Source organism: Calypte anna, chromosome 3, assembly GCF_003957555.1.
Source record: "Calypte anna isolate BGI_N300 chromosome 3, bCalAnn1_v1.p, whole genome shotgun sequence".
Classification (NCBI taxonomy): domain Eukaryota; kingdom Metazoa; phylum Chordata; class Aves; order Apodiformes; family Trochilidae; genus Calypte; species Calypte anna.
The window spans coordinates 91,770,608-91,831,555 of NC_044246.1; the positions used below are offsets into that span (position 1 = coordinate 91,770,608).

The 60,948-nt window shown below is 38.3% G+C and overlaps 1 protein-coding gene across 1 annotated transcript; it reads right to left on the minus strand.

Moving 5' to 3' along the window:
• Positions 1-20,321: 20,321 nt before the first annotated feature.
• TINAG (tubulointerstitial nephritis antigen) lies at positions 20,322-60,531 on the minus strand. Its single transcript, XM_008495639.2, has 11 exons — positions 60,063-60,531; positions 55,826-55,889; positions 54,724-54,813; positions 53,069-53,183; positions 45,096-45,219; positions 43,103-43,253; positions 38,487-38,667; positions 38,027-38,072; positions 31,827-31,932; positions 22,077-22,122; positions 20,322-20,996 (listed from the first exon to the last, which is right to left on the minus strand). The coding sequence occupies exons 1-11, from the start codon at positions 60,430-60,432 to the stop codon at positions 20,886-20,888; spliced, it is 1,404 nt and encodes a 467-aa protein (XP_008493861.2). The 5' UTR covers positions 60,433-60,531; the 3' UTR covers positions 20,322-20,885.
• Between the last annotated feature and the right edge of the window lie 417 nt (positions 60,532-60,948).

Consider the following 60,948-nt stretch of genomic DNA (forward strand, 5'->3'; position numbering starts at 1 on the left):
TGCAATTTCCCTTTTCAGTTTTTAAGCCTGTCAAGGAAAACACTGAGCCTGAAAACCAGTGCTCTAGTACTGAGCCGAGGCATAAATGTTGCATATGATAGTAGTAAAATTGTGTCAAAACTGAGTCTTGGAATGAATCAAGAATTTTATTTTTTTTTCAATATTTCTTCCCTCAGTATCCCAAGCACAATCTGGAGAGCTACATCTTGGCTGAAAAAGTGATCAGCAGCATTCAGAATGAAGTAAGCAAGCTGTCAGTCTCTCTGTAGGCTTAGCAGGTTGACTTGTATCCTCCCCATCTATTTTGTTAAGTTACATTTTTCTGTGGCTCTGTCAGTCATCCATGCTCTCACCCCACTCTATTCCATTCCATTCCATTCCATTCCATTCCATTCCATTCCATTCCATTCACACTACTTTTGACAGTCATAGTCTCTTGAACCACAGGCATATGTATATGAACACCTGACCAGCTTTATTAAACTTAGCTGCATACTATGCCTCTAAAATACTGAGGTGTTTCCTATAGTATAGAAAGTAACGTAAGTTCACAGATATCAATCAGATTTTGCTATAATCCCTTGAGAGCCACACTAGTCACAGAATCACAGAAATGTCAAGACTTCTGAGACACTCTGTCCAACCATCACCCACCAAAACTCACCAGCACAGCCTCCCCACCCCCCAAAAAGCCCCCCCCAACCCACACAATCCCCCCAGAAACATAGAATACCCAACAAAACCAAACCAACAAGCAAAAAAACAAAACCAAACCAATGACCATGCCCACTAGAGCTTGTCCTGAAGTGCTTCACAAAGCACCTGCTCATTGTGCCTTGCAGAACCCAGAAAACCCTGAAGAGAAAACCAGCTTGCTCCTCCTCTCTCAGACCTGGTTCTAGCAAAGGTTCAGCAGAACCCTTTGCTCTGCTTTCAATAGGAGACAACATGGAAAGAGAGACTCTTGAAAATCTCTGTCCTCCTCTGTCCAAAAAGAAAAAAGCCTCAGTCCTGTTGCCAAAAGCAGTGCCACAAATGACCTCAGAGTCACAGAATCACAGAATGTTAGGGGTTGGAAAGGACCACTCCACTAGAGATCATTGAGTCCAACCTCCCTTCCAGAGCAGGATCACCCAGCAGTGTAAGTCACATAGGAATGTGTCCAGGTGGGTTTTGAACATCTCCAGAGGACACTTCACAACCTCACTGGGCAGCCTGTTGCAGTGCTCTGTCACTCTCACCATGAAAAAGCTTTTTCTTATGTTTACGTGGAACCTCATATGGTGCAGCTTGCACATGTTACCCTATCATTGTCCTATCATTGATCATCACTGAGAAGAGCCTGGCTCTATCCTCCTAACACTGCCCCGTTACGTCTTTATAAACACTGATGAGGTCTTCTCCAAGCTAAAGGTGCCCAGCTCCCTCAGCTCTGCACTGGAGTCTTTCAAGCAGTTCCCTGTCCTCGAACTGAAGGACTCAGAACTAGAATAATATTCCAGATTTGGCCTCACTTGACCTACTAACCTCACCCCTTCTTACTCACCCCAGGATGCCATTGGCCTTCTTGGCATATTGCTGGTTCATGGCCTTCCTGTCCACTAGGATCCCCACGTCCCTCTCCTCTACACTGCTTGCTAATAGGTCAATCCCCAACCTATACTGGTGCATTCTGGTGGTTGGTTAAAGAGTTCAGCAGTTTGGTTTTACCATTGAAGTCAAAGTGTCTGTCTTATGCAGGTACCTTCAGTGTCCAGTAGCAACTGAAAAAAGACATTTTCAGGATCAGATTTGGAGCCTAGCTCTAAATCCAACTGAAATCTCATATTGTTCTTGGTCCCTTGTGGATGTTACTGCCTATCTCCTTTATCCCTCTCTCTGGTATCTGGGAAAAGTCCTGTCTGTGCCTCTACATTTTGGGGATGTACAAAGTATTTGTCATGACTTTTAACCATTATAAGGGCTTGCATCAAATCTCTACAGTTAGTTAGAGGTCTTTGAGTGATTTCAGCAAACCAAATTAAGTGATTCTTAATAACAATTCGGCCCTTTCCTGACTAAAATTACTTATAAAACTGAGATGTTACCTTTTCAACTACCTGCAGTGCCTGGACAGCTGATACTGTTGCATTTCCATCCCGATTAAACCTAGGATTGATGCACAAACACTTTGCAGAACCTAATTGCTAGCTACCTGTCCCTCCTGGAGTAGAAGCATTTAGGCTTTTTATAGGAAGGAGATGTGCATATTTCATCCCTCTTGTTGGGGTCCTTGGATGAAGAGGGGTGAGAGCATTCAGTAGCCTCAAGAAGTTACTGCAGTCAGACATCTCTGCTCCCACCTGCAGATCCTGTCCTGGAGATCTCAAAGATACCAGGGAGAGTCTCAGAGAGGGAAGAAGGAAAGACTGATCCTCTCCTTGGGATTCATTTCACATTAGCAGTGAATGTGAAACAAGAAATAGTATCTGTGGGAGCCTGACCTCTGTACAAGACTCAGCCTTATCATCTAAGATCTCTAACCACTAATTCACTGATTCATATTCCTTGCTTGTTTTCCCTCTAAGTCCTAAGTACACTTTTGTGTCTGGCTCTTAGACATCTGAGACATACTTTGTAGCATAACAGCTATTTGAGGAGCTCAAAATGATAATTGTTTTGACCTGTATCCCAGTGATGTTAGTAGGTATTCAGAAACCACCACAATAAAGTGACTGCAGTAATTTGTACTTTTGATATATACCTGCTGAGCATTGGCCTTGTCTTTGACCCTGGCATCAGTGTAAGCATGAAAAATCCCAGAGCTTTTCATGCATGTGTTAGCTTGTTTGAAATTATGACTGCAGTGACCTCCATTTCCAAGAATCAAACATATTTTCTGCATGCTATAATAGCAGTGAATTTTTTACATTGTATTCTTCATCAGTTACAATGAGATCTTATTGATTCTTCGATATATTTCCTTTGTCTATATTCTGTGGTAAATCAGTTACTACACAAAAGATCACAACTAGACTTGCTGTGTATGTTATGCTCTTATTTTACAATGAGAAGTTGAATATTCCTAGACTACAGCTTCTATTACATTTTTTTTTCATTATTTTGTTCTCAGAATCAAAATTTACTTCATTTACTTTAATTCAGTAATCTGTAGTCTTGTAATAATCATTTATCAGGCCTCTGATATAATATTGTATTTTTTTTATTATTTACAATATGGAAAAGTCCTAAAGGTATTTCTCAAAAGTTTGGAGACTAAAAAACTTAAGAAAAGAAATTAAACTAAATTATATTTGTTTGTAGGTATTCCTTTGTGAATGTTTTACAACAAATAATCTCAGTAAGATTTTTACAGTCTGAAAAATAAAACAGAGTAATGATATTCTCTGTAAAGAAGTATTCTCTTTTATGCCATGAAGTTATGAGTGATTTCTAGCTGATAGTCAATCATGGCTTATGGTTTATCTCTTGAAGTTAATAGACATTTGTTGATTATGATTATCATTAATATTACATATTTCCAGAAACTAGTTCTAATGCTTTGGGATTTGAACAGTTTTCTAGATCAGTGTTTCCCACACTATAAAAAAATAATTTAACCACATCAATAGATCTGGACTAATTTCCTCAGGAAAAAAAAACAAAAAACAGATGCTCACACCCAGACCGTGACACATTACATTATGGCTCATTATGTGAGACATTTCCATCTTAATGCTAATCTAGGCTGTCCCTATTTAATTTACTGTAGTTGAGAGAAATTAAAATTCTTCCATGTACTGATTTCATAAAAATAACATTTGAATCAAACATTCAACTTCACAGATGCCAGGAGGAAGAAACAAACTGACTACATTGTCAAAACACCTCCTGTCTGACAAAGCAAAAATCCTCAGCCTGCATTCTATTCCAGATTTCCACACAATGTGTCTTCCACTTTCCTGCCAAGAAAAAATGTTAAGGAGACCACCTGGCATGAGAGGTATCTCCTGTCAGCCCAATCAAGAGGGATGACTAAATTAGGGTAATGAGTTTCAAGCAAGCCCAGGGGTTTAACAATATAATGCACACATCTATCTCTAGTGAAGAGGGAACTGGTCAGGTAGGAAAAGATGCAGGAAGTATCAGGAAGTATCAGGACAGAAGTATCAGGAAAATGAACCTGCTATTCAACAGGTTGCTTGTTTCCCATCCAGCATCCATACCAAGGAAGATTACTTACAGTGACAGACAATAAGAAAAAGTCATTTTCCCCTGAAGAGATTTATGACTACTGTGCAAAGTAGAAATAAAACAATGGTAATGATTGGCCAGACTCCCTCTAAAAGATGGATTCATCAAAGTGTTCTCTGCCAGGAGCTCATACCTGTGACAGTATGAAGAATTACCAGGGCTCAGAAAGCATCATTCTGACTGCCACGTTGTGGCATGAATGAAACCTGTGCAGATGTGACAAGAGCCTCTGAGCCCAAAGGGAAGAGAGTCAAGGATATGGGTGTGACACTTGTGCTGGTCCCTGTTAGACCAGCACTGTAGCCAGAAAGGGACAGAGACATAAAAAAAGAGCTGCAGAGGTGTTGGCTGCTTAAGAAGGTTTCTTTTCATCATATGCAAGTGTCCCAAGGAGGAAACTGCTCAGTAGGAATTAAGTCTTTCTCACACAAAAGGGAGAAGAAAAGGTCTCAGGCCTGAGTTTTCTCATCAGATGAGGAGAGATGGAATGAGGACTGATGGCAGCTCATGTCAAATTTGGAGACAGGTAACGTAGATAAAACCCCAAAACACTGATGAAATACTGTAGGGAGAGCAAACAGGTCAATTAATCTACAGAACATTTTAGATGCACCTACACTGAAAAAAAGGACTGTAACGAACAAGAAGAAACAAAAATATGAATATATAATCAACATTATTTCCACACCAATACTATCACTCTGTTGATTATTTCTCTAGCATGAATTCTGATGAAGAATAACAACACCTTTTAATGAACAGAAAGAAGAGAGAGAATTCTGAGCACTGAGGATATGCACTTTCAATGAGTCCAAACTATAATGATCTTTACACAATGGAATAAGTGAAAATACCTGATAATATTGGTCTCTAAGTTGCCAGATCAAGTGGAAGAAGCCTTTAGAAAAGAACAAAAAGAACAAAAAGATGTAGCAGAATCATCTGACAGATAGCCTTCTATATTAATGGCAGGTTTCTAACTCCTGATACACTGAAGAAAGAAAAAGACTGCACAACAGGCAGGTGGAAATGGATAAACATCTTTAGATCAAGGAAATTCAGTGAGCACCAGAAGAATAGCAGCTTCCTCAGTGCTGCTGAAAAACTTCTGAAAGTTGTATGGGAGACAGTTATTAACATCATGCAGTGTTTCATTCCTAGAGAAAAAAAGAGACCTAACTATAAGATATGCCTGGAAACTACTAAAATGAATGCAACTTCAATTCTCAAAGAAACATTAGAGTAAAAAAGACTACTTATCTAGAAGATATAAAAATGATAAGCAGGAATCAGTATGGACCTGTGAAAAATCATAGAAGCATGGAATCATCGTTTGGGTTGGAAGGGACCTTAAAGATCATCTAGTTCCCACAGCATTGCATGCCCAGGGACACCTCCCACTAGACCAGGTTGCTCAAAGCCCCATCCAACCTGGCCTTGAACACTTCTACAGCGGGGGCAGCCACAGCTTCTTTGGGCAACCTGTGCCAGTGTCTCACCACCCTCACAGGAAAGAATTTTTTCCTAATACTTCTAAATCTCCTCTCTTCAATTTTGAATCCATTTCCTCTTGTTCTCTCACTACACACTCGTGTTAAAAGCTTTCTTGTAGGCTCCCCTTCAGGTATTGGAAGTTCTCTGGGCTGAACAGCTCCAGTTTCTATGACATTACAACAAACCTGGTAGTTATGTCAAAAGAGATATTTTTAATAGAACAGGACTTTTGACTCTGTCCATCAAGGTAGTTACTTGACTTCCTCCAAAAGTACACTCATGATTAGCTTACCACAAAAGGGACTGGCAGCTAAAAAAAAAAAAAAAACTTTTCAAGAGGTCAAAAGTAAAAGGATGAATTAAGTACTGTAGGAGGACTTTTTGAGTTCCATAGCCTTAAGTATTTTCATTAGGGACCTGAACAAAAACACTAGGCATTAGATTTGCAAGAATGAGTGATGGATTTGCAGCCTGTGAAAGATCACAGAGGGGTAGATGTGAATCTGCCCAGCAAGAAGGGAGGTGTAGGGGGAAGATATTTGAAGATCTGGTTATGTTGTATCTTTCTGCTGTTCTGCTATATGAAATTATTTTTTTTCTCCCAAGTCAAGTCTGTTTGTTTTTTTCCCATGCCATAACTGGGGAGTGAAAACTCCCTGTCCTTTTCTCAACTAAGGAACCTCTGGGTGGATTTTCTCCTCCCTATCCCACAGTGGAGGAGGCTGGGGTGTGAGTGAGCAGAAGCCTGGTTGTTACCAGTGGGGCCTAAACCAGGACAGCTTGCTCATTCCCATCTCAATCAGATGAGTATGAAACATCTTGACAAATGGAAGATACTAAGGAAAAAAAAAAAATAAAAGAATCCTATACAGGAAATACGTGACAAAAATCAGTTATACATAGCAATCAGCAGCACGAAGTATCAGTGCAACTATGAATTTGGGTAATGATAGTTTAAAAACCAACCATAAATAAATAGTTAATGAAATACTGAGACATTAAAAACTGAGTTGGACAAAGTAAATCACAGAGCATTCTGCTCTATGCAGCACCGCTGTGGCCTCCCCAGGACATCAAGAAGATGAGCCCATAGGTATAATAAGAGATACAGTTAATGTGAAAACATGAAAATGTGATTTGGTTTGCCAAGACAATACTGTGAGAAAACATGACAGCAAGTTTAAAAAGCTACAGGGAAAAGAAAGAAAAACCCAAAAAGAAAAAAGGAAAAAAAAAAAAGTGGGGGGAGAGAATAAGCTTCAAGCTTTTTTCATGCCTACTGTGAATGTGACAAATGGCATGGAACAGAAGTGCAGCAATGGAGGTGTACTTCAGGCAGGTGGAAAAGTCTCTAATGGGGAAGACAGGTAAGTACTGGTTGGTTGCTTGGGGATAATGTGCAGCATCATCCTCTGCAGGTTTTAAGAACAGACCAGGGATCTGCCAGAAATAGTTTAGATGCAGCCGCTCTTCCCTCAAATAGGGGAGGAAAAATGAGATGGAATTTCTGATTCCCAGCTTATTTTCTATGATTTTGAGTAAAAGTCTATTTAAAAAAAAAGCACTCAGGTTAAAACCAGAAGGCTACATTGTATAACTACTGTCATTACAGGAAATACTCATTTCTTGCATTGCTTTTCCACTAAGGCTTGTGCACTTTACAGATATTTTATGGATAGTTTCAAATTCAGCATTTATTTCTGGATTTCCAACACATATTCCCAGGTGCTTGGTTCTGTCTTGTTAGTTCAGACCAGTTTGGGGTTCTGAAAGCTTGATAATATTTCTTGTGTAATACAGTGCAGTGTTTTTACAGTGTAACCAAGTAATCGTTCTGCCCTTACAAATGTTCTCAAGAAAGACTTTTACTTGAATTAAACATCCTTGAGTTCTAAAGCAATATCCTCCATCACTGTCAGTCCCCTTTGAGTCTCTGACTCCTCAGATTTGACATCACATTTTGGGTTTTTATTGGAATTACATGCAGACTGGAATGAGCTCTAAGTTCTGCTTGCCTAATGGATCAGAAGGAATTATGATCACTCAGCTGGAAACATATTGTTTCTTTATTTTAATAGCATGTAGGCAGCTACTCTTTTTTGTTTGTTTTTTAATACCAATCCTGTTTCTGTACCTCTAATATGTTTGTCCTGATGGCAATTTCATTACAGAAACAAAGAGCTTCATGCATTTTTAAGAATAATGTTCCACATTTTTTCAAAACTCCTAGACTGTTATTCACTGACATAATTTGACTTGTGTTTCATTCTGCAGAAAATGGCATAATCCAATCCAATGAAGTTTTCCCAATCATGTTTTATTCAAAAGAATAATGCAGCTGTAATAGGTATAAAAAGGAAATAGTGCTTAGGGTGAATGCATATGTTTCTCTTATCCACAGGAAACACATAATGGAAGATCACTTAACTATCCCTATGCTGCTTTTTTAATGGTCTTAATGGACCCAGCAAATTGCCTAGTGCAGCATCTTGTGTCTGGCAGGAATTAGTACAGGTGCATTAGGAAGAAGCATAAGAAAAAGAGTATAGACAAAACTATCCCTCCTTAGGATACTATCTTATTAATTTTGTCAGTGATAAATTATATTTAAAAATATATATTTTTAAAATTGGTTGTCAAATATATAATTTCTAGGGAAATTATGTAAGTTTTACCATATAGAAAGGGGAGGGTGAAGATATTCCCATGAAAACATTTATCCTTTGTATTGCTCATTACTGGAAAGTGGACCATCAAAGCCATATTCCCCACTGTAAGAACAGAGAGAGTTGAAGCGGGAGGAGCCCTTCTTGCTCCTAGGGCTGATCCTGAGGCCTCGGGGCTTAGCCCATTCCTGGACGACGTCCTAGGGCTGTTCCTGGGGCTCCGGGATCTACCCCTTCTTGCCTGCTCCTGGGGCTCCTTGAGCTGTGGGCTTCTCCATGCTCACTGAAGAGTGAGAGCTCTCTCCGTGGGTGTCAGCTGCTCTCTTATTGGCCCCCTGCTCCTGCACATGCTCAGGAGGGAGGCCAGACACAGGTGAACCCACACCCACTCATCAATAACTCAGGGCACCTGGTCCTGTCTCACTACAGAGAGTAAAAGTTTATTTTTGTTCTGCTCGATTCAAATCATTATGAGGAGAAAATTTAATAATGTTGCTAGATGGCTGGGCACCTTTCAGAGGACATTCCTCTGCTCTTTCTGGTGGTGGGCAGCACAGGTCATGCCTTCAGAGCATGCAGCAACCCTCTCCCTGCCCCAGGAACTGGAGCTGAGCAGAGGAAAGAAGTGCTGACATCTCTCACGTATTCGTGGCAGCTGCTTGTATTGAATTTTTGCAACTTTATACTTGCCATGAACTGGCTTGGGGCATCCTGATTATGAAATAACCAGAAGGGAAAAGTTCTCACATCACCCAATAGTACTCTTCAGGGCAGCCAAAATGTGCAGGATATCCAGGTTGTGTTAGGAGCTCCTTGCAATAGGGTGCTGTGTACAAAAAGAGTCTTCTGCTCTCTCATGAGCCCAAAGGGTTCCTTGGAACACATCAAGAGAGGAATGGACTCTTGAACATTTGCAGCAATTTGCAGCAGATCCGCAAGTCAGACTTCATTGAAGAAGAAAAGAAGGAAATGCAGTGAATAGAAATGTCAGCTGGTCATGTCTCTGAGAAAAGCCAAACACTTCTGAAACACCCTCAAAGCATCTTTCAGATATAGACTGGAAAAGAGATGCCTTCTCTTTCACACTCATGTGGTATAGCTCTAACTACTGTTCAAACCCCAGAAAATCTACAAAAAAAAAATGCAGTAACTTTCACAGATGTGAAGCAACTACTTAGAGAGAAAAAGCAACACTGTTGATGCACACTAGCAAGTGACCCTATAGAGTGACACATCTGCCTTGCACACTTTGGAAACCTCATACCTGAGCAGTCTTCCTCTAAGAAGAAAGGTGAGTAAATATCTCACATCATGAGCAACACACAATTTTACTCTTCTAAAAACTGCCTCACTGGGTTAATAATTGCAACACGGGAATACATCCTAATAAATGCTATTTCTCACGGTGCAATCAGCAAGAATAATTATATGGAAATGGATTAACAGAGCTTTCAGAAGGGACACTGTGACTGAAGCTGTGCATGATTTGAAAAAGCAAATGACATTTGAGAGAAATCTGCTTTGCTCAGGTTACTATAATGGCTTTGGGATTTTTCTGCAAATGCCCAACTGGTAGGATGAGACGTGATTGAAACAGTATAATGAGGGAGCTGATATGGCTTAACCAGCAACAGGCTTTTGTCCACAAAATTTGTAACCTTTGATTTATTGTTTAAATACAAATTCTAGCATGCCAGGTAGCACCTCAGTGAGCAGTATCTGTGCTCTTTCTACAGAAACTCCCCAAAATATCATACAATGTTTGAACAATAGAATTAAGAACATTTAATTTCTTTGTGGTTTGTTTTTCTTTATTGGCATAAATTCCTTATTCCTAAAGTATGTGTGAAGTCCAGCAAATGCTCAGTGAAAGATCTGGAGGAGTTTTCTACTGTTTTCCCCAAGCATGGCTTATCCATTGTGCAATAAGAGTTTTTTCAAACATAGCAGGGAGGCAAATAAGGTCTTACTGCACCTGTAGCTTTGGATTAAGTTTCTATGTTGCTCCTAAAAATACCTGTGAATCTTCTAGCAGCTGGCAGTAAGTTATTAAGAAAAGAGACAGAATCACTCCTCAGGCAACCAGGGTAAAAATCACCACTGGAAGAACAGGGTTTTACTGAAGAACAACTTAAGAAAACACAACAGTAACAGTAGTGAAGGCCAAAGATCCATGGTAGGGTCTGACCATTTTTCTTCTAATTGCCAAAGCAGTCCCAGGGGTGTTCAACTGAAAGTGTAGTTTCCTGTATCCTGAAGCATTTATTTGCTACCAAACTTGTGCATGGGAGGAAATGAGTTACTTTTTTTCACTTTCCTCCCAATTTTAAAATAACATTCATGTTTCTGTACGTTCTGAAGGTACAGAATCAATACAAGTATCAATACAAGTGTCTTCAAGGTATTCTGAAACATATAACTGGCAGTTGGTAATTTGGTACATCTAATTAGTCATAATAAAAAAAATCCACTTGGGATTATTGAATAATTGGATAGCCCACTCTACATGCAAAAATATCAGTCAATAAATTCTCAAAAGTATGTATAGATAAAAAGTATATATCTCTATACATTCCTCTCAGGCACATAATACATTCTCAGAGGCAAAACCCATCTGAGCACTACTGCTGCTCTCATAAAACATGTTTTCCTATTTCAGAACTTCCACTTTATGTTCCTAAGAACTTGATATAAGATAAAAATCAAGTTTCATATGTTTAATACTAAAATATATAGTAAACAAGAATCACTTCTCTTCACTAAATGTCAGTGCTGTTGGATTTATACAAGTTAAAACATTTTTGCTACTTTGTCCACAGTTAAAATAGTTAGAAAAATTATGTTTGAGGGAACGGTAACACAATCATTCAGACCTGTTATTACTGCTATCATATAAACCAGGACTGTTTATGAGCAAAAATTAAAAACTGGGATGTATTTGTGCACTGTGAGGTAGAAGAGTAACACTTCCTTTCTATATATAAGAAACGAAAGTAGAGAAAACTGCAGAAATTTACCCAGGGTACAACAAACAGGACTGACAGAGATGAACTCCAAGATTTCAGGTTAATAACTCCATGTATTTCTGGTTTCTAAGCTGAAATGTAGCTCAGCTTGCCATTTAAAGCCAGGTGTCACAGAATAATTTTATTTTAATGATATGGGAATGAAACTCCCAACTCTAAGTGATCATTATATTTTTACAGGGAAGTGTGAACCAGATATAATCACCGTGATTAAAAAAAGACCTTTTCTATTCCAGTAATAAGTCTTCCACTAAGTAAAAGCATATAAGAACTCCTAAGAGTGGTGTGTTACCTTTAATAAGTCTTGGAGAAAGGGTGATGTGACACCACTCAAAATAGGGAAGCACATAAAACTTAATTCCTGTTTATTTAATCCTTTAGTACCATAGCAAGTGGAAATTTCAATAAGTATTGATAGAAGTCAACTTAAAATTGCCATGCCACGCTACAATATTTCCTAACAAACACATTAAATTCACATGCATTCAGAATATTGTTTTTACTGAATTGAAGGAATAAATATGCCTATTACAAATGCACACATAATTATGGGATGCGGATTGATTTACTTTTTAAAATTTAAAAAATTGGATCCTCAAGACTTACCAAGCATTTTCATGTTCCTGATGTCAAGTGAACATGGGAGATTTTCAGATTTATTTTACCATTTGTAAAAGGATTGCAAAATTCACGTAATGACAGACAAAGAGTTTGAAGCATGTGGTTTGTATATAAACCAGAAGTATTGAAACTGACAAAAAAACCCCCCACCTTATAATTAATTTATTATTTGCTTCAATTTCATGATTCTTTTATGCCTGACTTACAATTATTTAACTGTAGGATTTAGCAAGACACTTTTCCTAAAGAATCAACTGGGTGAATGCTGTTCTCACTTTAAACCTGATGTGGATTATTGTCTCTTCAACAGTGCAAGCTACAGTTGAGCTAAATAAAGCCCAGCAAATCAGTGCCTTTTTAAACAATGACAAATCTAAAGAAACTAATGAATGAGGTGACTTCATTCTTTCCATTCCACTCAGCTCAGACAGAATTACAGGAAGCCTGGAGAAACTGCTAATGAAACTTACTGTCTTTCTAAAAATAGAAGTCCCACCTTGAAATCTGATGCTTTTGACTCTGTGGAGTGTAAAGAGAATGGAAATGTATCTATAGGTAATTTTTGGACAGGCATCACAGCTTTACAATGTTTAACATAGGAAACTGCAAAGAGAATAAACTGCTCCACTGGGCTCAGAAAGCATCAGGGGTTTTTTTGTTTGTTTGGTTGGTTGTTTTTTTTTTTAACTTAGTCCATACAATTCATTTTGTGTGAAGTTTCATTTCACCTGGAAAAGGAAATCCTGCATGAAACGATTCTTTTCTGAATGGTTATAATCTTAAGCAATTTACTTTTCCTTCAGGGTCATATAACGAAAGATTCCAACCTCCTAGATCTCAATCAGGACCTTATGAATTGCTACTGTTTCTTCATACATGTTCATCTTCTCTCCCAGCCTCATACAGCTTAGGTGAGCATACAGTGTGTTGAAATCAATCTGAGTCTTTCTTAGCACAAGAATTTGTAAAAGCAGGCATGATAATGGTTTTAGGCAATATGTCAGGCAAGTAGACAGCACCAGTAAAGAGGCAGAGAAATCTAAGACATATTGGTTATCTATGCCTTGAAAAGTCAAAGTCAATAAACAGAAAGCGTGTGCTCTGCATGCAGCTGGTAAGGAGGCAGAAAGCATAAAGCCCAAAAGGTTGTATAAATGCCTCTAGTTATTTCAGTCACATTTCCTTTACTATCCTTCATTTTAACCAGTCCTACATACACCTTCACCTGTGAACACACAACATCTGCAGCAGAAGTCCCTTGTTCTAGTTGCTCACAAGAGATCTGAGACACGAACTCAACCAACTGACCTTGAAGCAGCCCTGTGTAATTTACCACTATTATTTGTACACAAGATTGCATGCCTCTAAATTTAGATCAGGGTCTTAATTATGAACAGGAAATCATGTACCAATTTGTTCATCTCAGAAGAAAGCACAGTGGAAACTGCAAAGTGAAAAAAAGAGTAGTAGCATATGTTACTCTTAGTGGATGAAGTGCATGACCTTTTCAAGAAGAATCTCTTTGCTGTTCTAGGCACTCTTTTTCTCTGCCTTTTAGAAAGCAAAGGCTCTCTTTAAGAGAAATGAAATATTCATTTTAGACTCTAGCTAGACACATTGTTTCTTTAGAGTGGAGTTTTATGAACATAAATCAGATTTCTAATACCCATAAGTGGGCTTTTCATACACATCCAGAAATAATCCACCCACAGCAGAACTTCACTTGCAGCTTTCTTAAGCACTTTGAAAAAACCTTACCTGCATGCCTGGTATTGAATGTGTCAATAAAGAATAAATTTTAGTACAGACTTTGTTTCTGAACATTTGTTTCTGAATTCAGGAGCAAAAGCAATAGTACTGTGGGAAAAAAAATGATTCTACAAGTCCCTTCCAACGTGAGATGTTTTATCATTCCATGAGAACTGAAAGATTAGGCAGACACTAAGGGACATTTCTTCAGTGAAGAGTCAGGAGCAATTTTATTTTTCAGAGATTACAATTTGACCTTACTTGTGCTGTACTGTTACAGTGCTACTGTGTTTTCTTAGGAGTTGTATCATAACTGAAAAATACTACATACATATGGAAATTAATGATATTCTACTCTATTGGAAATAAAATATGAAGGCAAATAAATTATATTAAATTAATTAAAATTTCATAAACCTCTTTAATATTAACCTCCTTGATCTTCTAAACAAATAAGGTCATTTGTTTCAATTAAGAGCATTGCCCTGGAGACAGCTCTCACAGGTGTAGATGTACACAGGCCTACAGAAACTGTTTACAGCTGGTTTTGATAGATTTTGAGGCTTTTGAATAAAAACAAGTATTATTGTCCAGACTGTGACACTGCTCTAAGGTCATATTTTGTCAGCATCCAGAATGCTTCCCCTGACAATACAGCTGAATCCCTTCAGAAGTGTATGAGTACTGAGCAGTACTGTGCAAATGCATGTCAAGGATTTCAAGAAAGAGGGAGATTTTCAAAATAAATAAAATGAAAAAGCAATTTTTTTCTCATTAGAGCCTGGTTGGAGATTAATCTTTATTCCAACACTGCTCCTCTGGGATTCTGCACCCATTTGCAGAGGGAGATATAACCTGGTGAATAAAATAAAGAAGTGCAAATCTCTCTCATTGTGACACCACAAGGTTTCAGATCTTTGTATTCAAGAAAACACATAAACAAAGACTATAATCATGATTTCTTTCCCTTTTCCTTTCTATTCTCCTTCTGTATGAAACAGCATCATTGTTGACACAGAAGGGTGTGATACTTTTGCAGAGCTGCCCCTGTAGTAAGAAAAGGTAAAGTTCTTGGCCTCTCACTACAGATTAATTAATGTATAATGGGTCTCTAAAAAAAAAAACAAGCAAAAAAACCAAAAAAAACCCAACAAAAAACCAACCAACCACAACCAACCAACAAAAAAATACAGGAAAAAGTTATTAGGAGTGATTCTACAGCCACTATCAGTGTTCTCAGCAAAGCAAATTCACTAGATCTCTACCTTTGTGGTCTTTAGACTAACTGAGCAACTTGTCTTCATAAAGAAATTTTTATTCTTTTCCCTGAGATTTAGCTAGTTCTGAACACCATGACAACCTGAATTATCTGTCATTGGGCTCTCCTTCAGAACAGTTCTGGACTTTTTAAAAACCGGCTGTGTAAAGTAAAAAAGAAGACATACGCAGGTTCTAAAAGCTTGATCATCCATTTTCCCTGCTTACAAGTTTCTTGATGAGCAGAAGTATTGTTGACTAATTGATACCACCTCAGTGAGAAGAGTGTTGTCATTGAATAATTATTGCCTATGAATTTGGACCATCTGATGAGTCCACACTATGAGAGTACAGCTCACTAGGGCTAAATATTTGTCTTTTATACATAAGTTTTTTAGATTTTTTTCTTTGATAAAACATTGTTTTGTGTTATGATTTGGTAGATACAATGCACTTAATCAGTATTTACATGCTGGTTTTCCTGTAGAGAAAAGGAAAATAAAATAGTCTTCAGAATTTTGTAATGAAAATGGGGTTATGCTTAGATTAAGGCAGTAGTTTAAATGCATGAGTTCCTGCCTATGTGTTTATGTGGTTATCACATGCTGGCAGAGCTGAGCGAAACCTCCAGATAACCCTATATTTTGTCAGACACAGCTTGAGGCAACCCATGGCTTGAAGTGTCCCCAGAGCTTAAAACCACTGAGGATTTCAATGGCAAGCAAAGTCTGACCACCTGCCTCAGACTTCTCCTTCAGCTGCCTTCTCTGGGAACAGCTTCAAGTGGTGTTGCTCCATGATCAGGATTTTCAGTCATAGTGATAAAGTGTTACAGATGAAGATGAAGTAATAACCCTCACTCATGTAAGTAATACAGCATGCATATTTGACAGCTACACTGTAATAAAAAGAAAACTGATTCTTTTCATTGCATTCATTCTGCCTTTTATATGCCCTAACACCAAATTCCTGCTATACAAATAAGATGTTCCCTCTATACAACCCTCACTTGCTAACTTCTGCCAACCTCCTTTGCTTTCAGTGACTGCTGAACAGCACATGGGACCAGGAGTTAAAGATAAAGAAAATTTCAGCAGCTGAGTCCCCACATTGAATCTGTTTGGAAATAAACATGATAAGGGATATGGGTATACCTTGGCTGAAGGGGTATTCGCAATTTTCTGTTAACTTAGGCAAAGTTAACAGTCTCCATTCTGATAAAAGCTCAGCCCTTGCAGTGAGGAATAGGTGCAAAGATGTAAGCCAGTAGTTCAGGTAGGAAACAGTTACCAAATCGTAGATTCAATGACATTAAGTGCCCAGGTGCAATCTCCTGTTCCATCTCACCTTAAGCTGAAAGTATTTACAAGCAAATCTCTCTCATCTGTGGTTCCTAGAACCATAGCTCCTTTTCTTAAGGCTTGCTCTCAGTCTAGAAACCGCCCTTGATTCCTGGAACTACAGGACAAATAATTGCCTTGCATTTCTTCTTGGGCCTTCTTGGTCCCTGCTCCAGACTCAAGTTCCTTGGGTTTACCTTTCTGCTTACTTTAGGCTGCATTTCCCCAAAGCACCTAATTTGTGGTGCTAAGCTACAGATAAAGCTGTGCAGCTCAGAATCCCAGTGCTGGCTGCCAGTTTGAAGCTCAGAAACCTCCCCAAGCTCAGCATGCCCTCAAGAAGCTCTCCTAGAAGCACCTCTGGACATCTGGGATGAAGCAGACACCCTAAAATGAACGTTTGTGGGTTTTTTTGCCTAACCACAGCCTCCTTTGGGAAAGGTACAGCAGTATGAACAGCAAACAGAGAAAATCCAAGACACACATTACATCCATCACCTAAAGTCAGGGTATCAATAACACAGTACTGGTGCAGGGACTTCTTGGTTCTCTGAAGATGGTATTTGGGAGGATGTCCACATTCTCTACTTCTGTAATTTGAAGTGTTTGACTACCACACTGGCAAAACTTTTCCCTGTGCTCCAAACTCAGTCTGCAGCCTGGTTGCCTTGATTTTTTTTTTTTTTTTGTTCTCAAACTATTGGGCTCATTATTAAAGATACTCAAATACTCTCCCAATTTATTTTAGCAGAAGTATGCACACACTGTGCTTCAATATTATTTTATGGCTGTGTAAAAGCATTTTATTCTGAAATAATAACATGAAATGAAAATCCCTGTTGTGGCAAGTATCATCAGTTTCTCAGACTTCCTAATGATGATGGGCAAACTCCAGAACTGGGAAAACCTGGTCTTCCCTAGTTGTGTGCTATGTTTCCTATTGAGATAGGAAAGGAACTTGTTGTGCCTCTCAGCCCCACCAAAATCCCTGTCTGAAGCCAGACCCAAGGCAGCTCCCTGTGACTCAGATGTTTGTGCATGACTCAGACCCCTCAGCAGAGCAATTGCCTTGAAAAATTCAATGCCTGCTGGGTATCCCTATGCAAACAAAAGTATCCACTGAAAGAATATTACCAGCCTTGACAGTGTTTTCCAGAGCACAGGAAGCCAATCTTCAGGGTGTAATTTCCCATCCTGTAGCAGATGGGCTATGTTTCAGTACAATAGAATAGATAAAAGGTAAAAACAGTGTGAAAATAACTGTGTTCCTTTGTTGGCTTGATAGCCATTTTAATTTTAAAATTAATTCCCCCTTTAAGCCATCTCAAAGGGCATAATCAGTGTTCATTTATTAAATACTGTCAGTAACATTTAGGATCTGATTGTGGGAAAACCCTGAAGGATGATCAATGTAAATTGCAAAAGGAGCCTGTTCTGCTCAGTTAATACTGAGAAGTTTCTATCTCTCCCAAAGTTCATAGGTATTTATGTTGAGAGTGTTATCTGAAACTGCAATTAAATGTGTAAGAATTTAAACAGGGAGTTTTCCATTATTTATGAACACTGTCACATACAAAGCCCTAAGACACATATTCTTCTAAACATAGTTTTGAACTTCCAGCATTAGACTGACAACTAATCAAAACTTCATACAGCATGTTGCTAACAAGAAATGTTTTAATGTGTAATGTAAGTAGGGATTTATTTTTTTTGGTTGCCATAAAAATGTTACCTTCCTACCTTTATGGAAAAGGATTTTTCCACCATGTCACATACACAAAGGCTATTGTTGCATTGCCTTCCCTTCCTGGTACCACACCTTCTGCAGTTCCAACAGACCATGAGTAATGACAGTGATGTGAAGCTGATGAGCTCTCTATTGAATTAGCCTGAGCTACATACTGTTCCTTTCTATTCATACAGGATAAAGCTCAAGGCTAGATGACACTTTTAGTTCAAGCCCAGCATTCATGGCTGAGCATTAGTGATGGAGAGACCAAAAGGAAAAAAAAAAAAAAAAGAAAGGGAAAAAAAAAAAAGACAAGTGAGAGAAGTGGCTTCTTAATGAAGAGCAAGATTCTTCATACTCTCACCAAATAGTGGACTAGAAGATCTCAAAGCCCTTCTGAAATTCACAATCTGCCTGCAGATATTCTGTGTGAGGTAGGTTTACTCTTGGCTCCCAGGCCCCACTATCTCTTGACCACTGCAAGTGAGAAGCCTGCAATGACAGGAGCCCCTTTAAGTGTGCTCTGAGTAGCAGCAGATTTGCTGCCTCGGCATCAACATTGTTTTCAAAGAGCAAATTGTCTTCCAGGTGCAGATACATTTGCCTGTCTGTTAAATTCCAGTTACTGTGGCATTTCCACAGACAGAAGCTTTATGATACTGAGGGAGTATGGACAGGGCGCTGAGCCCATACATCACTCAGAGCACCAAAGGTTAACCCCAGAAGGTGGGTAGAGCAGTAACACTTTGTAAACCATTAAATTGCTTTGACATGGTTGGATTAGTTTCTCTTGCATATGGTGCTTCATCCAAGGAAAAATGACCATTTGATCAGGTAAAGGTTTAGAAGAATAGTATTGAAGTTTCTCATCACTGAAGAAACTTAACATGACAGCCCAGGTCCTAGAAATGTCTCACAAGCAATCAGGAGTAGCAACAACTGCTGAAAAAAATAAGAGCTACAGAAGTGCAAACCAACTTGAATCAAACAAAAAAAAGCCAATGTTGACAGGATGCATTCTTACAGTATCTTTCACTTCAGACCTGAAGTCTACTCTTTTGAAGTCTCAACACTAATGGAATGAATACATACCAAGAAGTTGGGAAGGAGTTATGTAGATGGCTCAGTATGCTTTACTCTCAAGTACTGAATTAGCTCACTACACCTCGAAAAGTTACTTCCCCTCTCAGAAAACTGAATTCTTCTAAAATTGCTTGTGTTACAATTTGCTATAGGGTTTTGTGTCTAAATTCAGTTTATTGGATGACACTAGAGGCCACAGGACAGTCTTGTGCAACACTGTGATATTGGCATTTTAATAATAGCTCTTTCAGTAGTGGTGCAACATAAATTATGACCCAAGTTTAGTTCAAGAGACATTATTTCAGTGGCAAGGACATGTTTTGTATACAGCTCCCATGCAATAATCTTGAAAGAAAAACTATTATTCTGTTGTTGATGAGATTAGAAGTCAAGTTCTTAATTTTCTAGAAAGAGTGAAGCATAGTCTATTTAAGATACTGAAAGTGTCACTGGAAAATTTTCATGGCAGCTTTTTCCCCTCATCTATTTAACACACCTGGGCTGTTGCCTTCATGCATAATTTTATGATGTATGATTCCCATTAGCATCTGGCCTTTGGATTAACTGGAACTAAGAGGAGTAGAAGGTAGTTAATTTCTTTTTATATCACTATTTGCAATATCTATATTTTAATTAACCAAGCAAAACTGTCCTCAAGCCTGTGAAGATTTGTAACAATGCTGATAGGAGAGAATGCATGTCCTTAGACCATTTTCTTCACACAGAAGCAGCTGCAAGAGCCTTAGGAGTGAAAGGGGCTCTGGATGCCTTCTCTGCAGTAATGATCCTGCAGGTCAGCACCAGGATCTCTGCCTGGACTAGAGATATGCCAGTGATGACAAACAACAGCATGTCTTCCCTCTTTATCCCTCGGAAACCTGCTTTTGGGAATGGTGGCACATCCCTGTTCCCAGGTTAAACAGTGAGTGGAAGGCAAACACTTCAGGAATTAGTCATATCTAGACTTAATAGAAGAAAAATTGCATTTTCTTCTCAATTTTCCCTTAACCAAATAAATTATTGAAATTGCACATTTTAAAATTGTGGCAGTGAAAACAGCAATATGCTTTTTTTCAGTATATTTTTTTTTAACTCTAAATGCATGGACTTTTTGGGATCTACTAGTAAAAAATTAATTTCCTGGAAGATATAGTGATACATAGATAAAACTTATCCAAGCTAAGGCAGAAAATCATTAGAACTCTGCTTACATTTCTTTGGAATTTTTAATCCAGTATGACCATGAACTGTCTGACCCAATTCTGTGTGGATGAGCACAGAACATTTCTAAAATGATTTGTGGCCAGAGTATGTATTGTAAATAGATGAATACTAGCAATGTAACTCTCTTTAGTTCAGGCACTGTTGAATCAGCCATTAGTAATATTAAAAAATAGTGGTGAGATGTGAATGACAGAGGATGGAATGCCCTGTTCTGTGAGATCCCAAGGTTTTCAGCAGCCCTGGATACAACCAACCATTAGTACAAAGAACTGTGTGTACCAGGTGATGTCTGAGAGTGTTGTGATGGCTGTGGGGTACTTGAGTCAGAAAGCCCTAATGAGGCATAAGGAAAAATAACCTATAGGGAAGACATTTTTATTTATCTGGAAAGACACAGTATGCAACAATGGAAAGAATAGATACACAAAGCAGGGCAAGATACAATTAGAGCAGAAGAGTGTGGCTATCCCAAAGTAGCTAAAATCAGCTTCTCAATATCACACTCGTTTTGTCCACGTAGAATCTTAAAATAACCATTTTCTCCCCAAGATTTTCCCCAGGAATTTGCAGCAATTAAAGAAAAAAAAAAAAAGAAGGAAAAAAAAAAAAAAAAAAAAAAAAGAAAAACCAAATGAATTTTAATTTTAAAGTAATATTTTTAAGAGCAAGATAAGATATGAATCATAAAGTTAATATATTGTGTTAGTTTCTTCTTTAAGAAACAGACTTTCTGAAATTTGGCGCACTGAGAAATGGAATGCATCTTTTTCTAATTTCTAATATTTTGTTCCTTTTTTTTTTTTTATCAAAATTTCAATTTTAGAACCAGGGTTAATATAAATGTAATACTATTTCTACAGTTGCAATAAAATTAAGCAGAAATTGTTAGACAATTCAACTATTGGCTGGAGAGACTGGTCATGAAACAGCCATTGTCAAAATTGCAATTATTCCAGTCTGCTAAAGACAGTTCCAAGATATTAAAAAGCTGACTTTTAATAAATTAGATTTTGTTCAGGCAGCTATTGACATATTGAATGATTTAGTTTCTAATGGAGTCAGTAAAGTTTTGCCATAGATGTAAATGAACCTACCACAAGCCCTGTAAACTCTATGTTCCATTTGCTGAACGCATGAACGATGATATGAGATGAGATGTTAATCACAACAGAGGTGACACAATCTGACTTAACTCTAAATGAAAGCCTTGTTAATGTTTTATTTTTGTATTTTTTTTCCAATGTTGCTTAAATGGATAGACTGTATTTTCCAAATGTTTTAACAAATAATATTATTTGGTTTTATTGAGTCTCGCATGCAGACATCAAAAAGAAATGAGTTGTCACGGGAAATGTGAATAACATTTGAGAATTTGAATAAGATTTTAGACAAGAAAGACAGTGTAAGAAAAACCACAGATAAAGGTAGGAGGTTAGATGAAACAGGCCTTTGAAGTGAGATAGGTGATACTATAGTTGAAGGGTTATTATAATAAAAGTTGCTGGAAAAGGAACATAATTATGCAGAGGACTTTATGGTGAAGGAAAAGAAAAAAAAGGTGTTGAGAGAGTGAATGAATGGAAAGTATTTTGTTTTAGAGAATGTTATAGAGATTTTCTTGTACCTCAAACCACAGTGGTATGGATTCACTTACCCAGAACTTCTGTTTCTGTCCATTTTTGTCAGGTAACGCTCCCCACCTGTTACAAGAGATAGCACTGGTGAGATCTTTGATGCATATATCCACATGTAGCTTTAAAAAAGCAACCAGAAATTAAAATCTTGTCTTAGTTGCCCCACTACCAGTATTGGAACAAAGCCTGACTGATAGATGTCTCCCATTTAAATAACAAGCTTTGGTAATGATGATGAAAACTAAGAGAAATATCCTGCAAGCCCCAAAAGCTAAATTTCCATTAAGGAATAATAACTAAAAAAAACCGAAAAAAAACCCAAATAACAAAAAAATGCAAGTGTAGTTTTAGTTTGTCATTACAAAATCTGTTTTCATTGACAGGATCTCCTCTCCGGAGAACTCGCCAGCTGAACTGAACTGAACTGTGAAGAATTTCTGAAAGCAATGTAAACACATTTTTTCAATTCAGCTGAAGATCCCTAGGAACATTTTTGTTAAAGATCTCATCCAACACCTTCACAAAAATATCTATTGTGTTTTGGATTGAAAATGTTGTCAGCTCTTTTCTGCACAAATTAAATTGCTGACAGCCTAATTTGTTTTTCTGCACAGTATGGGGGACAACCTGCAAACTTACTTGATGTTTCTTTGACATCTCTGAAGACATGGTAAAGGTTGTGGCAATATCCATGAAACCACACAAAAGATTGTCCCCCCCTGGCAGGTGATGGGACTTTCATAACTGTGTAGTTGAAACTGAACTGTACAGTGCTCTGAGTTGTTAACCCTCACTGTGTACATATGCAGGGCAGAAGAAGCTCCAAGGCTATCATCTGGATGGAATTCTGTATGGAAAAGCTGCATGGGACACTTTAGGTAGCTACATACACTTGGTATGTCTACTGATTGTTTAAAGAGTTCTGTCGTGTTTTGCATTTAGACAATGAATGCTTGTCTAGGAACTACAGGTCATAATGATTTAGTGTCTGTAAAAGAGCACAAACAGAAGATCAAAGATGGGGTTTTCTGTAGTATAAAATTAATCCTAGAATAGGCAAAATTACATTGACAGGGTGTTTATTGGTGTATATCCCACAAAGGCCATGTGTTTGCACTGTATTTGAAGTCCGCCGTTCAGTTTGAAAGGCAAGCAGCAAAAATATGGTGAGGAATCCCACACTATGAATAGGGGAGTTAGAATGTTTGTGTCATCTTTGTCAAAAAATTTGAACACCCTCAGTGGTGTCAGCTCCCCGTGGTTAACAGTAAATCCTAGTGGAAGAGGAATAACTCTACTCCCAGCCAAAGGAAAAGATAAGCAAGATAAATTAGTGACTAGAAGAGAGGTGAAATCTGGATTACAGTTATAAATACAAATTGTAGCTACTGCTCATTAAATGCAAGGAATCATAAAAACAATATTAGTCATGACTATTGAATGTGATTGTTTTTTAAAAAAAAGCTTCATGATGCTTTGTATTTGAATAACCACATGCAAGTTCAGGGATAAGCTGAACTTTGCCATTTCTTTGCCATTTCTTTGCCATTTCTTTGTCAAATGTATTTCAGATACAGCCTGTCGGGACTCCATCAATGGCATTTCTGGGAATTACTTGGCTCGCTCAAAATAATATACTTTCTAAAGGGGGAGGAATTCTTTCAAAAACTGCTAAGTAGAAAGTGTTTCTGCAGTAGTATCTTTAGGAAAGGAGAGCATACTTTCTAAAATAGATTACCCTGTTTTCTAAAATAGATTTCTGAGCATAAGTTTTGCGTTCGGTCTTTTAAATTTCTCTTTTTCCTTTTTCTACACTTCAGTAGTTTCTATGATTTCAGCTTTGTTGTTGTAGCAAACTCATTCTGCATTGTTTCCCTTAGTTGCAACTATCAAACATGTTATGGCATCCGAGCACACCTCCTACCTGTCTGTAGGCCAGGGAGAAAGAGTTAATTGTCATATATTACTCTATAGATAGAATAAGGGGAAGAAGTCCAGGAAAGAATGCATCAAAAAGAAATATCCCAAGAATTAAGTGATTTAACTCCAGTGGGATTAGTTTCCAGATGCAAATGACAAAGACTTAAATGTGTTTTGACACATTCTTGGACAACATTCATTAAGGAAGAATAATAAATTTTTTTGAAGATTATAAAAATAAGCTAATAGCAATTTTTAAGTTTTGGTTTTACGATTACTCCAGCTTGATATTTACTCAAAATGAATGGTATTTCAAAAGCAAACAGATGCTGGACCTCATTACTCTCAGAGACAGGGAATCTATTAGGGTTATTTCTACAAAGATTTAGACCACTAATATCCCTGCCTTTCATGTTTTTAGGAACAATTTGCAACTTCACCCTGTCCAGAATGTTTGTTTTTATTAAGAATAAAAAGAATAGATTTTTAGGGAATCATTAAGGAGAAGGTCTGCTTATCAGTTACTAAAAAATTATTTCTAAAAAGGGAGTTTTCCTCTAACTAACAAAAATATTCTGTAAGAAATGCTTCACTTTGTTTTTCTAAAAGAAACCATCATGTTCTTTAATCAAAAATGACTTCGAATAAAAAGAAGTCATTTCTTCAACACCGCATTCAGTCCCTTTCAGGAGAAAAAATCTGCAAAGTTTTCCCATGTATTCAAGGGAAACATGATACAGCTGACTGCAAAGAGAATTCTGCCACTTTTTCAGGTAAAAGGTTGAGTACTTGTATACTTCCATAAAAGGATTTGTATAATTTTGTGTCCCATTTTATATAGCAGAGGCACCTTAGCTGTCCTTTTCAATAATAAATTTCCCTTGATATTAGTTCTGCAGGAGTAGGCCCTGAATGCACACCACTGCCTGACAGTTAAAAAACCAGAATATGTAGGCTCCTTCAGTATTCTTTCACTGAATAGAAACTGGTTTTGTTTGAACATTTCCTAGTTGCTTTTACAAGAAACCGTAACGACACAATGAAGGTGGACTTCATTACCTCTTGATAATTCATCACACCTAAGTGCGGACCACAATTAGTGTTAAAAAAAATGAACTAATTTGTCTCTCAAATACTGTGTTTCCTACACTGACATTGCAAATTTGCTGTCACCACAATGGCCAAGCAAACAATGAAATCTCAGTCAACACCAGTGTTTTCCCATAGTCTATACAAATACACACTGCAGCAGGACCCACAGAATTTTCCTGTCCCTCTCATCTTGACCTGGTTTATTTTAATGCTGATGTTCTGCTTCTGTAAAAGGCTCATGTTACTACCTTCTGCAGACAAAAAGAAGGTGGGACAGAAATACATGGAATCTAAAACTTTTCATTTCACTTTCTTTCTTGTACTAGGTTGCAGAACTGTTATAATGCTCCCAGACAAAAAAAGGCATAACTATTGCAGATTATTGTCCTATTCTTAATTCTGTAGCACCACATCACAGAATCACAGAATCAGCCAGGTTGGACAGGACCCTTGTGATCATCAAGTTCAACCCTTGATACACTACTGCCATGGTTACCAAATCATGGCACTGAGTGCCACATCAGTCTCTTTTTAAAAATTTCCAGGGACAGAGAAACCACCACTTCCCTGGGCAGCCCATTCCAATGCCTGATAACCCTCTCTGTAAATAACTTCTTCCTAATATCTAACCTAAATCTCCCCTGGCAGACCTTAAGTCCATGCCCTCTTGTCCTACTGATAGCTGCCTGGGAGAAGAGACCGACTCCCCCCTGGCTACACCCTCCTTTCAGGGAGTTGTAGAGAGTGATGAGGTCTCCCTTGAGCCTCCTCTTCTCCAGACTGAACACCCTCAGATCCCTCAGCCCTTCCTCACAGGACGTGTGCTGGATCCCTTCACAGCCTCCTTGCTCTTCTCTGGACCTGCTCCAGCACCTCAATTTCCTTCCTGAACTGAGTGGCCCAGAACTGGACACAGCACTCGAGCTGTGGCCTCACCAGGGCTGAGTACAGGGGCAGAATCACTTCCCTGGACCTGCTGGCCACGCTGTTCCTGATACAGGCCAGGATGCCATTGGCCTTCTTGGCCACCTGGGCACACTGCTGGCTCATGTTCAGCTTCCTGTCAATCCAGACTCCCAGGTCCCTTTCTGCCTGGCTGCTCTCCAACCACTCTGTCCCCAGCCTGTAGCTCCCCATGGGGTTGTTGTGGCCAAAGTGCAGGACCCGGCACTTGGCCATGTTGAACCTCATCCTGTTGGAATCAGCCCAACTCTCCAGTCTGTCCAGGTCCCTCTGCAGAGCCCTCCTGCCTTCCAGCTGAAATCCTAGTACCTTTAAAAGGCCTGTATTTTCACATACTCAATCAGATAGAATTTTAGTTCTCTCTTTTTTTTTTTTAATAATAATAAGGATAGTCACTGACTAGTATAGTCTTCAAGAAAAAACTTCTTAGAAAATGGTAGCTAGAATTTCAATCAACAGTTTTGCCTGGACTTTACAGCAGGACACTTGTGTCAAAATATCAGTGAGTTAATAGTTAAATCATTCCTAGAAATCTACTGTAATAAATTATATGGAAGACAATATCACAGATTTAACTATGTTAATCATGATAGAGATTTTCTAATTTATTTCTCATTGCTGTAAAATATTTTTGGGGTGGCACTGTTTAATTTTTAAACTATAACATCTGATGTTGATCTGTTTAACAATAGTAACAGTTTAACAATAATAAAGGAGATGGGGTTTTTTCCCTCACAAAAAAAAAAAAAAAAAAAAAAAAAAAAAAAAAAAAAAAAAAAAAAAGGATTTAAAGCCAAGGTTTCTTTAGTCAAGAGGAAAATAATATGGGCCATGACTTCTGGTGGTTTAAGGTGTTTGGCTTTATTCTGAGTCTACAATCAAGAGAGGACAAGTGTCTTCAAAGCCAAAACCAGATGTCACTAACAGTAGTCACTGGTATCTATTTTAAGCCTTTGGAATTCGTAGAAGTGAGTCATTTAAATCAAATCTTAAAGTGCTGCTGCTCTGCCTGGCTATCCCCTCAACTCTAAACCACAAGTTTTTGCCTCACATGTCAATTTTATCTCCATTAGCATGGCTTTTTGTGTTAAGAAACATTCAACTAATGTGGTGGGTTTTTTCAGGGCATAGATGTTTCAATGCCATTTAATGTGCTTCACTATTGAATTTAAAGCTTCCAGTGAATCACTGATAAAAACAGAGGGGAAGTGCATTTCCCGTTAAGGGACAACTCTCAGTGCTCTCTTATGAAAGTTCTTTGTCATTCTGAGGACCTTTAAAACATCTGAAAATCTATCTTGTTCATGAAACAGTATCTAAGGCTTTTAATAAAATTATTCTTGTCCCCTCCCAGCCATAAGGCAACAAGCTATAGATTTGATTATAGCCAAAGAATTTAGCTTTTGGGGCGTTCCTGAATTTTCGTTATTAAGGCATCAGCAGCTGCAGCTTTTTGAGGGAAGATATGGATCAGACATTGTAGCTTAGCACTGAGACTGAAGTGATGCTGGGGAAAGAGTCTGAGAGAAGATTTGTCTGAATAGGCTGCAAACACTAGTGGATACTTTCCTTCACTATGCCTAACTTTGAGAAGAGATACATTGGAACTTGAACTGAAACTATTTAAGCCAATGTACTATCTGCCATAGAATGGCATTTTACATCAAGAAATGTTTACTTATCCTATTGAGCAGGAACTTTATCCTTTTTTTCAAGTTTCCCTAAGATAGCCTGAGGAGCAGAAGGAATAGAAGATTGGGAGAAAACAAACAAGCAAGCAAACAAAAATCCCCTATTTTACAGACAATGTGCTATAGAATAAACTTGACAGTTATTTTCTGCAGCCCTAGCTTAAATCTGTAGATCTGAGAGATAAATCTGCTACTAAAATAATCTTTGATGTGAATTCAGCCTACTTAAAGACTTTGAGATAAAGACGATAGCATCTCATGTCATTTTCCAGTCATTAGTCTTCTTAAAATACCAGAGTGCAGCTGAAAAAGTGAAAACTACCAGACTTTGACTAATTTGCCTCCCTTAGTCCCACTTCACTATTTTTAGTTTCATTGTCTCTTTAGGTTATTTTCATTCTGATGTCATTAAGAGCTGTAATTGCAATTACATAAACATAGATCCATGCATATTTGTGTGTACATTTACACAAGTATACATACAGATGAAATTCTCAAGATACTATCTTACTATAAATGTTAGGTACCGCTCAGTTGGTAATTTTGCTTTTAAGCTACTTTATGATGCCATTACAAGTGGGATTCCTTCAGTTTAACCCAGGCATTTTAATATTAGCTCTGTAAGTCTGATATTACCTAACAGGTTCTTTTGTAGTCAACAAAGAGATCCAATATCCAACAAAGGAATTCAGCTCACTCTAAGCTATATGCCTAGGACAGAGCAGTTGAACAGCCATGGAAGATAAAGGGAAATTCAGCTACCTCACAGAGACAGAAATCTAACTTTTACCCACCAATACTTACCTGTTGTATATCCCAGTCTCTGTAACTCACTTTTTCTGCTTATCTTCCTGTCTTTGGAATACAGATACAGAATTATTTTGAGAGATCCTACACCGCCAAAGGTCAGTGGGGTCAGCCCATCCTGCCTTCAGATTGCTGAAAGCCCTATTTCACTGTCCATAGACTGTGGTCAAAGCCCAGCATCTCTGCTACCCACAACACACTCCACCTGCCTGTTCCATGTTTTCCTCTCCTACTTCCATGCTGCTCTGTCCTTCTCTATTCTCCCTTTGAGCCTCAGGATGCACAGTACAGTGAAGAGAGACTCCTAGTCCTGTCAGAGTGATTTTATAAATGAGCAGCCTTCAAATGATAGAAAATAACTCGCAATTTCAAGTGCAGAATGCACAATCAAGGTGACTCAATGAACAATTAGGCAGTTTATGTGTCCATTTCTGGTTTGGTACAAATTGCTCTTTCAAGCTTCACAAAAATTTGTTTCCACTTTATGACTCAATCACCTGACATGCTATACAATTCCTGGGCTGTTTAAGGCATTCTCAAAAATTATTCTGAGAGATTGCAAATATCAATTCAATATGATCATTCATTATTATGACTGCCTTTCACAAATACTTAATCTCTTTTACAGAAGGTGTTATAAATAAAAAATCAGACATCAATAAACATCGACCCACATAAAACTGCTTTTTTTGCATGTTTCTGCTTTTTTTTTCTCTTCAAGAACTATCTCTGTCAAGCAGAATGCAAGTAATCATCACTATTTTTATTTGAAGTTCAACTTTAATAAGATTCTCATGAGTTTTTTATTTAGGTCAAGGAGTTTGAATTATCCTTTTCTCAAAAATAGCCCACTGAAGCCATCTTCAAACAAATATAAAAAACTATAAAAAAACCCAAAGCTATCAAAAAATGTAGGCTACATATTTTACATACAAATTAATTCCAAGCAATGAATGATATGAAAAAGTGATAACTTAATCCTGAAGACACTAAAATCTATACAAAAGAGTGTTTTACACTCTATGGAGCAGAATCAAAATGAATGTCTGCACTTGTCATTGCTAAAAACCCAAGTACAACTTGCCTTGGACTCAGTCTCCAATTTATCAAACTTCAATTCATTTATTACAATTATAAGATGTCTGCAAATATCTTTATATGGCACTATGCTGGAGGTCAGAATACTTACACACTAGACAATGAAAAGATGGGTAACTTTTTACATTGCTGGAACTTCAGCAGCATTCAAAATAAGAAAGTTAGTAAGTAAATGCATTTCCCACAGATTAAAAGGTTGAGGTTTCTTAAATATTTTTCCTTCACTTCTCATGTCTACCATGTGTAGCAGTTCATACAGTACATCTTCAGTATATCAGACAACTTGATTGGTTTTTCTCCTACTCAGTGTTTTGCACTAAGTATTCAACACAATCCTCTGCAGGGAGATGCTGTTCTCAACCAAGGTGTTCAGTGTTTTTTCATGAGTGGCTCCTTGCCCAAGGGCAGCCTTTCAGCTCCCATTTAATGCAGCATCCACTTCAGCACATGAATAGCCCTCATTCTCTCTCCCATATCAGCCATCACTTTGTCCCTGTGTGCCATTCTGGCTCAATCACTCACCTCATTAAGTTATTCAGAACATATTTTGGGCACCACATTTGAGGGAATAGCTAACATCACCCTGATCTTGCCCCAAGTGTGCTTCACAGCACCTGCTCTCAAAGCCTCACAGCAGCTCATCCCTGAACTGAGGTGTCCAAATTGCTTTGCAAATTTGACTGCCTCATTTTTGGAGGCTGTTCCACCTGGAGAAGAGGAGGTTGAGGGGTGACCTTATTACTGTCTACAACTACCTGAGAGGAGGTTGTAGTGAAGCAGGTGTTGGTTGTAGAGAAACAAGATAAACCAGGTGCCTTGAGTTGCCAAAGAGTGGGTGTGAGTCCACCTGTGCCTGGTTAGGGCAGGCCCCTATTTCCAGGGGGCCAATAAAGGTGGGACACACACCCACAGAGAGAAGCTCAGCTCATTCTGATGTGAGGCAATGGAGAAGCCATTAGCTTGTCAAGTCTTAGGAGCAAGAAAGGCTCTTCCCGCTACAGTTGGCCTCTTCTCCCTAGCGACCAGCAACAGGAAAAGAGGTAATGTGTTTATTAATGTGTTTAATGTGTTTTTTTGGACCAGGGGAGGTCCAAATTAGATACTAGGGAAAATTTCAATGATCTTATTCATTTCTCATTGCCTTGGAGATAGGCATTGAAATTCATAAACAGATACTACGTATCATAGAATCATAGAGCAATTTGTGTTGGAAGGGACCTTAAGGATCATCTAGTTCTAATCCCTTTACCATGGGCAGGAACCCCTTCCCCTAGACCAGATTGCTCAGAGCCCCATCCAATCTGGTCTTCATAAACATATTTTCCTAATTCGGTCCTCCATTTTTCCATGATAAATCCCAATCTTTCACTGCTTGACAACATTGACTGTAAGTGTACAGGAGCTTTTCAGCTACTAGGCCTAGTCAATACTTTTTCAACTGTGTAGGGTCAAAAATGATCTTGCACAAGCCTGCTACTTCTCCTTGTTGTTCTGCCACTGTCAGTCTCTGTGTAACTACTTCCTCGGTGATCTAATAAATTCATCCTTGCTTATTCTCTCCATGTCAAAGAATAAAGTCCCATGCTGTGTTCTGTAATTCAAGTGCATGCCTCATTAAATACTTGTCTTCTTAATACAGTGGCATGGGACTACATTTGAGGAAAAATCCTCTCACATATTGTGCACACTATTCTGCAGGAGTTTTAGTCCTGAGTGCATAATTTTTGTGCATCCCATATAAAATCGGAAGCATCCAAGCAGCAGTTGATTTCTGTTTGGGGCAGGGAAACCCCAGGCTGCTGTGCCAGGAAGCTCTGCTTGATAATTAGGAGGTTACTGGAAATTTTTATGTTTCCATTTGCATTCTGCTTGGTGGCATGTTTGGAGGAAATTGTGTCAGTTTTGTTTACAACCTAATGTTCACATGGAATATTTGTGAATACTCAGCAAAATATATTTTATAAACCGGTATATTTGAAATTTTAGAGCAAATGTTAGAGAAGATTAAAAGATCATGGGTCTGCACCTCTTTCCAATGCTCTCTAAAATTCTCAGATAAATAAAAATGAAATTATGATCTTATGTTAAGAGTTAACTTCACCACTGATAGTGAAACATTTGTGCTCTAAACTGGTCATTGGTATTTTATTACATTCATGACTGTCAGATGAAAAGGGTAGAAGAACATGCTTTACTCACCCAAGGAGTTTGACTGAATGAGTTTTCCATTTAGATCCTGCTTTCTGGGAGTGTCTGTAGATTCCCTCTTTGTAAAGGAAAAAATCTTCATACACTTTCATTATAGCTATAAAACAAAGGAAAAAATCATCACACTCAGCAAATATTGCTTCTGTTCTAGTTTGCTCTTTGCATTTTCCCAGTGGGATTTATGCTGTGTGTTGGACTGCATAATTATACATTGCAATTACAGTTTATTACTAATTGCTCAAAAGTCCCATGATGTGATTGAATTGAGTGAAATATTCCACTAGTGTTCTCTCAAAGGTTTCTCGTCAAGTTCATTGGATTTCCCTGTATTGGAAGCTCCTCATCATGGACTTCTTTCAATACAGTAAAAGAAATACTGCCTCCTGTAGGTTTACATAGGTTTTTTTTAATACCAGTGAAATCTAAATCAATAAAATAAATCTCCTCAAGGTCTGTGTATAAAATCTATAATTCTGACAAGTATCTGCATATTCCTGAAAAGTATTTAACAGGCAATGTATATCCTGTGAACTATGGTAGAGTGATACATATGCCTGCCCTCTTCTGAAACTCAGAGTTTATTTAAGTACATAGAAATCTCCTTATGAAAATCCAGGTTTTCTGTAAAGTGTTCATCATGACATTCAGCTAAAAGCATGGGTAAAAAAAAGCCTTTGTTTCCAGAAAAATGTAAGGCCAAAAAGCTGATGAACTGGAAATTTTGTGCAAGAGAATTTATATTACAATTTGCATTATTTGTCTATTCATAATTTCCTAGGAATGCAATTCACTTTGGATTTTATAAGAAAAATGTTTTGGGTTTCTTTTCAACATTTGTTCTGCCACCTTCATACCATTTGATTTGTTATATGGTGGGCTACTAGATCAAGACAAATGAAAGTATCTTCCAGATCCACATGACCTTTAGATTCCAGTGAATCAGAAGCTTTAAATAAAAGCTTAACTCCAAATTACTTTTAGCTTATGATTTAAAAAATCTCTAAGTGTTACACAGCTTTGAACTTGAGAACTGGTGAAATCCAGTTTCCTAAGATCTTGCTTTGTGGGAATCCAATAAGGTACAAGTTTCCCTGACCATTTTGGTCTTGTTAGAATATTTATAACATATGTGCCTGGTATAGATCTTCAGTGTCCTGTAAGGTGAGCTCATGCTGCAGGTTTTTTTCTTTCTAGCACACTTTCCTATTTCTTTCTCCTACCTGAATATTTTTCATAAACTTGAACAAAATTAACTATTCCAGTCCCTTGGCCTCTATCATATCTGGCTGAAAATAAAAACATTCATAAATTTTAGGGGTTGAAAGAGAACAGCTCAAAACCTGGTCAAATGGGTCGATTTACCCAGGAAACCTGGCTAAACAGATACTTTGCTAATGGGGTTGATCACATAAAAAAATGTATGCCGATACCAACACATGGGGAAAAAGCAGCTGTGATGCTACCTAGGTGGTAAGCCCAGGAGAGAGCTATATCAGTTAAATCATAATAAAAGTTAAATGCTTTTAATGAATAATATTACAGGTCCTGCCAAGCTGCCTGCAGAACCAGAGCTCATGCATATTGACAGCAACAGACCAAGTGGAAAATAAGCACAGAGTTAATACCTGGTTTCTAGCTGCATGCTCAGGACTCTCTTAGAGCTCTCTGCAAAGGTTTCCTCCCTCCCTCTGGCCCCAGGTTTATCAGAGCCAGGAGTTTAACTCCTGAGGATGTCCCTGCACCACAGCACAAAATGAGCTGCTGGGGTTTCTGAGCTGCCAGAGTAGCCTGGAGAGGGGAGAGCTCAAAAGCAGTACAAAAGAACAGAAAGAGGGAAGAGGACTCGCACTGGCCTCAGTCCATGTTAGTGTTAGAGAGATGAAGAGTAATTAAAGAAATTACTGTAGAGGCTTTCCTGGATCTTGTCATGATATTTTGGGTAAGGCGTGGCAAAGAAACAGAGGTGAGTACAAGGTCTGCAAAATTCTCTTCTCTCATGGGAGGTCTGAGGTTAGAACTCATCTATTTCTAAATCATGCTGTTCTTGGAAATCACAGCCTGTATGATCAGTTTCAGAAAACAATTTATTTTTTTATCAGCAGCTCTAAATCTAACACCTGTTCTTGGCTCTGTGAAGAAACATCATACATAAATTAGTTTCTTAAATGAAAACAAAAGCTTTGAAATGTGATACCAGAATAACTTTAGTCTACATGAGAGAATTTTATCCATTACATATTAATTTAACATTTAGTGTACGTGTATATATTTCTGTATATATATGCAAATATATATACTTATGTGTATTTATATACCCTACAGTCAGGAGAATACAATGTTTAGAATGGGCTGGGCTAAAAAGTAGGGTGGACAGAGAGACAATTATTCAAAATCAAGCACTGAAATATCTATTTATTTATTCAGAAACTTTATCCTGTTATTAACTGCGACTTGGACACAATGAAATGATCACAGTCCACCACCCAGCTATTTTCCTTCCCTCATAGAACAGATTTTGCATTTCCACAATGAATTGATTAATCACTAGTGAATCAGGAGATGCTGTGATTTTCATAAAGTTGATTATAGCTCATGAATGAGCTACCTCAGTCATAATGAGCTGTCTGATCATGCATATAAATGCAGCAGATTATAAGATTAATTTCTCTATTGATTCCTCTGCATAAAATTCTTAATAAGAATTTTTATCTCTAAGAAATATCAAGGTACAAAAAACTAAGTGGTCTTGCTACAAAAGGAACTGAAGAGTTTACATAAATGTAGCCTGTCCTAATATTTTCCCCAGGTCATTTCCTTATGCCAGCAAATTAAATGCTTTTTTTCACCAAGATCATGATAACTGAAATTATAAGTTTGGTAGGGGAAAATCTGTGATGTATTGTCAGCAATGTGTTAGCTTTTCTTTTATTGAGACTTACTAATTCGACAGAAAGGATAATTTTCCTGCATCAGCACTATAAGCCACAGTATTTCCTGAAGTACATTAAGAAAAAAAGGTTAGTAGGCAATATTAGATTGTCTATTTGAATGTTTCCAAAACGTTAATTAAATTTCATTGTGTTTATTTGAAAATGGAATTTTAAAAATCTAATGTTTCATCATTAGCACCTGAAAGTCCTAATTGTTCAGGTCTTGAATCATATAAAACAATGACATGCATCAGAGAGAAATTGTCATTCAAATTTTAAACCTGTATAACAAAAACCAGCCAGCACGGGTTTAGGAAGGGCAGGTCATGCCTGACCAACCTGATCTCCTTTTATGATCAGGTGACCCGACTGGTGGATGCGGGGAAGGCTGTGGATGTGGTCTACCTGGACTTCAGCAAGGCCTTTGACACCGTCTCCCACAGCATCCTCCTGAAAAAACTATCAGCCCGTGGCTTGGACAGGAGCACCCTGTGCTGGGTTAAGAACTGGCTGGAGGGCCGGGCCCAGAGTGTGGTGCTGAATGGGGCTGCATCCAGTTGGCAGCCGGTCACTAGTGGTGTCCCCCAGGGATCAGTGTTGGGCCCGGTTCTGTTCAATATTTTCATTGATGATCTAGATGAGGGGATTGAGTCCATCATGAGCAAATTTGCAGAGGACACTAAGCTGGGGGGAAGTGTCGATCAACTGGAAGGCAGGAGGGCTCTGCAGAGGGACCTGGACAGACTGGAGAGTTGGGCTGATTCCAACAGGATGAGGTTTAACATGGCCAAGTGCCGGGTCCTGCACTTTGGCCACAACAACCCCATGGGGAGCTACAGGCTGGGGACAGAGTGGTTGGAGAGCAGCCAGGCAGAAAGGGACCTGGGAGTCTGGATTGACAGGAAGCTGAACATGAGCCAGCAGTGTGCCCAGGTGGCCAAGAAAGCCAATGGCATCCTGGCCTGTATCCAGAACAGCGTCGCCAGCAGGTCCAGGGAAGTGATTCTGCCCCTGTACTCAGCACTGGTGAGGCCACACCTCGAGTACTGTGTCCAGTTCTGGGCCCCCCAGTTCAGGAAGGATATCGCGGTCCTGGAGCAGGTCCAAAGGAGGGCAACTAGGCTGGTGAAGGGACTCGAGCACAGACCCTATGAGGAGAGGCTGAGAGAGCTGGGGCTGTTCAGCCTGGAGAAGAGGAGGCTCAGGGGAGACCTCATCGCTGTCTACAACTACCTGAAAGGAGGGTGTAACCGGGTGGACGTTGGTCTCTTTTGCCAGATGACTTTCAACAAGACAAGAGGGCATGGTCTTAAGTTGTGCCAGGGGAAATTTAGGTTAGATATTAGAAAGAATTTCTTTACAGAGAGGGTGATCCGGCATTGGAATGGGCTGCCCAGGGAAGTAGTGGATTCTCCATCCCTGGAGCTATTTAAAAAGAGATTGGATGTGGCACTCAGTGCCATGGTCTAGCAACCACAACGGTGGTAAAAGGGTTGGACTCGATGATCTCTGAGGTCCCTTCCAACCCAGCCAATTCTATGATTCTATGATTCTATGATTCTATGAAAACATTTCAATTACATTCCTACACTTCCTCTTTCCCAATTGTTAAAAAATATATGGTTTTCTTAACTTTGAATGTGTCCAAAAATCCAAGTACATTCATCACAAAGAGGGTGACTTTTTACATCATGATCTTCAAAGGATCTTGAATGGTTTCCAGCTATTAAACATAGTACATTAGATAAGACTGGCCAGAAGCACTTTGTAAGTTCTTGAGGAATGACAGCTAAATGAATAATGGAAAAATCTCTTTCAGTAGCTGAAGATAATTTGCAGGATATTTTGGAGGAAAAAAAAAATTATGATCTGGTTTTAAAATTAGAATTATACCTTGATGGCATTTGTAGCATGGGAGGACAGAAGAGAGAATTGGTGACAAATTTTTAACTTATAACTGACTCATTTTAAAATTTCATTACAGCAAAAAGAAAAAAAAGGAAATTATTTCACTCAGTGATATACACCTTTGGTTAAATACCCTTCTTTAGATCTTGATTTTTCCACATACAGCATCACCTTAACCTGACACAGACATTTCTGTGAAAAAGCATTGATATTTCAAAAAAACGTATGAATTATTCAGTGGTTAAAATCTAACAAATGGCTGACTATATATTATTTTCAGTATAAGGTGTAGTACTGACAGATTAATCTAGCAGACCTGGACTACAAATGAAGTATTAAAGAGAGGTCTGAAATTGTATATTCAGGATCATATTTTTTCATTTTCTTAAAACAAGCAGAAACTACTGTATTTATTTCTAGATCAAATGCAGCAAAGTATATTTTGATTGAACAAAAAAATTTGGACAGAACAAAAGGCTCATAATATTGATCTTCTTAAGCCTGAGTGCAGTTTAATTACAACTGCCCACACAGAGAGCTTGAAGAAGTAATTTCAGCTCCATGATACACTGAAATAAACTAAATCAATCCATTTCAATCAAGACCATTTCAGTAATAAATTGGAGGTTATGAAAAATTGTTATATAATTGAGGGTAATAGAAATGCAGAAGTAATACAAAGCCTGAAGTAAAATGCTTTGGCTTTGTATCATCCATCCAAGATGGGTGGACATCCACCTCTGTGATTTTCCTCCCTCACCCCACATCCCAAATCCCAGCACCTCTCTAGTTACACTGGCCTGGGAGATGAGCAGGAAGATGAATTTTCATGTGCTGCCAGCACCTTCCTTGGCTGCAAACAAGCACTATTTGGGATAAACAACTCTTTTGCAGTCCTTCACTCCCTGCTCTAAGAAGTGAGGGATCTTTGTTTGCCAGGTTAAGCAGAAAAATTCAAAAGTGACAAGGTGAAATTCTGGGGGTGTTTCAGCACAGAATGATCCCAGCCCTAGAGAACAGAACTTAGCTAACACCTAACTTCTGCACAGCCCCAAATTGCTATTTCATCAGTGAAAGATCTATCATGAGGAAAAGGCACATTTACACTCCACAGATTTTGTGCAAATTTTCAGCAAATCCAGCTCAAGCTCATTGTACTCATGATGGGCTCTGAAGCTGTAAAGCTGCCTTCAGGGACACTACTTCCCACTGAATGTCCCTCATTGAACTACAGTCTATGTGTCTGTTTTGATCACTGTGGAAAGCAATATGTTTTCTAATATTTTGGTACAAGGACATAGCACACTTCTATCATTTCAATAATAAAGTTATCATCTTCCAAACTTACCCTACCTTGCACTGGTCCTTTGTCCATGATTTCTTTCATTATATCGGTTTCCTGAATGAAGGAGAGAGAGCAAGGGAAGATAAAATATTAACTAAAATTAAAACTGGTTGATGTGCATGTATATGATATAAATATGCAATGGTACTTGTATTTCTGCTAGAGAATATTTGGTTTACCAAATGAACAAAACCTTCAGAAGCATGTTTAAGAAGCACTAATGCACAGTTAAGACTTCATACTTTTATATTTCTAATTTCTATAGTATCACAAAGAAACATCTTTAAAGAGATGATGTAAAACTGAGAAGCTACAAAGAATTTAAACTTTAAATACAAGGGCAGTATAAAGAAAAATTCACAGCTGTAGACTTCAAGTAACATTAACATATTTCTATATGCAAGATCTCCTTTTCAAGATCCAGAGGAGAAAAATGCATGACGCAATTGGTGAAAAGCATGAACTTACTTTTGAGGAGACCCTGTAGTGAGAAGCACTCCGGTATAACCGATTGGATTTTTCAAAAGGATTGGGACAAGGACCATTTGTATAGTTTTTTCCATATTCACTTGACACATAACAATGGTTTTCACCTGACAGCCCCAGATGGTTGTTCCAGAACGATGGATAACATGCATACGATACAACTCTGTTCGAATGCAAAAATAAATAAATAAAGAAAAAAGTTCATAAGAAGCTTGCTTGAATATTCAGTTTTATTTCAAGCTTTTAACTATTTCCCAACTGTTGCATTTCAAGTAAATCTACAGACTCCCTCATTCTTCAAAAGTATAAAAGTTTGTTGAGATAAAGAGTCCTATGCTTGTTTTTAAAGGTTTTAGTACAATAACTGGCGTCCTGTTGGCAACAAATATCATACTTTTTCCCAAGAGAGGTATAACACTTTGAGATAAATACTAATAGCTTAATTGATACTAGCAATGTAACTCCTGAAAAGGGAACTGAACCTCTACTACTAAAAATACATGGGAGATAAGTAGAAGTGAGAATCTATTCTCAGAAGATGATAAACTCAGAGTTTTCAATGAGTTAATGAACAATCCAGCCACAGAGCAGGATTAGGGGAAGCATTTGGATGAGGGCTGGTGACTGAGTTCCTCCCTCTTGATTCATGGGGGTAAATAAAAAGAACAAATTATCTGGACTGATGCTGGCAGGAGCAACTTTACCCAGATCAATATATGACATAGAATAAGCAAGACTGGGTAGGCATCAGAGAGATGGAGTTTATTGCAATTTTACAATTTTCCTATTTTTCAGTAAAGTTCAGACTGTTCCAGTTTATGCCTGGAAGTGAATGTGGCCCAAAGGACAGAGACAAACTTTGTGACTTATAACATGTGGCACCCAGTGGGCACAAAAGGCTGGGGACTATCTCAGGAGGCTCTGGCTATAGGGCTCCTTCTGGCAGTTCCTGGCTAATGACAGCAATCAGCCTCTGAAAGAAACAAAAAAAGCAGATTGCCCCATGATATCATAGGGGTGTATGTCTGATCCCTACAGCTCCTGAAAACAGCCTGGCTGTTTCATCAAAAAGCATCTCTCTCAAAAGATTTATAATTGCTGACAGAGTTTTCACTCACACATACAGCAGTTAATTTTTTCTTACTGCTTACTGCAAATTTGCATTAAAGCTTTCAGTTTCAAGGTTTTAGAGTTTATCTACAGGAAATATGAATCATTTTCAACACTTTTAAATGAAAGTCTATATTCCACCAAGATTTTAATTTAAAAATATTAAATCCAGTAATCACTGGGCAGTTTCTATCCTGACTGAGATATAAAACCCACAAAAATAGATTTATGAAGAGAATCATGGGGAAAATGTGCTATAGCAAATATATGAAATATACTTATTGCTTTAAGTGCAACAAAGACAAATATTTTAATAACAAGAAAGAGTCTCTCCAACATGCTTTTAATTCCAGACTTCAAAGACTCAAAGTCTTTTAACACTGCTGTTGTCATAGTAGTCACTGTGAAGAAGCTGTGATAACTCACCTGAGACTTAAATCCCTGCTAATTTTGAATTTGGAAATCTCCAAAGTACTAAATCAAGTGAACTTTAAAGCAGAGGCTAAAGACCCTTATTGCATCCAAGAATGGAAAGGGGCAATGAAAAATAGGTGGTTTCAAGGAAAGGTTGAGAGGGGGTTTAATTCTTTTCCTTGGCAATACTTCAAATGAACTGCTGCTTAATACAATGTTTTTTTCAACATCTTATCCTGGATTGTTCAGCCATTTTGACTCTTTACTAGCTGAACATATTTTTTACTTTAATAAATTGAAGAAAACAAAATATCTGCTTAAAATGTACTTAGTAACGATCTGAAATGCTCAAAGGCACACCAGTCTTACCACTTACTATTTTATCCTTTTAATAAGATACTGGAACCTCCTAGTTTTCTACATTAAACTGCTAGATGTTTCCAAAACATTATACACACTTTGGTGATAATTCCATGGAGGCCTATTAGAAGGCTTCTCTTAAAGAGTATAATTAAACAGTTCAGTGAAGTAGAATATTTTAAAATAGGCAGTCTTGTAAAAAGGATATGTATTTAAGTAGCTCACCAACTATATTTAATCTTTTCTCTAACCATAGTTTCTGCAGTCATTATTAATATAATGTAACAGCTCTTTGCTGAAATGTGAGTGTGTACATGATGAGGGATAATGGTTTTATGCTGGAAGAGGGTAGAGATTTAGGTTAGATATTAGGAAGAAATTCTTTATTGTGAGGATGGTAAGGCACTGGAACACGTTTCCCAGGGAGGCTGTGGATGCTTCATCCCCGGAAATATTCACAGCCAGGCTGGATGGGGCTTGGAGCAACCTGCTCTAGTGGGAGGTGTCCATGCTCACATCATGGGTGGGGGGTGGAACCAGATGATCTTTAAGGTCCCTTCCAACCCTATGATTCTATGAAGCATGAGAACAGTAAACTTTGAAAACATTACCAGAAGACCTGCCACAAGAGTCACAAAAGAAAAACATAAATAAATGTTTACGTGCACACATTCACATACAAAATATACTGGGAGCAAGTAGCATCCAGGGAGAAGCAGCAAAAGCCTGCAGTGTGTTGATACAGCCTTGGCAGAATTAATCTGGAATAATGATTATGTGTTCAATCTAAGGAAATTTTTTGTGGTTTTATTGTATTTATATGTTTTAATTGTGCGATGAGAATATAATCTAAAACATTAGACTGTCATTAGCAAGTTGGTTAAAATTAATAACGGTAACATAATAACCCGCAGCTCCTAAAACCCAAGGTACAAATTAGATAAAGCTTTGATTAGAAGCAGTATTTGCATTTAAGTTTGTAGCCTTTTTACCACCTGAAAATTATTATTTTCTTTCTCATTATTAAATACTACAAGCTTTTCATTTCCTGTAGCAGATAAAATAGATGTTTCCAAAGCACACTGATTCTTCCCAAAGTATGACTTGCAATGGAAATGCCTAAAATTAATAATACTTAGAATACAGATTGATTCTTTAATTAACAGAGGAAGACAAAGAGAGAGTTAAACAGTGATTCAGTGCCAATTATAGCATATTTCACTCCTAATTGGGTACTCAGGGATTTTAAAAATCATGCCTCAGCACTGGGCTACCGTCACTGAGCTTTATGGAAGTCTTCTATTGACTTCACTGGGGATAGTTTAGACCAGCACTTGATTTTCCTGAAAATCTATGAAATAAACTGAAATAAGCACTTTGGAAATCAGAAAACCAGAAGGTTTAAAATAGTCTTAAACACCTGCAGTGAAAATTTAAAAACCCACACAGAAAATCAATGTGCTCCTTCCCTATTGCTGGATATGGAGATAATGAAAGATATTGCAATATACTGGCTTATAAAATAAAAGTCACTTGAAAGTGTGACGAAGAAAGCACTATTTAACAAGGCTCATTCAAAAGACATTTCATTTTTCTTTGCCATAACTATCAATTCTTTTAATTGGCAAAGGTAAAGGGTTATGGATTACAGCCTTGTGAATCAGGAAAATATGTCATGCACCAGGAAAAGTGTGTCAAGCAGATCTAAGGAGTTCCCAGGATTGTGTTGGTGATCTGAGGTGCCCTGTTTGCACACTTCCAGGCTTACATCAGTCAGAAAGCCTGCTCCACACACCACTTCCATGATGGTAGGTCATGGGTAATGGGGGAGAAATCATCTCACTGCTGCCTTTACACCAGCACCAGCTCCTGTGTGGGGACAGCTGGGAGGGTGACAAAATGCCTCATGAAGCTTCAGCCTGCCTTTCCTTATAGACATAAGCTGACTCATATACTTAAACTGCCTCTGCAGAACAGGCTGTTTCACTGACCACACTGCTTCGGGTGAAAAAGAAAATAAAATGCAGCTTTCTGGTGTAAGAACAATATTATTTTGGGCTCATGGTGATTATGTTCCTACTACAGGGATAACAGACAGAGGGAATAGAAGACTAGGAGATTGTTCCATTGCTATGTTCTTTAGGGCTCTTTAGCCTTTTCTTTAGGACACTGTCACCAGCTTGATTAGATTTTGCTTTACAAAATAACCAGTGTTTGATACTTTGGAATATGCAAAATGTTGTCTCATGCAACTGGGTGCTTACTCAAGGTTATTTAACATGGAGAACCTGTGTCCTAAGAAGCACAGAAGTTCTGAACCCACTTATGGTATTGTCTTTGGCATTTAAAAAATCCTTTCTTGTTCCTCTTGCCATTAGAGAGGTTACCCGTTTCCCCAGTTAATTACAATGTCTAGAGGTAATGTGTGTCTTAAATGGCAACTGAGAACCCTCATTCAAAAGACTTCACTTTTTTTTTTTTTTTAGTGCTTTATTGTTTTTTGCTTCGTGAAGGTGATTTAAAGGTGTACAGGAGAGAGAAGTAATGCAGTTAATGCAGTAATGAAGTAATGAAGTAATGCAGTTAATTTGACCTAGGACAGAGATAAAAGCCTCTTTTTGAAGGTCAGAAACCATAATCAAAACACAAGGAAATTGCAACTTAAACATCTGGTTCAAGTTAAAATAATATAAACAGATAGATAAAATATTTACCCATGTGTTTTCAGATATCTCCAAGCACCATCAATACTTCCACCATTGCATCCGTGTTGATTACTTGTATCACAAGAGATCAAATTCTGAGCAGAAAGGTTGTCTGTGATCTGACCCTGGGAATGAATTGCTATTCTATCTGCTGCTACACCTGTTTTGAAATAAGTTTTCTGTTATCAAAAGCAAATAATTATGACTTCACACACCTGTTAGAAGGACTGAAATCCAACCTCACTATTTTCTGTCTTTGCAGGTAACTTCACAAATCAATGCTGATAATCTGTACAGACTTTCAAGAGAGTGAATTGTGAAACTACAGGATACCATGAAGGACTTGACTGTAATATTATAAATCCATAGATTTACTGGTTATCATAAGATCTCACATCTCTAAGCATCAGATAAGACATTTTCATTATTTAGTCCACACCATGTTTGTAAATGCATATTCATTTCTGGCTGACTTCAGCAGAAGCAAATACTTCCCCCATCTCTCTGCAAACAAATCCCCAAAAATCTTTTCTCTTCTTTCTACCTTTCTTTCTTATATTACAGAAAAAGTAAAACCACAAATTACCAGTCCTACAAAGAAGAAAATTCAAGACTGAAAATATGTATTGTTTTTACTGGAAAAACTATATGAAAATGCTCATTTAATGTATATATTTGGGATTCGCTGTAGCTCCTCACCATATCATACATGATTGTTCTTCTGAGATAGACACCTGAGATGTCTGAACTCAATCAAATAGTCATAATTCTGAGTACTAATATAATTATGCACTGCTTTAAACACAGAACAAGTGAACTAATATGTGAAATTAAGACACTTCTTTCTTTAATGAGTGACCCTGAAACAATTCTTTAGCTCTAATCACAGTCATTACTTGTGCTCACATTATATTTTTATTATTGTTAGCCTTTCACATTTGAATGGGAAAAAAAAAAATTAAAATCCCTTGAAATATCAAACCCCATCAAAATCAACATGAACTTGAGTGAACTTTGGACAAGACTGCAAAAAAGTGAATCTGCTTATGGCAGCTGGTAATTACTGTTATGTACTTCTCTGAGATGTCACATGGTAATGAACTTGCTTTCATGAGTTTATTGTTACTGAAGAATTTTTGAATACTTATACGAATGATGATAAGAAAAAAGATACAGCAGTGCTTGTACATTCATTGAGCATTAATTAATCTTATAAAGAAGGATTGAAAATCCATATTAAAAATGTTAGACGAACCTAAACAACGTGGGGATGTATCTCATAATATTTCACATTTAAATAATTATGTGAATTAAAGTAAAAATTTTCACTTATGAAAGGCTGAATATCTATAAAGCCTTTCCCATGGTGAGATCTATTAATCTGTGCAGCAATCTGTCAGGAGAGCTATTTAGAAGCACTCTTGGTTTTCTCTTTTAAACACTGAACATTATATATTGATAACAGAGTGTGTTCAGTCTGGTTTTGGCAGGGACCTGGGACTAACTGAACAAAGTGCTCCTGTCCTTCACTTACTGCTGTCATTTAAAGAAGCAGCTGCAGTATCTGTGAGGCTGGATCAAGTCATAAAGATCTTATGACTTTTTTCTCCATCTCTATATACCCCAAAATATACTGAGATTTATTGCAGCATGAGAGAGCTGAACGTAATTGATCATTGTCGCTTCTTTGGAGAAAGTGATGCAACCACTTGTATCCATTTTCCATAAAACCAGAGACCATAGCACATGATGTCAAACATCTTCAATATCTCTCCGTGTTACACAAACATATGAAAAGCAAACAGCGTTCTACAGCTTTGATAGATATTTTTAAGATTTTGGGACAACTTAGAGGGAAATGTGCAGTGTTTTTTAATGTTCCTGGTTGCTGATTAAAAGTGAACAGCAAGCTGAAATTACTTCCTTACTACATTACTATAAATTTTCATCACATGAATAACATCAGTGATATTTTTAAAAGGAGAAAACAAATCAATATTACTTGCGGTTGAAAAAGCCCAGGATGCTCCACAGTTTCGTTGATCCAGAGGATCATGAATCCAGTCAGGCCATGCATAAGAGGCTACAAAAAATGCAGGAAATTTTCCTTCTGGAAGTGAGTGTCCCTATAACAAAATGTAGGAGATCTGTATATGCTTCTATTTCCATTTTCATCTTAAGTGTTATCATGTTGGTGGGGTTTTTTTAAGAATTCTAAATTCCTAAATTGAGGAAACCTAACATTGGCACTTGTGGTTTCTAGAGCATCCCTGTAGTGGTTACCCTATGGCTGAGTGCTGTGGACCCACTGAGAGCAAGGTTGTTCTGGCACTCCACTAGCAGAGCTGGAAAACTGTGCTCTGCAACTGCCAACCTGAATAACACATCCAGTTTCTCTCTGAATTTTATCTCAAACAACAGTTCCCTAAGAAACATGTCAATTATGAACCAGCTGGCATTTTTGGAAAGAAAAGCCTTCACCTAACTAGCTTCAGCAGTGAAGTTAGGTATCTGCTATTCTGTTCTTGACATGTGGCTGTAGGTAGGAAATTTTAGTTACCATGGGAGAGGGATCAGTACAGTGTGTCATTGATTTGTCTTTCACGGAGAGGATTTTCAATTTCCAGCACTTATCCTTATTCCTGAACAAAAATGGATGATTTTCCTTCTTCTTTGCAACCTGATGTTGAGTTGATGAGAACTTATGGTCTGCTCACTAAAGTCATTTGGACAGCCACTTTTGGCATCTTCATGTCTTAGCCTTAATTGATGTCCTCCAAGTTTTGCACTAATATCTGCATATGCAAGAACCATCTGGTACAATTGTTAATAATCTGCTCTGTGTTCAACATATCAAAACCATTGACAACACAATAGATAAAATGTGTTAATCTGTTCCTAAGCAAAACATTCCCTGATGCTTTTCATAAGCAGGTTCATGCACTTCAGTGCAATGGCTTCTGTCCTGCTCAAATCTTTTATTTTACTTCAGTTTATTTTGTCTTCTAATTCTGTCTGTCCTTGCTGCACCATTTTTCTAAATTGCTTAAGTGACTGATAGGACAATGGATCTTTTCCTAAGATGTTTTAATATTTGAGGCCAGTTATTTCAAACTACTACAGGCCTCTTACCAAACTTTAGCTATATCCAGATCACTTGCATATATCGGGACACAGAGGTGACTCCATTCAGCTTGTACACCTGGATTTCCCAGAGAAAACCCATAGTGGAGAAGTGGCTAAGGAAAAAAGCAGCTTACACCTCACAGCTATGTCTGACATTAGACTGGGATAGTGCCCTACCATACAGATTGATACAGTCTGTGCATACATCTACACCCAGGAACTCTGAAGTACTCATAGGTTCACTACACCCAGGAACTCTGAAGTACTTATAGGTTCACTACACTAGATACAGGCTATGAGACCTAAATACCATTGAAGTGTTAAGTCTCTCAACTGTTTTTGAAAGTTTGACATCTGCCCACAACAAGCCAGTCATCTTTTAAATCTTGCTAAAATATTTGTCTTAATATTTTGACTAATCACTTTCAAAATTCTGCTTTTTCAAAAGCATGTTAGGTACATGGGACTTGGCAAGCACAAATGACACACAGAAAATAACCTTTAATTTAAAGAATATCTTGCTAAATTATCATTATGCTCATTATTAATAAGCAAACACAAGCATAAAATTTACTTTGAAGATGAATCACAGAGTTGAAATCCCAGACAAAGAGAGTTTCATTTACATTGGAGTTGTCACCCTCAATCTGTACACAAGCAAAATTTAGGAAAGGTTGTTTACCAGACTTATGTGAGCAATGACTACTTACAACGTTACAAATGAGGCAGCTGTAAAAACGTAAAACTCTAAATAGATATTTGGCCTGAGAAAATGTGTTACTTACATACTCCTTAATCACTGCCAATGTCTTTAATAACCCCATACTGTAAATCCCAGAGTAAACCCCTCATTAACCTGCAGCCTTTTCATTTAGAAATGTAAGATTCACTGTAGCCAGAAACTTCATCCTTTTGTCTGAGTAAGTGCTACCCTGATAGTAAGAAGCACTGCTGTTCTCTGACAAATAATAAGTCTAGACATTTGTTTCTCAATGTACGCTCTATGGACCAGCATCAGACAGCACAATGCAATCAGCGAAATGACTAGCAAACTATTTTTAAAACTTCATATGTATTCTTAGCGATGAGGCTAGGAGTCTGGCCAAAGCAGGGAGGTAAGTGGATATAAAAGAAGACTCATACTTAGCTGTGACTTCAGAAAAGTCCGATGGTCCATCAGAGAAAAATGACTGAAAGTTACTAAATCTGAAAATGTGGGAATAGTTTTTTGAGGAAAAGTAATGGGTTTTTTCATGTAGGAAAAAGGTTCTGCACATCACTTGCTTTGTGAAGAAGAAATGGGCATGTATGCTCTTCAGTTTGCACAAGGGAGATCTACAACTGCTGAACTTTTCTACTATGAAAAGCTGTATAGCAGAGGAAGAGCTGGTGTACTTCTGTCCTGGTTTGGGCCAGGATAAAGGTGATTTTCTGTCTTGTACTTTTGCTTTTAGCTAAGTCTCTTATAAGTAGTTGCACTTGCTGAAATTAACAGCAAGTTTCTCAGACACTGTGTGCTTCTAGGACTGATAACACTTGATGTTTATAGTTACTGCTAGAGACTGGTATGCAGAGCCAAGGACACTGCTCAGCTCTGAAGAAAATTTTACCCTCCAGAAGGAAGAAAGAGGTCCCACCTGCAGCTCCCCACCTTTGGGGAGGAACGGACAAGATAGATGCCAGAATTGACCAAAGAGAGTATTCCATCCCATATACGTCATACTCAGTATAAATTTGAGGCATCACGAGGGCCAAGCCAGATTTCCTGCTTCCAGTTTCCAGCTGCCTGCCCTTCCTGCCTTTCCTGCTTCCCTTCCTTCACCCGGCATCCTGGAAGGATCCCGTCCGTTCGTCTGCCTGTGGTCCTGATCCATGCCAGCCCGTATCTGTGTGTTCCTTCCTCCAGTTCCCGACTGCTGCAAACTCCAGGAGTCCAGCCTGGACTTTCCCAGGGCTGCCCTGCAGCCTCGGTGGTGATGTGAGAGCTATTGGGGGGAATGGGGGGAGGAACTTGGTATCAATTTTCCTGTATATTAGTATATATTTAGTAATTTTTCCTATTTATCATTACTGGTTCATTAAAGTTGTGTAGTTTAGTTTCAAACCCATAAGTCTCTGTCCCTTATTCTCTCTCCTTTCTTTATCAGGGAGGAGAGAGAGATTAATAGAGAGCATCTGTTACTCGGTTTAATTGCTGGGCCAGTGTTAAACCGTGACAGCTTCCCACATCTCCACATTGTCTTCACAAATTCTTTTATACTTAGTCCAAAATTACTAAACTGTGCATTCCATTTTCTTGTAAGATGGGACATAAGGAGTTCCTAGTTGCTGGCAGATGCAGACCCCACCACTGCAATGTCCCTCATACCATAACGTGTACTGCCAGAATACTACTGAATGTGCATCACAATGTGTTTTCAAAGGCATGAAGGTAATTTTTGACCTATGTAGAACCTCAAGAGTGATTATCCTGTCTCCTCCTTTCAAAATGCCTTCTCAGATAACACATGGGGCACTATTTGGAGCATCACCTTTGTCAGGAGTGACAATAGCTTTAGTGTTGTATTTAGCTGTCTGTTCATTTTCAGATCCAGCCACACTCTGCAGCAGAGGGCACTTAATTCAGTTTTAGTTCTTGTACCCTGACATAGTCTTTTAGGCATTCTAATGTGTCATCGTGTTGAAGTACCCTTCCAGACATAAGCATCACCTTATTGAATAGATTTTGCCTTTTATTAATAGCAGAGCTTTCAAAAGCTTTTATTAAAAAAAAAAAAAAAAAAAAAAAAAAAGCGCTATTAAAAGCAAATTCAATGAGTTTGTGTTCCACCTACAATGAAATGTAGCTCTGTCACACCACTTAATTTGAAGTAATGTTATGAAACTGTATTTGAATATGTCAATCAAAGATAGAACTAAAAAGCCTCTACTCCACAAGCAAACTTTTCAAGACGATTGAAAACTCAGCATCTGCCTTAGATTTAGGTGATTACCACAGAAAGACTTTATATTCTTGATTTTTTTTTCCATTCAATAAAGTAAGAAGACCTTTCTACACAAAAATACTTTTGTCAAGCATCCCCAAATGACAGTAGAAAACAGTAACAACAGCAGGCCCTTAGGTACCAGAAAATGTCCTTTACTCCCTAATTGCAGACCAGTAGCATACTGAAGAAATAGTTTTTATTTAAAGTTCAAAAAAGTCATATTTAATGAATGAATAGCTATGGTTTTCTTTCTACATTAGTAAAGCTGCCAGGTTCTAATCAGGTCTGCACAAGATAGAGCCAGGTCCATAACACTAATTGTTGCACTTCTATCAACTAAATATATGACTCTGGGTAAATGATTTGCAGCTTTCGCACTTGGAAAATGGAAAAAGCTGTAATAATCACAGAGAGTGCATGAATATTCAATTAGTGCCAGTTTATCCATGGTGAGTAGCTAGTACCTTGGCCTGCAGGTGAATTAGTACACAATAAAGTAACTTTAAGGTCAAGTCATTAAAGTTTGGAAAATGTCTCTGAAAAATATTGCAAAGTCATTATTTCTGAATTTTGTCCTTCATATCTTATGACTCTCTTCTGAGCTGTTACCTAGTAACAGGTGAAGTTCAATGAAAACACTGTCATGAAAACTGACTTGCTTTTTTAACACTTAGAACATTGTAAATGTGCTAGTTTGCTTCAAAAAAGATCAGTAACAGAAAATGATACATGCACGGTAAAGGAGGAACAAGGTTCTCTGAAAATCTGGTAAGACACTTATCTAAAAAAGTGCCTGAAGTTAACTCCATTACTATGGTTTGCTAATTGGGAAAATCTGCCTCTGTAACCCTGGTGAGAGCAATCCATGTTATATACTTTCTCAATCATGCAGTAGGTTAGATATGTAGCTATGAGTGAAGAAAAACACTTTTTTAAATGTTCTTTGCAAAGCATTAAAATATGTCAGATAGGTAATCAAGGCAGAAGAAGGACATCTAAGAGACAGTGTTCTCCTACAAAACTATAGAAGGGGCAGAATCAGAGAGATATGGAGCTTTATATGAAGCTTCAGAGAAAAAGTTCTGCATCAAGGCTGGTCAAGACAGAAACCATGGGGTGGGAGCAAGAAAGTTCTAATAATTCTGAAGAAAAACCATAGGCAGGAGAGGGGCTCATGAGCAACTCCTAGCAATTTTCTGTGAGATCAAAGAATCCACCAGAAGTAGGCAAAGTTATACAGAGATTATTATTTTATATTCTTAGCTTTTGTAAGTAGAGAGAAAGATGTCTTAGAACCCTGTGCTTACAGGAACCTGTAGGACTTCCTGAGGACTAAATTCACGAATGTTCAAAGCTGGATTTCTAGAGAAGAATGCACTGAGTTTCCTCAGATGTCCCACAGGGCCAAAGGTAGTTGGGTTGCAGCTCACAGTTTTTGTAAAAAGATAACAGATAGAGAAAATATGCCTGGAAAATGTATCAGTGGAACAAAGGCTTTAAGTAGTGTAGCAGTCAAAGAAGCTACAGGAAGCATAACACAATTATTCAATGGGCTGGACATAATTCAGGGCCACTGAGTGATCAGCTACCCCAAACTGAATGGAAAAAAGGAAATATCATAACAAACTTCTTGTAACCTTCCCTTTCTTCTTTTTCTAGGTGGAATTTGTCTCACTAGATGGATATCTAGAAATGTAGATGCCAACCTAGGAGCTTGGTACGTGATACTCAGTTTTTGCTTCTGCCATAGAAGCATCACAGTTTATTCCTCAATGAAATAGCCAAAAAGCAACAACAAATCAGCCCCAACTCTCTTGAGACAGTGCAGTTGACCACAAATTTGTGGCAGATACTTACTAAATATAGCTCTAACCACTCATGTCATTGTCTTATTTTGATTTGCCATCTTCAATTAAATGAATCCTTCTTTGGCTGTAAAAAATAGTCCAGAAAACCATTTGAAGCTAGATTCCAAAGCTTAATTTTTGCCATTTTCTGACAACACTCCATAGTGTAATTTTGAGCAATCCGTCCAATCTGAGCCAAAACCCCCTGCCTCACCACACTGGTGCAGAGAACTGACTCTGGAAAAAGATCCAGCATGCACCAATCAAGAATCATAGAATCATAAAATCAGCCAGGTTGGAAAGGACCTCTGAGATCATCAAGTCCAACCCTTGAACCACTACCACTGTGGTTATCAAACCATGGCAATGAGTGCCACATCAGTCTCTTTTTAAAAATTTCCAGGGACAGAGAAACCACCACTTCCCTGGGCAGCCCATTCCAATGCCTGATCACCCTCTCTGTAAAGAAATTCTTTCTAATATCTAACCTAAATCTCCCCTGGCAGAGCTTAAGTCCATACCCTCTTGTCCTACTGATAGCTGCCTGGGAGAAGAGACCGACCTCCCCCTGGCTACACCCTCCTTTCAGGGAGTTGTAGACAGCGATGAGGTCTCCCTTGAGCCTCCTCTTCTCCAGGCTGAACACCCTCAGATCCCTCAGCCCTTCCTCACAGGACGTGTGCTGGATCCCTTCACAGCCTCCTTGCTCTTCTCTGGACCTGCTCCAGCACCTCAATTTGAAGTTGAATATTCGAAAAAATTTTTTTACTGTAAGGGTGACAGAGCCCTGGAACAGGCTGCCCAGGGAGGTTGTGGAGTCTCCTTCACTGGAGACATTCAAAACCCGCTTGGACACGTTCCTGCGCGATGTACTCTAGGTGGCCCTGCTCTGGCAGGGGGGGTTGGACTAGATGATCTTTCGAGGTCCCTTCCAACCCCTAGGATTCTATGATTCTATGATTCTATGAATTTCCTTCCTGAACTGAGGGGCCCAGAACTGGACACAGGACTCGAGCTGTGGCCTCACCAGGGCTGAGTACAGGGGCAGAATCCCTTCCCTGGACCTGCTGGCCACACTGTTCCTGATCCAGGCCAGGATGCCATTGGCCTTCTTGACCACCTGGGCACACTGCTGGCTCATGTTCAGCTTCCTCTCAATTCAGACTCCCAGGTCCCTTTCTGTCTGTCTGCTCTCAGCCACTCTGTGCCCAGCCTATAGCTCCCCATGGGGTTGTTGTGGCCAAAGTGCAGGACATGGCACTTGGCCGTGTTGAACCTCATCCTGTTGGAATCAAGGTGATGATTGTAAAATGGTTGCAGAGGCTCATGGCCCTCCTTCTCACTTCCAAATTCCCTGTCAAGTGGCAGCTCTGCACTAGTACTCCAACAAGTCTTTCCATGATGTGGAAACCCTTCTGCCATTAACACGTACATAAAGCATGAGTGATTGACTTCAAGTAGATAAACAAATGGCATTACTTGCCTGAACTATACAGAAGCCAAAGATAAAAACTTGTTATATTTAACTAAAAAATCAATTTTCTTGCCACCAGCCCAAAACCCCAGTCTCCAGCTGCATTTTAAAATTGTTTATCCTAGGGGTAAGATCTTCCAAAAATTTCGGTATAATCTCATCTGGTAGCCCAGATTTCTTTTTTGAAAAATGCCCAAATTTGTTTTTTTATAGTTACAACTATTTCTGCAACAGTTAGCAGATGGAGAGGGTATTATGGAACCATCCTAAAAAAGCAGCGGTTTCAAACACCAGTGATCAACAATGAGAAGTTAATATTGGTGCATAGTTTCCCAATTGTTAGCATTTGCTATTGCTCCTCCTTGTTTGATTTCCATCCAGACCACGCACTCTATGACTTGGAAAACTATTCTGGGAGCTTCATATTCAACATGGAAGCATTTAGTGTTAAATCACTGGATCATAATCTTACAATTTTATGCATAAATTTTTCCATGCGATAAAGTTATTAAAAAGTTTAACAACTGTACGTGACACTTACTGGAGCTTCCCTCATACTCAGCAAGGAATGAGACGGAGGGAGGGTGCCCAGGCGCTTTTTGAAACCTTCTTCCACTGTCATTCCCCAGAACTGGCTGTAATTGTCAGCTTTCCATCTTCCTCACAGAGAGAAAACAAACAAAACCCAGGTTAGAGATACCATTCACCTTAATACTCTGGTCCTTTTAAAGAGCACCACTAAAAGCATCCAGAAATAAATCTTCCAGATTACATTTCAAAACCTCATATTTGATATTCATGAGAAAATATTTAGTAGAGGCTCCTCCACTTCACGAGTGTAGGATGGAGCAGCACAGCAATATATAAAAAGTGATGATTCAAGGTCAGCACAGTGCCAGCCTGCAGGAGATGAACTTGCAATGCTTCAGAGAAGGACTGGAAAACAAGATGCTTGGCTGTAACAGTTACTGTGGTCTTGAAGTTATGCTTACATTACACCTCAGACCAGATGCCCACAGAGAACTAACAGCTTCATTTAGTGACTTACGTTGCCTTCCAGCTTGAAAGAAAGAGCTCCCCACAGCTCTTTAATTACACCCTCCCTGCTCTCAGGTAAGCTAGGCTTAGATTGCAGCATTAACTCTGCAAACCATATGCACAACAGAAAAAATTAACTTGTAGTCATATCCATTTGGAGTACATTGAAGATTATTACTGGACAAGAAATGAGCTGTGTGGGAGAGCTTTTTCTTTACCTGTTTCTTTCTTGTGTATGGGGAACACGAGGTGGGATTCAAGCTGCCCACACGAGAAGCCTCATTGAGCTTGCTCTTCCTGCAGGCACTGAAGAGTGAACCTGCAGAAGCTGAGTCATATCTCAGGTGGGCTTAACCACCCTGTGGCAAACCTTTCCACTTACCACTGAGAAGAGAGAAATGAAGGGCTCCAGGTACCTAACAACTGTCTATTTAGGACAGGCAGTTAAGTTGGTTTGAATGTCTCCCATGAAGTACAAAATATTTCAGTATCGAGTCACAGCTTGAAATCTGGGCAAGTTTCATTGGTGAATTTAGGATCTCAGGTCCTAGTGAGACAGCCCTTGCATCTCTGTCTGTAGTTGGGCAGTAGATCCCCAGGGCACAACTCCAGCCCTGGGCTGTCCCTAATCCCTCTATACTCTGCAGGGGAAATGAGAATGGATAACGAGAAAAACACTGAATCCCACAAAGTTTTCGTATTTTGGTCCTCATTTGGCCCATCCTCACCTCTTCAACACTACCTAGAGTCCTGCTCTGTGGAACAATGCTACTGAGGGAGGAGAAAAACTAATTATAAACAGCTATACCAATTATTAAATAACATGAAGAAGAAGAGAAGAAAATCTAAATATATATATATTTTTTTTTTTATTTTTTTTTGTGAGCAATAAAGTTATACTAAATTTGTAGAATGTTTTACATAGATGTTTACAATGTCAGTGCATACCAGCACAAGACTTTCAATCTCTCTGCAATTAGAATTCTATTATCTGCCAGAGTTTTAGGAAAGTTTCACCGTTGTGCATTTACTGTCAAATTGCTGTGATGTAATCAGGGAAGAAAGTGGTGGGGAGGACTGTGTAACTGATAACCTGAACGTTCATACAATGAGCAATAGAGTGGTGTACAACAAACCTTAATATAAAAGTGCTCTCACCCATAATCTCCAGAATTGATGTGCTGGATTAAGTCCTGGCGAACAAGGCATACTTCTTTTGAACACCTCCAGAGATTTTGGAAGCATTTGCTGAAAGGACAAGGAAATTACTGAGCAGGAAAAAAAATTTTCAAAGGAAAAATACTCACTTGAATAGCAGAAGGAAGATCAAGGAAAAGTGTAAAAAACACACATCTCGTAGTATTTATAAAAACACAGCTATTTCTTCACTACTTCACTGGGATACTAAATGAATCCTAATTGGAACAACATGGAAGGTATAAACTTGTGGAAAAGGTCATATTTGAAAAATTTTGCTTCTATCTTTGTGAGACCAAATCATGGGGAAAAGGCACTATCCTGTAAATGAGAAGTTTTAAGTAAATATCTGGAAATCCTGAAATGAGGCATGTGGCCATAAACACCCTGCTTCAAGGACCCTGGGCCAAAGTCAGGGCAGTGGGGACCCAGGACTGTTTGGGTGTTGCTGTAGCCCCCTGGGGTACCCCGAGGCAGGAGGTACAGGACCAGTTTGGGGAGAGGCAAAGCAGAGAGATGGCTCATGCAGCCACATTCAGGGCAGGCAGAATGCTCATGACTGTGCTGTCTGCTCCTGCCCAGAGGCAGAGAAAGGATGCCCAAATAGCTCATCCCTTTCCTACATGAATACATATATTTATTCCTCCCTTATGAAATATATAAGCTCTCATCACTCATGCCAAAGAAAGAGTGGAAGACATTCTAAAATAATTCCCCGAACTTTAACAGTATTTGGTTTTTATGATTTCATGTCAATGCCCACGTTTAGGCTGAAAACATCCTGGCTCAGGTCAGAGCCAGCAGACTGACTGAGCAGCAGCAGAATTAGGCCAGTTAGGAGAAGATTTTAATACTCTGATTTTCATATCTTGATTAGAAATGCCACTGACTTCTTGCCATTCTTTTCTGTTGGCTGTAGTCTACCGAACCTCAGTGCAGCACTACTCCTCCAGCTATTTTGATTTGATTAAATTGTTAATGTGAATTTAAGGCTCACTTACTTAATTCCTATTTTGCAACATAAGCTAAATAAAATGCAATTTGTTGTTCTTCAAAACATTACCAGGAATTGCAGTTGTCTTTAATTATTGTTCCTTCTCCGTAATATCGGCCATCTTTATAACAACCTGCCAACATAATATATAGTTATGTGAAAGAAAAATAATCTTGAAGTGAATTAATTCAAAACTCTTGCTACTATTGAATTAATTGGTTGCATGTGGTCTGAATTAATTATTTAGCTGAAAGTCAGAAACAGCTATTTCCAGGTTCTTCCAAGTACTGAAGGCAGCTTGATGAATTTTATTTTACCAGGTACATTATCAGTCACAGTAAACAAATCAGCAACAGGTTCAGAATATCTTAAAAATTATCTTGCTCATAAGTAAAAATTATACTTCAAGTAAATTATTTTCCAGTAATAAATTTTAAAAATTAAAATAGAAATATGTTTTGCCAGTTGCAGAATTGTAAAAAAGGATGAATATTTGAAAACTATTGTAATATAATTTTTTTTGCTCACAAGTTTAATTCCCTTTTGAAAAATAGTCAGGTTCATAATGTTTCAATGCAAATATAAATTTTACATACTCTCCAAACCCACACTGAATTGAGTGATTATTTCTCCAAACAAATAACTCTGTTAATTTTTTTCCCTTGATAACAAACACTTCATTGAGAAAAGAGATTGTGTAAGTTTTAAGATCTTCCACATATACTGTTTCTTAATTGTGCTTGATATTGTCTAGGCTTCAGTAAAAGAAGGATCCAGAATGCCTGTGCAGAGCTTTGGATCAAGCCTATAACAGACATTGTACATTTATCACATGGGTTTTTGTTTTCCAAACTATTGCCACGCTTGCTCCATTGGTGACCCTACAGGTAGAGATCGTGTTCCTTCCTTCATTGAAAGGGTTTGGAACCAGGAACCCCCAAGTTCTCCTTTATCTTCATTTTTTAAGAAGCTCAAACCATATTTTATGTTAATATGGTGCTGATTTTGCTGAGCATTGCATCATGCTCTTCTGCCACCACAAATGTGGGGAAGGCCACTCTCCTTTCGTGTCAAGGGCTGGAGTTTGTTTGCCCAGACATACACATGTCCCTTGGATGCCTGGACCTCCTTCATGGGCAGGAGAGACGTCTGCACTTCTAAGCCACAGCTAACTTCATGCAGAAGTGCAAAAGTAGCCTCAAGCTGATGAACTGAATGAAACGAAGCTTCTGATCTCTCTCTCCCTGTTGGTCATAGACCACACTCTGCTAGCTGGCAAACATGGACATCAGGTATATCCCACCCAAGTGTCTGCTGAGATCTGAGAAAGTTTTCTGAGAATATCCCAAGAAAAGTACTTAAATGTCACAGTTCATCACAGTCTACTATGAAGTTAGAATCAAATAACAGCTGGAAGGAGTCAAACAAAATATTTAATATACTGTGAGGGTGGGGAGTCACTTATGCAGGGCCTGAGAGATAGGTTAGGTTAGATATTTAGATTTAAGTTGTATATTAGGCAAAAAATCCTTACAAAGAGGGTGACCAGGCATTGGAATAGGCTGCGCAGGGAGGTGGTGGATTCTCTGTCTGAAGGTTTTTGAGAAGAGACTGGATGTGGCACTCAGTGCCATGGTCTGGTAACCATGGTGGTAGTGGATCAAGGGTTGGACTTGATGATCTCAGAGGTCCTTTCCAACCTGGGTGATTCTGTGACTCTGTGATAGGACAGAGTCTCATGTGAGCTCTGCTGGCAGATCTCAATGCCCGTGCTTGAGAAAATATGCACACGAGGAGCAGTACAGAAGCAGCTTTCTAATAATGTAATCTTAGGGAACTAAAGATTAAAACCATACCATTTTTTTTAGTGTAGCCAAATTGAGATTTAGAGGGCCAGGAGTGCTGCCTGAGGTACTGCTGGCAGAGAGCATTGATATCTAAGGTAAAATACAGTTTTTGCATGAGAACACATTGAGATTGCCTGACCTGATGAATGCATCGGGTTGGAACGCTAATAAATTTAGTGAGAAATTAACTAATTTGAAGATGTAGCCTGGCAATTTTATGAATGGGGTTACATGATGTGAAAATCATGACTGAAAGAAAAGGATATAATAAATGAGGAATTACCTCCCTGACCAGCATTCTTACACTTTTACTGCTCTTACTTCAGTTGCCCCCAGTACTGATATAAGGACTCCTGTGAAATGCCTCCAGGTTTATTCACTTGCAGGCCAGATCCTGACTGCACAGTGTACAAGCAATTAGCAAACTCTCAGGATGTCACTTCTATTCCACTATTAGAGCGAGATCCAGTGCATTGACTCTGAGGAGGCTTTTTGTACTATCGAAGTCATTTAAATTAAAAGATAAAAGACATAATAAATCCATTGCCATAATGCACCAACTCAGTGAACAGAGAACGATCCAGAAGTAAAGCCCTAAGCATTTTCACTGCTGCTCATTCCAGCCTATGTAAAGCACTGCAGAGCACTGGTTTGTTTAAAGACATATGACTCAGTAAGCTCTGAGGGCAAAACCACAGGCAACCAAATGATCAAAATCTTTGGGGTGAAAAATGCTTCAATATATGTGGTTTTCTAGAGCTTGGATGATTCTTAGCCAAAGGCAGAAGTGTATTCTCAGTTACAAAAAGTCAGCTTCTGTCATTCCTACAAATGCTTCATAGTCTTTAGGCATTCAGTCCTTTTTGGTTTTCCACTATTTCCTTCAAATTAGATTCTCTCTCCCATGTTCCTCAGGCACTGCAGTTCTAGAAAGTTCCTTTAGAATTATTTTATTATTTCCTGCTTTGTTTTGGCTGCTTTATGGTTCTTCTTTTACCCGCTAGATTACTTATGTAAGAAATACCAAATAAACAGATTTTGTCTTTAAGATGCAGCTTCTGTCAGGGATGCACTTTAAGGATCAGAAAACAAGGTAATGGAATGAGGTATTTAAAAAGATACAATCTCACATGTCCATGATTGCCACAACCATGGACAAATAAAGGTGCTTGAACAGAGTGAATGCACATGCAAAAAACCCACGTTAAGACAGTAAAAATATTACCCCTCACCTATTCCCTTATCTAAACCTTCTGTTACCCTTTTACCTTTAGAGGCAGACTTATGGCAGGGCCCACACAGCAAACAACTGCAAGTTCTGTAGTGATTCATTTCCAGGAAAGAGTTTGCCAAAGTAGCCCAGCAGGCTGCCAGCTCCGGAGCAGAAACACTGCTAAATGTTTGTGTAGAGCACCCTGATTTGTAGGAAATAGTGTACACCACTGCACCAAATAAATATGAAACAAATGTATTTATTTATAGAAATCATAGAACACTCTTTTCGATTATTAGAAATGCTTTGGAAAATGAAATTTGTTTTACAACATGTCTGTCACTCCCACTTATCAGATTTTGGCTGTGGGCCTGGTTTAATAGCCCTGACTCCTGAAGAGCTTGTGATCTTAGTGCTGGAATGCAAGCAGCTGGGTTATTGCAAAGAAGCAGTTAATTTTAAAAAAGTTTGTTGAATTTAGGCTTTTTAAAGTTTGGTACAGTATCTGCATTTTTTGACAGACTTGGTCTACCATTCATAAGAAGCTAAATAGCCTTAAAATTCACAATTCTAATTTTTTTCTCATCAGCAGAGATTTGGCCAATGCAGGAACAAAAGGAGGGGCAGCTGCTTTTAATAATTTTTTGCAATCTAAAAGAAATAAACTCAGTTTAGAGTAGTCCCAGAGAAACTTCCTTCCACTACAAACTAACTAGTTAGAAATTAAAATCCTTTCTCTGACCACATCCCCTCACCTACTCCTGTATCTGAGATGTCATAGGAAAAAATATCCCACAGGAAAGTTATGCAGGATAAAAATATTGCAGAATACCTCAGAGCAGTATCATTGAGGATAACTCTCTGGGTTTTTTTATGATTTATTTGTAGCAAAGGAAAAAAAACTTTAGACCTTGCTGTTTGTTCATCTCATATTAATCTAGAAAGCTCTATTGAAATTGTTAATATTACATTATTTTTTACCTAATCTCTGAGAGGTTTCAGGTGAAATAGAGATTCTGACCAACAGATACCTTACCTAGCCAATGCTAAAACTATGTCACTAGAGATAAAGAAATAAGAATAATAATTCTTACTCCAGTTTCATAATTACTGTCTTTTGTCCATTGAGTCTTTAGTCCCATTATTAGAGTATAGGGTATAGGGTATATATTATCAGTAATTTTACTTTCAGGTATATTTGTCTTGCGATGTACCAATGCCAACTGAGTATTTTCTTTATACCTACCCAAAGCTGGAGGTGGCCAAGGCTCATCTGACCCGGTGGGCTCAGCGTGGTGGACACAGACATCCCAGTAGTCAGCACAACAATCTACAGGGCCAGGAAAATCTGAGGCACAGAACTGGTCACAGTAACATATGGCTGATCTGGAGACAATGTTAAAGCTGCAGTCATCATTCCTTCCTGTGCAGCAGCCTCGTACTCTGCAGGACCTTCCCTGATAAATACTCCTTTTTAGCCTGTTCCACTTTGCAGAACCACCATCTTCAACAGAGTAAAGTCCTCGAGAGAAATTTCTTCTAGAGTCAAGCTGCTGTGCCGTCCAAACTTCACTTGCAATGCAATATAAGAGCAGTATCTGACTTCTGAGCCACATTCTTCTGTCTCTAGTAACCTTTTTTGAGGCTCCCTGGGCTTTGCTTCCTCAATAAATGTTCATTTCCTGTAGATGTAATACTTTCAGTTGGCATTCAGAAAGAAATCTGAACAGAAAGCTGCAGACTATGAATTTCTAGGAATGTTTTTCATGAGTTAATTATTAGTCAGACATGTTGTAAAGTCATTTATTTGCATGATGTAAGTTATTTATTTAACAGATTTATACACAAAGATACTGGAAACAGAGCCACAACTATATTCATCATGAAGCATTAAGTGCATTCTTTTGTAAATGAGAAAGTTTATAGTAAATATTTCAGATTATACAGAATATACATGGTCAAATATTTTAGTTCTATATTTTTAACTTCTAAAATCAAAGTAATGTGAGGAATGAGTACATGAGGAAGCTCACTTTCACTTGGGCTTCATTCACCTGTAAATAATACATTCTCCATATGACTGGAAATTGTGTAACAGACTGCATTTAATCTTCATTTTCCTTTCTGATATG

Bases quoted from the DNA above. Each gene is read 5' to 3' on its own strand.
- TINAG (XM_008495639.2), bottom strand. From the start codon at position 60,432: ATGTGGCTCAGAAGTCAGATACTGCTCTTATATTGCATTGCAAGTGAA. The intron at 43,254-45,095 runs GTAATATTGATT...ATTTCAAAACAG, and splicing joins CTGGGCTTTTTCAACCGCAA to GTGTAGCAGCAGATAGAATA. The intron at 20,997-22,076 runs GTAAGTGAATCC...TTTTTTTCTTTA, and splicing joins GACAGAAACAGAAGTTCTGG to ATTGCTGCAAATTCCTGGGG.